This window comes from Cupressus sempervirens, chromosome 7 (genome assembly GCF_028749045.1).
Source record: "Cupressus sempervirens isolate cs-2001-9-10 chromosome 7, ASM2874904v1, whole genome shotgun sequence".
Classification (NCBI taxonomy): domain Eukaryota; kingdom Viridiplantae; phylum Streptophyta; class Pinopsida; order Cupressales; family Cupressaceae; genus Cupressus; species Cupressus sempervirens.
Window position 1 is genome coordinate 403,918,491 of NC_143124.1, and position 72,089 is coordinate 403,990,579.

General features: G+C 32.8%; 1 pseudogene; it reads right to left on the reverse strand.

The window, feature by feature from the left end:
• Positions 1–45,497: 45,497 nt before the first annotated feature.
• On the reverse strand, positions 45,498–47,928 carry LOC149547236 (G-type lectin S-receptor-like serine/threonine-protein kinase SD2-5; annotated as a pseudogene).
• Positions 47,929–72,089: the final 24,161 nt, after the last annotated feature.

Consider the following 72,089-nt stretch of genomic DNA (forward strand, 5'->3'; position numbering starts at 1 on the left):
GTCTAAGGAAATTAGAGTTGGAACAACACTGCATTTAGTAGAATATAGTTGTTCACAATCAACCAAAATATGGTGAGTTCATAATTGTACCTTACTTTTAATAAAATTTATTTTATTGTGTTTACAAATATCTGACTTACAAAATCTTACATCTAAATATGTAGGTGGATCATAATAGTGGATCTAGAGATTGTTCACATAGAACATGTGACTATTGGGAGTCTAATTGCTTTAGATGCAAACTATGATGATAAGAAAGTGATACACATGGGAGTCACTACATCATCAAAATAAAAAATAGGAGTCCCTCTTGCAACAACAACCATACGAAAGCCAACTAGACTCTTAGGTATAGCGAGCCCTAAAGTAAAGAATGAAATGCACACCATATTGATGCCTATTAAAAATTTAAATCCATATCAACCAAGGTGGCATATAAAGGCATGTGTAACTACAAAGAAAGATATGCACCATTATGTCAAGGATAATAAACCTAGCCAAGTGTTTAGTTTGGATGTAGTTGGTAATGAAGGCACCAAAAAATGAATCACCTACTTCAATGACATAGAAAGCATCCATTATGATAATCTCCAAGTTGGAGCTATTGACACAATAGCTTATGGTACCATGAAAAATGCTAGTAGGTTTTATAACAAGCTCAATGGGTAAAAGCACAAACCTATGTCACCTTTTACAAAGGAAAAGTGATATCAGAATTTAAACTCTTCAACTTTAATGACATAAAAGTGGCATTTGTGTTTAGAATTTGAAGATCATGTAAACTAATGAAATGTGTAAAATTCGATGAAGTTTATGTTTGTAATTTTTAAAAAAAAAATTGATGAAATTTTATTTATTTTTTTAATTTTTAAAGTCTATTTTTAAATTTTTTTTAAATGCTGAAAATATAGAGATTTTTTACCGTCAAACAAATATATGCAAATGTTCATGTTTTGCTCTGATTTTGGAATATGTTCAAATTGACATGTATACCTAGTGCACCTAAAAAGAAAAATTGAAATTCAGCTAATATTTTTCAAGTTATAACTGGTGAAAACCAAAGTTATCAGAAGTTGATTAATTTTTTCTCCCGTAAAACATTTTCCATCAAATCTACATATTTTTTAAAACAAATTACATATTCTTGAAGAAGACTCTCTTCTAGTGCAGCATTACAAAATAATAATTTTTGAACATGATTTACTATTTTTTTCCTATTTTTGAATATACATCTTCCTGAATCTTAAAATACCTACTTGTAATATTTTTAAATTATAACATATCATGCATAATCAAAATAATAAAAAATTTATATGATCATAATCGTGACTATGAGACCTCCAAAAGTACATTTCTAGTTTTTAAAAAAACGTCAATTTAGTAGGTGAAATTTTCCTTGAAAGTGAGATGTTTACAGAAGTTCTTATTTTTTCTTATGTGGCTGCCACCTATGATGCCACATAAGGAATTACGACCAAAATGGTTTCAGCCATAACGCTTTCAATTGAGCGACCTATTTGGCCGAACCGGTTTCGGCCAAAACCCTTGTCAGCTGATTAAATCGCATGTGGTTAATGTGGCTATTTCATATAAAAGAAAGCTTATTTTTTATTTTTTTAAAAATAAATATGAAAAATAGGAAAAATTAGAAGAGCATTTTCGGAAGACAACTAATTTTGAAGCCATTTTCAACAACTATTTCATAGATTTAATCAAAATTGCAAAGGATAGAATATTTTGAAGGTGTTTTTTCCTGTCTACTTATTTTTATTTTTATGTATTCCATATTGAAGCTTTAGTTGGTATTTAGTGATATCTAAATTATTATTTTTGTTTCTATAGATTAAAGTATTCAATGGGCAGTAAAAGGAAAAGATCAAGGAAATATGATAGAATAACAGATGAAAAAATGAAGGATCATACAAAACTTAACCAAAACCAACCTACTAAAATTCCTAAAGAGGATGAGATTCATGAAGAAAACGAAAGTAATAAAGAGGAAGAAATTGGCAGATCTATTGGTAGAGACAAATTAGAAGGCATAACAAATTTGATGGATTTGGATGAGGAACTACTTTTTAACAAAATTCTATCTAAAGATATGATAAATAATAACACTATTAGAAAGCATTGTCAGAACATGTGGGATGAATATTGTAAGGATAAAAGTACATTTGGACAGGCACAATTATTTGTCAAGTTATTTAAGAGAAAAGATATGAGACCTATTTTGGAGTTGTTGGGTGTTGATAACAAGAAAAGCCATGCATGTAATATTAATAAAACAATAGTTGAAAACTTGCAAAATGCTTATAACAAAATTGACAACACAACCTGAGGAGGTGATTTGAGTACTGCACATAGAGCATTGATGACTACTATATCTAGTAGATAATTGAAGCATAGAAAATAGGTATGTGCACTTTATGATGTACTACATATATCTAGAAGAACTATCCAGAGATACATCAATAGGAGAAATATGCTAGATGATAACATAAAAAATAATTGGGTGAATATTTGTAGAGTTCCTTGAAAAGACAAAATTTCTAAAGATGTAGAAAGAAAAGTTGTTGAATTTTGGACCACACATTCTCATATTTCTTCCAATAGATGTGATACTATACAAATTAAAGATCAAGAGACAGGGGCCAAAATTGAACATCCAAAACATTTCATAGATATAACTCAAAGTGAATTATTTCAAACATTCAAACAAGAATTTTCAAATGTCAAAATATGTCAGAGAATATTTGAGAGTTTGTGTCCTTCCTTTGTACACATAAATAAGATGCATGAAACTTTTTGTTGTTGAAACCATGTTGAATTCGGTCTACACTTCCAATCATATAAAAAAGTTATGGTAGCACTTGATCCTAATTTGATCATCCCTAGTAGTAAAACACAATTTTTGAAGTCCATATTATGTGATAAATTAGAAGATTCAAATGAATTCAAAGTGCAATGCACCAAAAATCAGTGTGAAGATTGTGGAGATTTACACAAATTTTATGAAATGCAAATTGATAATATTAATGAATCCCCACTAGTTTCATGGATGAGATATGAATATGAGACATACCAAAATAAGATAGAAGATGAATCTAGAAAAAATGTATTGAAGGAGAGTGAATTGCATTATGATGAGTTTATCGCCAAGTTCCATCCATTGATATATCCACATATCCAACATTGTCATGGTACATGATGTCAAGCTAAAGAGTTTTATGATTCCAAAAATTGTTTTCCACCTAGTTGTATACTTTTAGTTGTAGATTTTTTTTTAGAATTATACACTTGCTCCTCAAATAGAGCTTCGAGGGCAATATTATCATTTTGAACAAGTTGCAATATTTGTATAAGTGACCTATAGACATACACAATTTGAGGTGGATCAGATAGAAAGGTTGGATAAAAATAAACACATCATCATAAAAGAGGTTCATTTCTATATTAGTGATGATAGAGTTCATGATAGGAGTTATGTGGCTCATTATTTTGCAATGTTCTCTGAAGATCTAAAAAATCATGGAATAAATGTTTCAAAGCACTAGATTTGGTTTGATGGATGTGAAGGTTGGTATACATGAACTTACACATTTATTTAACTTTATTTTAACTTATATTTATTTGGAGATGTCTATTTTGATTTGATACATGTACATAGATAATAGTAGATACTTATCATGTCTCATGTTCACATGACAATTCAAATTTGTATAAACATTTAATTGGTTAGCAATGTAACATGCTAGAACCAAGGTTAGGTTTTTATGGAATTTCTTTGAAAGTGGAGATGGAAAAGGGGAGCATGATGGAGCAGGAACATGTATAAAATGTGCACTTTGACAACATGAACTTGCAAGTAAATATATGCATTTTTAATATGCATGTTTAATACTAGAGTAGCATGTATTTGAAATTTTATATATATACATATTGTACGTACATACAGGGAATAGGATAGAGAGCGCAAATCAAATTGTTGAATGGTGCAAAGTTCATTTTGCTACTTGAGATACTGAATACAATAAGCATTACTTTTGGGAAGTGAAAGGTGAACTAAGTTATATTTGTTTTTAATTTATTTTTCAAATCAAGTTGAGTTTATTATTAAATATTTATTTTGAAATATGACAATTATTTTTTGTATTTGTAACATATATAGATTGATCTAATCCTTACAATTGTCAAACAATTCTTGGTATTAGATGTTTACATAAAGTGATGACTACAGGAAACCATAAACCTCTAGTAATTAAAGTAAGAGAGAAAACATGTATTTGTGATGACTACATTAAGGACAATCTAGTGAGTGCATGTGAAAATATTATGAATGGATATGTTTCACATTGGGATTTGAAGGAGATAGTTAGAAGGCCTCCTTTTGAAGATGTTGACATTGACATTGACATTCATGATCCTACATATTTAGCTAATTACGAGCACATTTCTGATTTAGTTATGGCAAGATTTTGTGCATATATACATGTATATTCATTTTAAAATTAATTTATGTTTATAAATATTTTTATATACATGTAGGAGATGTTTTTTTAGATCAAGCCTTACTAGATAATGTGTAAAATGTGGTCTATTATCTTTTAACATGCACAAAACAAAAACACAAGTTGCTAGAAGGAACTATAGATGTTGATCAACAGTCATATCCAATTGGATCAGTTGTTATTGAAGGAACATATTATCAACAAACAAGGGTAACTGATAGTGGTATTCAATTTATTGAATACAAGCCTAGAGGAAAGGTTTTACATTACAGTGACCATGTTATAGCAACCAAATTATAATTTGAAGAAATACAAAGAAGAGGACATCCTGGAAATCAAAAGTGGAAACTGTCTATTAAAGAACATGAAAAACTTCTAGAGATAATAAAAAGTAGAGATGATCCTAACAATACATTGTTTGTGGAGCTCTAGTTTACCTATGTACTTATTGTGGAGCTCTAGTTCAGCTATGTCTATATGGCTCTTACACTTTCATATTTAATGTTGACAAGATATTTGTTTTATTAATATGTATGTATTGGATCATTTATCTTGGATATGAGAAATTAGACATGTTTTGTTATTTTTATTTAAATTTGACATGGATATCTTATTTAAGACCACCTCTCAGGACCTCCCCTAAAGAAAACCTCTTAGAACCTCCCCTTAAGACCACCTATTAGGACATCCCCTTAGTACCACCTTTTACCTAACCTCTCCTTAAGACAACCCCTTTAGTATTTGTATGTATTTATGTACATATAATCTTTATATGTTCTTATATGATACATTCTTTATGTAACTTGTATATAATCTTTATGTTCTTATATGTATTAGCTTTTATTAATTAAATTTTCTAACATGCATTCTTTAGGTCATACTCTTTATTTTAGGTAATACTCTTTATATGTTCTTACATGTATATGTTATATTCTTTGTTAGATTAAATATAGTTAATTATAGTTAATTTTAAGGCATCTCATTAAATATAATTAATTATACTCAGATTAAATATAGTTAATTATACTTAGATAAAGGCATTAAAAATAGTAACATATACATAAACATAAATATTGAAAACATATACATGTCTACATTTAACATGAACTTATTTACATACATCTATGAAATAAAATATACATTAATCTACATTTTTATGTATAATTTAGGATCTCCCCTTAAAACATGTCATTAAATATAGTTAATTACACTTAGATTAAGACATTAAGATGAATAACATATATAGAAACATGAATAACACATAATAAACATAAAAGATTAAGACATTAAAAGATCAATAACATACATGTGTACATTAAAAGATCGATAACGTACATGTACATATATCTGGAGAATAATGTATCCATATCAAATGTATAAAAATATCATGTATCAAATGTCTGGAAATAACATATATAAAACATCAAAGTATCCATATAAACATGTATCTAGAAATAACACATAAAACATCAAATTGTCCATACAAACATATATCTATAAATAACATATAAAACATTGAAGTGTCCATATAAACATCTATCTGGAAATAATATATAAAATATCAAAGTGTCCATATAAAGATGTATCTCGAAATAACATATAAAAAATCAATGTGTCCATATAAAATGTAAATCTAAAATACTATATCAAATGTCTCCAAAATAACATGTGTACATAAAATAAAAGGCCATGATCTAATCAACTACATCCCCCTCTTGATCTTGGATGTCCCCATAAGGGTCTATCAGTTGCATTTGAAACCTGTATCAAATGATAGTAGACCAAATTATGTATAGACAAATTATATCAAGATACATGTATATAAATCAAATATATATTTAAATTGTAATATACCTGAGACTTAGGACATGTAGGATCTGTCGATGTTTGCTAATCAGCAAAACATAACATACTATCACTTAGACCCTATAACACATACAAAAACACACACATATATGTAAAAATTTAAACTAAAAGACATATTATTTACCATAATTAAAATAAATTTAAACATATAGAGATATTTACCATAGCATCATGTAATGCTCTGTCGATCTGACTGATATCTGAATCATGCAATGAAAAAATAGTATTAGTTTCCAAGACGATAGTATGGCCCTAATATGAAAGCATGGAGGTAAATAGACCTGGCTATCTAGCCATGAAATCTTGAGTAGGGGGGGTGCTCTAGGGTCCTAAGTAGCTAGGACTATTGTTGTAGCCTGGGCTTGTGTAGTAGCAAGAGCAGTAGAAGGTGCAGGAGTCTCCTCCTAGCTCTGTGAACCCTTTGATCCTGCTATACATGAAAAAAATGACTAATTTGAGAGGGGATGTCATGAAGTGGAATCCCTATGACTGTAGATAATGCTCGATATGAATCCAAAAGATCAGATGCTAAACATGATCCCAAATGCCACAATGCATCCACCTCTAAGATTGTAGAAATCTCTAGTGGAGAAGGTATGTCTACTACTCCATATGCATCATCAATAGGTGCACTAGATGATGCATCTATGGGAATGATACCTCAAGACTATAACATATATGTACCACATTGATTAGAAGAAGTCTTGTGCAACTATGTGGTGACGATGGTGGTGCTTGAATAAATCTATGTCTTGATTGTGTCATCAGGAACACTCTAGCCTGTAGCAACCATCTATGGACCTCTTGGCATAACCAAAAGGTTTGGACCCACCATTGCCCATTTGTTAATGTGTGTAGGAGTGTCTGTGGGTCTAAATCTATCTAAATGTCTCCCCAGACCCTTGCCCAACATGGCCTAGATAATCTATGTAGTCAACATTGTAGTGTAAATGAAATTCTAAAAATAATTATTTGTAGAAATATAGAGGGAACTCATCCTTCTATGGACATCTATGATAAGTGACCAACCAACAAGGATACGTGAATAGTTCAACGAGCTCATCAGTACACTTCATCGCAAAGTAGCCTCCAACTCTAGCTCAATCTCTATAAGATGGAAACATGGTCTTCATCATGGTAGTGGAAACCTTAGTGTCAACCTGTCTATACTTCACAATGGTAGTGACACTGTGAGATAGAGAAGAATAAAATGTCTCAACACTAATATCATCAAAAGGGTTGTATGATTGAATGGTCTAATGTATTTTAATGTGCTCATGTGCAAATGTGAAAAATAAATATTCACATACATGTACATGTATATATGATTAAAAAAGTAAAATTTCTTGATTAAATTATAACTAAATGTACACATGTATATGCAATAACAAAATAAAATTCTTGACTAAATTAGATTTTGATTTAACTGCAGGGTTAAACAATTTTTCTAAATCTAATATAAATGTAAAAGTGTTTCTAAGTTTCATATAAATGTACATTTTACCTAATATTTTTCTACATTTTTACCTAATGTTTTTCTACATTTTTTTCACTAATATTGTATACATTTTTACCTAATGTTTTTCTACATTATTTTACTAATTTTTTTCTACATTTTAAACTAATGTTTTTCTACATTTTTAACTAATTTTTTTCTACATTTTTACCTAATGTTTTTCTACATTTTTAAACTAATTTTTTTACATTTTTATCTAATGTAATTCTACATTTTAAACTAATTTTTTCTATATTTTTTCCTAATGTTTGATTACATTCTTGCTTATGTTTTAAATAATTTACTAACAAATCTAAAAAATAATTTAAATATATTAAAAAATTAACAAATCTAAATATTTCACTCATGAAATACTTGAAAATTAATTAATTTAAGTACCATTAACATTTACTAATCAAAAAACACATTCAAAAATTTAAAAAAAGGAAAAAACCCACTAACCTATTACGACCGTAACACCTAGATCACTCTTCGAGAAGTTGGGAACTCTGACAGTCAAAATGATAGACGCAAAGGGTTTTTTGACACTTTTATAAAACTTAGTGTTTCAGCCGAAACCCTTTTGGCTGGAACTCTTTCGGCTGAAATTGTACATGCCATGTAGGCATGGGAAAATGCTACGTATGTAGGACCAAAAATGTTATGGCCAAAACTGTTCCAACCAAAACCTATGTTGATATCACCAAATGTTACATAGGTTTGTCCTTCTACCCCAATAGTGAAATAGATATAACCTTAATATCATATTCAAAGGTTTCCTCCTATGAAGAGGATTCATCTATCCCTATGCACTAAATCACTTTTACACCAATTGATGAAATTATCTAAATGCCAACGAATATGGACGTTGATATTCTTGGAATTCTTTTCCATGTACAAGAAACCTCAACAATTAAAAGAAAAGATGGAAAAGAGGTCCCTAGACTTATCATCACTAGATTGGACATGTCTCGTATTACACTAAATGTCACATTGTTGAGTACAACTACTAAAGAGAAGGTGCAGAACTTCAACAAAAATATTACCTCCAAGAAACTATAGTTCTTGCTATAAAAATGGATGTACATCTAAATTTAATGGAATCATTATAACTACCTTAAGTAACACATCTTTGTTGATAAACCCTGCAATACCATAAACTAAATAGTTGAAGCACTAATATGAGGAAAATGTCACCACCCTCTACACAATCTTAGGACAACCCAATCCTACATTATTACCAATTGCACAAATGAAAATTAGTGATATTAAACAAAATGGAGTGACAACATCTCAACAATTCCAGTCTATTTTGAAGGCAACACTAATATTCCTCAACAAAGACAAATTTCGTTACTAAACTTGTCCTAGAATAGTTAACAGTAACCAGTGCAAGAAGGGAAGAAAATGTTATTGGGTGGTATTACCCAAAATGTGAACAATTTTTCACTCAATGCAATTATAGGTACATAACTCAACTAAATTATAGGATCATATAGGTAAAATATGGGCTTTTGCATTTGATGAGGCTGGGATATAGTTGATGGGCATGTCAACAGAAGTATTATACAACCTTCAATTTGATGACACTACTGATAAGAGTACAAAACAATGTATAAGAGAGTTCAACATAAAAAATATATATATATTCACAATCATGTGTGCACCTGAGATGTATAATGATGAAGAATGAATAAAGGCAACTATTACAAAGGTATCTCCAATAGATTTCACATTAGAGACCAATACATTGATCGAAAGGATTACAAATATGTGTAATACTCGACCACTCAACCAAGAAGCCCTATAGATCACACCATCCAAAGACACAAGGACAAAATAGAAAATTCAAAGGTGTACTCCAATGTTGTCATATATATATATATATATATATAAAGCATATGTGTACAAAAATTGGATTAGAAATGTACATCGTACAAATGTTTAAAGGTGACATCGACATAATGTTTAGTAAAGAAAAATATCATGTATTCTTTACACTAAAAGGAACTCTACATGATGTTGTGCCGAAGTCAATATGAACATAATGTTCTTGTATATGCATATAATACACAATGTATTCTACAAAAAATTAATTTTTTTATTATTTCAGTTAACTTAGGTTGTAAATTTTTAAAGAATTTTGTATATTTTATTATTAAATATGTTCTTTCTTATTTGTTAAATTTTGAATCTAAAAAATATATAATATAATAGATGTAGTTTTAGCACTCTTAACAAGAATTACACTCTTTTTATTTGAACTATATGCTAAAATTTAATAATAATATTTTAAAAAAAATTAGTAATCAAATATGATTGTGAATTAATTTTATGAAAACGTATAATCCTATCCTTTATTAAGGTTCCTTCATCCACTCATTTTTGGACTATAAGATTGAACTATTTTTGAAAAAAATATTTGGAGTTCGTATAAGATAAATAAAGATAGATACACAAATAGATATGCACTTATAGATCTTGGAAGTCAATATGAGAAAGCAATGGCCAAACAAACATATAGTTGAAATTTGTGAAAAACTAGGGAACGAGCCTAAAATTTGAAAAAGAAATTTGTGTACAAGATAAAAAATTAACCACAAGATCCATTTATTATATCATTTATTTATGTAATGCAAATATTGAACAATAAATAAAAGGATTTTTAAAATTTAGATTAAATAAATACAAACACAATTTAACATTTAACATACAAATAAATATATTAATTTAATCAAAGTGTTATCTTTCCTCACTATCATTTAATTTATTTTTTCAAAGAAACTTGAAGTAATTCATAAAATGTTTATTTTTTAAATTTCACCTATGTAATTAACATTACTAATATCACTTCTACATGCTAATATCATTTCTAACTACATATTTCCATCACTATCTAATTAGTCCAACTCTTTCAAAATGAATTTAAAGCCCAATCAAAGAGTAAAAATAATAGGTGGTCTCCATATCCAACCCACTTTCACTTTTGAAAGATACTAAAAAATAAAAAGCAATAAATATACAATTATACGCAAAAAGGAGGAGGAGCACCTATATTAGATTGCTCTTCAAAAAAAGCATTTGTATTTTGAGTGTGAGAAGAAATCAAAATGACACCATCGAATCAAAAATGTTAGATAAAATACATACTCAAGAAAATACTTAAAAGTACATAAGTCTATCAGCATAATCCCTTTCACCATCAAAGGTGCAAGTGCTAGTAATATATACAGTGCAATTGTAAAACTCCTCCCCTAGACGTATAGTTTTCATAGAATAAATATTGGGCTTTAGATAGAAATAATCATTAAAAAAATTGGTTACATACCTGAAAAAAAGATCTTTTCAAGTGTAGTTTTTGAGGCATAGTGTTTTACATTCTTCCCTTCACACCAAACCTAACATTGAAGACTTTTCATCTGGATAAGTAAAATAGAAAATGTGCTCAAGTTCCAAAAAGTGATGACCCCAGAGACTACTAGTCTATGAGCATGGTAGAGGAACAAGAAAAGAACATCCATAATTAAGTTTTTTAACATCAATTAGTTTGAAAGCATTGCCATCTCCTGGATAACTGCACTGGTTGTTTGTGCACACACCATAGTATCCGGGCAATGGCTACCCAAGGAGTTATTTTGACTCCCTACATGCCTCCATGCCATACCTACTCATACCATTCCCATACATGCTTGCATGCATGAAGCCAACTGTGGTACCCACTATGTTAGAATTGAAAATTGTGCCCAGTTTATATGAAAGGCTCAAGCCCCATTTTAATGATAGTGAGAAGTGGAGTTATTCATTTTTCATTTGTAAATTTTCTTAGAGGATATAAAAAGTTAAGAATTTTAAAAAGATTAATAGTCATTTTTTTTTATCTAATCATTTTTTAAATTAATTTATTATCTTTTATGTTTATATATTTAAAATTAATTATATATTATATATATAATTAATAATTAATTTTAACATGAGTTTATAGTTTGTATGATGTAATAAATAATATATAAATATTATTATTTATATTTTTCATAATTTTATTAATATATATGTTACAATGGATTTTTACATCTTTATATAGATTTCAATAATTTAATAATTTTATAGATAATACAAATCCACAAAAGTTTAATAATTACACTAAATTGTTATAATTTAATTGTGATAATTTCTATAGTTTTCTATAGTTTAATGATTGTATAAAATTATTAGAATTATAATTTCAAAATAATATAATTTCTTTTAATATTAGTATAAATTAGCAGTAACAATGTTCATCTAGAGGTTTAATCATGTGTATGTTCTCAAATTATTTAATTCATTTTAATATTTTTTTTTTTTAATAAATGATATTGTGTTAGATTTTTTTTCTTTTTGAGATTTTCTATTATGTAAAGTATAGTAAGCAAAAAAATATTTAAATAAATTTACTTACAAAATTTTTAAATAATATTTTTTACATATTACCTTTTTTGTTTTTATTTATGTTATATAAATGTTAAACTTACATTATATTAATCCCTAACATAAAATATCACTCACACAAGAATGAAGTTGAAAAATAATGACCAAAAACACTAATAGAGAATTTTTGTTTCCATTGAACAATGCAAATTTTGAACTTAAGACCTTCAAGAAGGAGTCTTCCCTAGTCCCTTAGGCTACAGGTGGGACTCAATAAAGAAAGTTACACAATTAGATTCTTAGTAGGCTTGGGATAGAACATGTCTTTTTGTAGAAATAATTTTTAGAACTTATTATCTACTAAATAAGTCTTGTTAGTTAAAGTGTATTGACAAAATCTAAAATCTAATTTTAAAAATAGAGTTCTAAAAATTATAAGAATATTAAGTACTTATTAATCTCATTAATTATTTGAACTTAATTATTTGCATATTAATTTAATTTAAGTTTTTATTATTATAAAATAAAACTAAAAAAATACCAAATACAAAAATTCGAATGCATAAAATATTCAAATGTCATTAAAAAAAATCAATTATTAAAATGATTGAAGTTACTCATAATAATAATAAAAATATTTTTTAGTTCAACACTTAATAATAATAATTCTTTTTGGTTCAACACTAACAAATTTTTCTTTTATCCTTTTCATTCTACCTACCTAACACTCTCTTTATATAAATTCATTACTTTCATTCTAATTTCAATTAAGCAGTTCAATATACTTTCATGAATAATATATTCTTTTAAATTACTTTTTAAGAATGTTATATATTTATATTTTTTCAATCTATATGTTACATTCATAAACAAATAGAATTATATAAGTAATTTATTAATCTATTTGAAATTATCATTTAAATACTAAAATATCTATTTTAAAATCACTATAATAAGAATAATTTTTTAATTTAGTAAAAGTATTTTTTCACATTCATTAAATAAAATAATAATATTTATATTCTTAAAATTATATATATATATATATATATATATATATATATATATATGAATACTTGTATATTTATGGATTGTATATACTTATATTGATCTTTATTCATTTGTAAAATATAAATATTCATTAATATTTAAAATACAATGTAACATTTAAACTTTATATTGTTATATTCATTTTAATAAGCACAAATTTGACATTCTTTTCTAAATAGAAGAATTGAAAAAAAAAAAATTTATGTGATAAAATACTTCATTTATTTCCCACAATAAACTTTATAGCTAAAATATTTGTAATGTGATATAAAATAAAATGGAGTAATATAATGACATCCATTGGGAGTAGATATGAAATTAAATATTAACTTGGCATTGAAAGCCACACCAAAACTGTCGGATCATGCATCCATGTCCGACAGATTTCTAAAAAAAGAAATGTTCTATCCCAAGCCCACTAAGGATCTAACTTTGTAACTTTCTCTATTTAGTCCCACCCATAGTTTAGCAATGAATTGGGGAAGCCTCCTTCTTCAAGGTCTTAAGTACAAAACATGCATTATTCTATAGAAATAAAAAAATCTCTATTAGTTTTGGTCGTTGTTTTACAACTCCATTCTTGTGTGAGAGATATGTTATGTTAGGGATTAATATAATTTAAGTTTAACATTTTTATTTTTGTAAACCAATAAAAACAAAATTGGTTGTATGTAAAAAATATTATATTAAAATTTTGTAAGTAAATTTATTTTATTTTTTTTTCTTTTACTATATTTTACATAATAGAAAATCTTTTATAAAAAATTCAAACACAATATCATTAGTTTTTTTCAAAAGAAAAAAAATTAACTAAATAATTTGAGAACATACGCATGATTAAACCTTTGGATGAACACGTTACTAATCATTTATGCTAATATTAAAAGAAATTATATTATCCTAAAATTATAATTATAATAATTTAATACAATTATTAAACTATAGAAATTATAATAATTTAATATATTAAACTTTGGTGGATTTGTATTATCTATATAATTCTTAAACTATAGAAATCTATATAGAGATGAAAAAATCCATTGTAACATATGTATTATTAAAATTATGAAAAATATAAATAATAATATTTATATATAATATATCATATTATAAAAACTATAAACTCATATTAAATTTAATTATTAATTATATATAATATATAATTAATTTTAAATATATAAACTTAAAAGATGATAAAATAATAATGAAATAAATTAAGTCAAAAATTGATTAGAAATGAAAAAATAAATACATGACTATGAATCTTTTTAAAATTCTTAACTTTTACATTCTCTCAAAAAAATTTACAAATGAAAAATGAATAACTTCACTTTTCACTGTCATTAAAAAGTGGCTTGAGCCTTCATATAAATTGGGTGCAACTTTCAATTCTGATATGGTGGGTACCACAGTTGGCCACATGCATGCAAGCATGTATGGGGATGGTATGAGCAAGCATGGCATGGAGGCATTCAAGGAGTCAAAATAACTCCTTGGGTTGTTGTTGCCTACTTTTCACATCTTATTTTGTTTATTAGTACATATTAATGAAACATGCATTGACTTCAATATCATTTGGTGTCTTGAACTTGGCATAATGATTTAACCTAAATACTGCATTCCCTATACATTTCTATTAAAGCTCTCTAAATTCAAAACATCTATTGTTTACACATTTTATTTTTCTACACTCTCACAATTTTAGGCATTGCTGCTATATAGAAAAATGATAAGAGCAAACATTTTTCTATCTTCTCCTCTTTTAAATTTTCTCCTTCTGCCATTCTTCCTTATTTCCTGCTTGCTATTTGTAGAGAGCATCGTGCTTTCTTCAACAACTGCCTATGAAGGCAGAACTTGAAAGAACAATATCCAGTCACTAGATTTCTTAACACCTTCAGATTATGAAGATGTACTCATCCAATTGATCCTTCTTAGCACCAATGTTTCATACAATGATATGAATTTGTAGTTTGGTATGGATTCTTTTGTTATGGTAGTCCTTCTGGCATGGGCTATCTTTTTGAAAGGTTCTTAGTTGTCCAAGACACTTATTGTAGGGTGTCTTATATGAAAATGGTGTGGAGTTCAAATAGATACCATGTGGTGCAAGAAAATGCAACCCTAATACTCACTTCCAAATGGGAACTTGTCTTAAGGACCTTAGATGGCATGCTTCTATGCTTTACAAACACATCCACCCAAGATTTTCAAAGAATGGAGATGCAACAAACTAGGAACCTTGTTCTATATAATAACTTTGGTGGGATCATCTGGTAGTCCTTTGATTATCACATTGATACAATGTTGTGAGGTTAGAAGTTTAAGGTGGGACATAAGCTAATTGCAAACATTTCTATAAAGAACACAAGTCAGGGTCTTTTCTATTGTGTATTTCTTCACTACAGGGCCTTTTATTTTTATTTTATTTATTTTGTTTACTCATCACCACTTTTACCATCAAGAGATATTTAGATAATACACTTTATAGATGAAAAAGAACAAAATCATTCTCTAAAATTGCAATGGTCAAATGCATCATGTTGTGGCTGATAAGAGAGCATACAAAAAAATATGTAGCTCCTAAATTGTAAAGCATTAAATTGAAATGGCTACATTTTCAATGCACAAGTCATATTAATTAACTTATCAATCATCACACTTATAATGAGCCACATTTCCGCTATTAAAGGTTAGCCTATAAATTATTTCCTTGAGAAATGTTTAATAATCTAAACAAATCGATTTATCATGGATAGGTTCTATTTTTTTAATTATATAACTATTATTTAAATTTATATATAAGGTATATTCTTATTATATATTAATAATACATAATATTGATATTAATATTTTACAAAATATAAATTATTATAACTATTTTTTAAAAATCTTTCTATATTATCTATGATTTTTTTTCTAACTCAACATTCGGATTCCTATTTCTACACAAAATTTGTAGAGTTTCATTGGTGCTAGCAGAATGTAGCCCATATGTGTAATTCAAATGGTATAATTACACCCTTTTCAAAATAGAGGCAGAATATGTGGCAACAACAATTCATTGTTCAAATGTTGTTTGGTTCAAGTAATTGTTAGTAGGTATGAAGATAGAAATCAAGGATCCAATGGTTATCTTCTGTGATAACACCAGTGCAATTAATATATCAAAGAATCTTGTGATGCATACTAAAACAAAACACATTGCTATAAAATATCATTTTTTGAGAGAATTGGTACAAGATAAAGAGGTAAGATTGGAATATGTGAATACTAAATAACAAATTACAAATTTATTTACTAAGCCATTATCTAACGCTCACTAAATGAAGTTTATTGATGGATCAACCAAAGCATGTTGAAGATCAATTAGTTGATGCAGTATTGACAAGGGAACATTGTGAATGAATCAGTACATGAGGCACATTGATATTCATTGGATATTATCATTGGCATGTGACGTCAAAGAGGGAGCGTTTTATTGTCATATCTCATAGAAATTTTATAAAGAGAAAGAGAAAGAGATGTCAAAGATGGAGAACGAACTTGGTTTGATATCAAATGCATAGTTTTGTATCAGAAGAAGATGTTGAAGATAGAGTTTTGCTAATAGGGGGAGAAATTGAAGCTATAAGGAGTTCACACTAATAGAGGGAGTTCTCATGGATGAGAATCAAAATGAAACTAAGGATATGTTCCTTATTTTATTCTTTCTCTAAAATTTCATTGCATTATGACATGTTGTGTTGCCATTGATGCCAAAGAGGGAGATTGTTAGAAACAATTGATTAATTGTGTATTGTCTTTAATGATACACAAAATTTCATATCATTGCCAATTAGTATATTTCGAGCTCACTTGGGAATTGAATATGGTTTCCTATGTCTTCCAAGCATTCCAGAGTTTTCCTAGTTCAGAAAACAATGTCTACTGAGTTTGCTTGGGTGAAAAAGGAAAGTCTATTGAAGTTGAGTGTTAACCGAGCTCACTTAGCTAACTAAGAAAATGTTGGATAGAACCAGTGTTAACCAAGATCACTTGATTACCAAAGGAAATTTCTGAATATGCAGTGTTAACCAAGTTCACTTGGTTAACACAAGAAAATTACTTTGAGTTAGTGTCTATTGAGCAGGGTTGGCTAATGAAGGATTTTCTTGTTTTGACAAATTGAGTTCAATTAAATTGTTTGTTGCTTCTAGCCGACTGAGGAGATGAATATTAATTATTCTAAGTTATATTCAAGCCAACTTGATAATGTTTAAGATAGAAATACAAGGTCAAGTTGAGGATTGAATGTGTGGAACATAATTATGGATTTGAAGTACAATATCCTTGTTGAGATGCAAAGATACATTCGATCAGGATGGATCAAGTATACAAGCCAGAAATGAGATCTATAATCAGCAATTTAGTTGCATCAAAAATTAGGTCATCTCATTTTTACTCTCTAACCATTCTAGCAGTGATCTAAATCTCTTAAAAGTGTTGGCTTAATAACTATTTGTATATCCTCTAACAAGGTGGCATTTCTATTGAATTGTCTAAAGACCTCTAAGAATGCCACTCCTAATAGGGTCACACCTAACAGTGTGTTTTATAACCTTTAATAGGGTTGGCTCCTAATAGTGCTTACTTCAGACAACTGAAGATTAGTAACTAGTTGCAATTGGTGGTTTTTCCCAAATTGGGTTTCCATGTTAAATGTTGGTGTCAATTATGTTCATGCTATTTCTTTTATGTGTATGCAACTAACTTAAAGTAAGATCAATCAAAAATAATATCTTAAGATTTTCATGATAAGAGTTTGTCAAATTATTTAAATGTATAATGAGTTACATCATTTGTTAGTGTAAATTGAGTGTTTGTGTATTTACTGAGTTACAACAAAGTTGAGTTTACACCATGTTTTGGTTTGTATTGACATCTAAGGGATCTAGATTTTATTTTTGTGGTAACTGATTCACCCCTACCTCTTATTTTCTCCTCTTATATTTCCAATAAACCCCTCGTAGGGTAGATTACTAGAAGTGATCAAATATTGTAGCCTTAATAGACACACTTTATTTTTGTAGTAGTCAAGATTTATGGGTGTCATCCCCATCCTAGTTTTACCTTTACCTTGTAGGGTTTTTGGGTAACCAAATCTTGTGTTTGATGTGTTCAAATTTACTTTATGTTCTTAGATGTGATGAATAGTTAGATCTATTTTAGCATGACAGTTTATGGTTATATTTTTCATGATCTAGATATGATATGGGTTAGAAGTCAATGCATTTGATTTGATTATTTGTTTGAAGAATTCAAAAGGTTTTGTAGATCTCGATTTAACCCCCTCCAGTATCTTACATTCCCAATAGACTTTCAAAAATGAATTCATCTAAAAGGTTAACAAAAATATAGAGTAACCTAGGGAGGAAAGGGCTTGCCCCTAAGAATGCACTTATTTATCTCCTTACATAGCTTAGATAACACATTTGGGGGTAATAGCTTCCATAACATTCTAATGAGGAAGTGGATAGAACGAGCTAGCTAGACTAGAATGGGGTAAAAGCACAAACCTGTGTCACCTTTTATAAAGGAGAAGTGATATCAGAATTTAAAGTCTTCAGCTTTAACGAAATAAAAGTGGCATTTGTGCTTAGAATTTGAAGATGTAAAATAATGAAATGTGTAAAATTTGATGAAGTTTATTTCTATAATTTTTTTTAAAAAAATTGAGTGAAAATTTTATTTATTTTTGAATTTTTAAAGTGTATTTTTAATTTTCTAAAAGTACTAAAAATATAGAGTTTTTTTCCCGTCAAACAAATATATGCAAATATTCATATTTTGGTTTGATTTTGGAATATGTTAGAGTTAACATGTATACCTGGTGCACTGAAAAAGAAAAATTGAAATTTAGCTAATATTTTTGAAGTTATAACTGGTCAAAGTCAAAGTTATCAGAATTAGATAGTTTTTTTTTCTCGTCAAACTTTTTCCATCAAATCTACATTTTTTTTTTTTTTAAATTACATATTCTTGAAGAAGACTCTCTCCTCTAGTGCACCATAAAAAAAAAAATTAATTTTTTAACATGATTTACTATTTTTTTTCTTATTTTTGAATAGACATCTTCCTGAATCTTAAGATACCTACTTGTAATATTTTCAAATTATAACATATTATTTATAATCAAAACTTTAAAAAAATTATACAATCATAATCGTGACTCTGAGGACTACAAAAGTATATTTTTAGTTTTAAAAAATACTCAATTTAGTAGGTCAAATTGGCCTTCAAAGTGAGATGTTTACAGAAGTTCTAATTTTTGCTTGTTTGGCTACCACATAGGCTGCCACATAGACTGTTTCGGCCGAAACTGTTTTGGCCGTAACCATTTCAGCCAAAACTATTTCAGCTGAAACTCCTTTCGGCATGAGAAATCGCTAGCGGTTAATGTGACTTTTTGATATGAAAATTTTTTTTTTCCCCTTTTTAAAAAAATTAAATATACAGGGACAGCGAAAATTGGAAGAAGATTTGCAAAAAGCAATTCAATTTTGAAGCAATTTTCAACAACTGTTTTGCGGATTTAATCAATATTGCAAAGGATCGAATATTTTGAAGGTTCTTTTTTTCTCTTCTAATTATTTTTATTTTTATGTATTATATATTGAACCATTAGCTGATATTTAGTGAAATCTAAATTTTTTTATTTTTTATTTTCTATAGATTGAAATATTCAATGGGTAGTAAAAGGAAAAGATTAAGAAAATATGATAGAAAAAGAGATGACAAAATGAAAGGTCATACAAAAAATGCTCATAACCAACCTACTAAAATTCCTAAACATGATGAGATTCATGAAGAAACTTAAAGTAACGAAGAGGAAGAAATTGGCAGTTCTATTGATAGAGACAAATTAGAAAGCATAAAAAATTTAATGGATTTGGATGAAGAACTACTTTTTAACCAAATTCTATCTAAAGATATGATAAATGATAACACTATCAAAAACCATTGTCAGAACATGTGGGATGAATATTTCAAGGATAAAAGTATATTTGGACATGCACAATTATTTGTCAAGTTATTTAGGAGAAGAGATATGAGACCTGTTTTAGAGTTGTTGGGTGTTGATAACAGGAAAAGCCATGCTCATAATATTAATAAAACAATAGTTAAAATTTTGCAAAATGCTTATAACAAAATTGACAACACAACTTGAGGAGGTGATTTTAGTAATGCACGTAGAGCATTGATGACTACTATATCTAGTAAAAAATTGACACATAGAAAATAGGTACGTGCAATTTTTGATGTACTACATGTATCTAGAAGAATTGTCTAGAGATACATCAAGAGGAGAAATATGCTAGATGATAACATTGAGAATAACTGGGTGAGTATTTGTAGAATTCCTCAAAAAGACAGGATTTTTGAAGAAGTAAAAAGACAAGTTATTGAATTTTGGACCACACATTCTCATGTTTCTTCCAACAGGCGTGATACTATACAAATTAAAGATTAAAAAAAGGGGCCAAAATTGAACATCCAAAACATTTCATAGATATAACTCAAAGTGAACTTTTTGAAGCATTCAAACAAGAATTTTCAAATGTCAAAATATGTTAGAGAATGTTTGAGAGTTTATGTCCTTCCTTTGTATGCATAAATAAGATGCGAGAAACTTGTTGTTGCAGAAATCATGTTGAATTTGGTCTACACTTGCAATCATTTAAAAAAGTTATGGCAATACTTGATCCTAATTTGATCATCCCTAGCAGTACAACACAATTTGTGAGGTCCATATTATGTGATAAATTAGAAGATTCAGATGAATTCAAAGTGCAATGCATCAAAAATCAGTGTGAAGATTGTGTAGATTTACACAAATTTTCTGAAATTATGCAAGTTGAGAATATTAATGAATCCACACCAGTTTCATGGATGAGATATGAATATGAGACCTACCAAAATAATAGAGGGGATGAATCCAGAAAAATTGTATTGAAGGAGAGTGAATTTCATTATGATGAGTTCATGGCCAAGTTCCGTCCATTGATATATCCACAGATCCAACATTGTCATGGTGCACGATGGCAAGCTAAACAGTTTCGTGATTCCAAAAATTGTTTTCCACCTAGTTGTATACTTTCAACTGTAGATTTTTCTGACAATTATACATTTGCACCTCATACAGAGCTCCAAAGCCAATATTATCATTCTGAACAAGTTGCAATATTTGTGCAAGTGACCTATAGACATGAACAATTTGAGGTGGATCAAATAGAAAGATTGGACAAAAATGAATGCATCATCATCAAAGAGGTTCATTTCTATATTAATGATGATAAAGTTCATTACAGGAGTTATGTGGCTCATTGTTTTGCAATGTTCTCTAAAGATCTCAAAAATCGTGGAATAAATATTTCAGAGCACTAGGTTTGGTCTGATGGATGTGCAGGTTAGTATACACGAAATAGTTACACATTTATTTAACTTTATTTTAACTTGTATTTATTTGGACATGTCTATTTCTAGTTAATATATGTACTTGGATAATTGTAGATACTTATCATGTTTCACGTTCATGGGACAATTCAAATCTGCAAAAGCATTTAATTGGTTAGCAATGCAACATGCTAGAAACAATGTTAAGTTTTTATGGAATTTTTTTGAAAGTTGACATGGAAAAAGGGTAGCACAATGGAGCAGGAGGATGTATAAACTGTGCGCTTCGACAACATGAACTTGCAGGTAAATATATGCATTTTTTAAATGTACATGTTTAATACTCTAATAGCATATATTTTAAATTTTATATATACATGCATATTTTGTGTACATACAGGGAATAGGATAGAGAGTGCAAATCAAATTGTTGAATAGTGCAAAGTTCATTTTGCTAATCGAGATACTGAATACAATAAGCATTACTTTTGGGAGGTGAAAGATGAACTAAGTTATATTTATTTTTAATGTCTTTTTCAAATCAAGTTGGGTTTTTAATTAAATATTTATTTTGAAATATGACAATTAGTTTTTGTATTTGTAACAGATATAGATCGATCTAATTCTTACAATTGTCAAACGATTCCTGGAATTAGAAGTTTACATCAAGTGATGACTACAGGAAACCATAAACCTCCAGTACTTAAAGTAAGAGAGAAAACATGTTTTTGTGATGACTGCATTAAGGACAATTTAGTGAGTGCATGTGAAAATATTGAGAATGGATATGTTTCACATTGGGATTTGAAGGAGATAGTTAGAAAGCCTCCTTTTGAAGATGTTGACATTGACATTGACATTCATGATCTTGTATATTCAGCTGATTATGAGCGCATTTCTAATTTAGTTGTGGTAGATTTGTGTGCATATATACATATATATAAATTAATATACATGTATATTTGTTTTAAAATTAATTTATATTTATCTTTTTATATACATGCAGGAGATATTTTTGCAATTCAAGCCTTACCAGATAATGCAAAAAATGTGGACTATTGTCTTTTAAGATGCACAAAAGTGAAACACAAGTTGCTAGAAGGAACTATAGATGTTGATGAACAGTCATATCCAATTGGATCAATTGTTATTGAAGGAACATATTATCAAAAAATAGGGGTAATTGGTAGTGGTATTGAATTTATTGAATACAAGCCTGGAGAAAAGGTTTTACACTACAGTAACCATGTTATAGCAATCAAATTACAATTTGAAGCAGTACAAAGAAAAGGACGTCATGGAAATCAAAAGTGGAAATTGCCTATTGAAGAACATGAAAAACTTCTAGAGATAATAAAAAGTAGAGAGGATCCTAACAATACATTGTTTGTGGAGCTCTAGTTTACCTATGTACTTATTGTGGAGCTCTAGTTGAGTTATGCCTGTATAGCTATTATACTTTCATATTTAATATTGATAGGATATTTTTTTAATAAATTTTTGTACATTGGATCATTTATCTTACATATGCAAAATTAGACATGTATTGTTATTTTTATTTAAATTCAACATGGATATCTCATTTAAGACCAGGTCTCTTAGGACCTCCCCTTAAGACAACCTTTTTAGTATTTGTATGTATTTGTATGTACATATAATCTTTATATGTTCTTATATGATACATTCTTTATGTTTGTATATAATCATTATGTTATTAGATGTATATGTTATATGAACTATGTTACATATTACATGTACATTATACTTTATCAATTAAATGCTGTTAATTATAGTTAATTAAGAATGTATGTCATTAAATATAGTTAATTGAGTCATTAAATAGAGTTAATTATTAAGACATTAAATATAATTAGATTAAATATAGTTAATTTAAAGGTTAAATATAGTTAATTATAGTTAATTAAGGCATGTCATTAAATAGAGTTAATTAAGTCATTAAATATAGTTAATTAGATTAAATATAGTTAGTTATAGTTAATTAGGTTAAATATAGTTAATTATAGTTAATTAAGGCATGTCATTAAATATAGTTAATACATGATCTACATTAAATATAATTAGACTAAATATAGTTAATTATACAGTTAATTAAGATATGCCATTAAATATATGTTATATTGTTATGTACATCGACCATTAAAATTATATAGTTAATTACACTTAGATTAAGGCATTAAGATGATTAACTATACATATACATGTAAACTTGAATATTAATAATATGAATAACATATAGAAATATGTGCATAACACATACATAAGTCACATAAAAGATGAAGATATCAAAAGATCAATAAAATAGGCGTCTACATTAAAAGATCAATAACATACATGTGCATATATCTAGAGAATATAATGTACCCATATCAAATGTATAAAAATAGATCATGTAGATCAAATGTCTGGAAATAACATATATAAAACATCAAAATCTCCATATAAACATGTATCTGGAAATAACATATAAAACATCATGTAGTGTCCATGATATAAACACGTATCTAGAAATAACATATAAAACATCAAAGTGTCCATATAAACCATGTATCTGAAAATAACATATAAGACATCAAAGTGTCTAGATATAAAATGTATGCATATGGAAATAACATATAAAACATCAAACTGTCCATATAAATATGTATCTAGACATAACATGTGTGTAATAAAATAAAAGGCCACATATGATCTAATCAGCTACATCCCCCCTTCCTGATCCTGGGCCTTGTCCCCAAAAGGGTCTATCAGCTCCATCTAAACCCTGTGTCAAATGATAACAAGTGAACCATTTAATTATGTGTACAGAAAAATTATATCAATATCTACATGTACATAAATCATATATATATATATATATCTATATATATGTATGTATATATTGTAACATACCTGGGACTCACGACGTGTAGGATCTATCGGTGTCTGCAGATTAGCAAAATGTAACATACTATCACTCAAACCCTATAACACATACACAAACACACACATATACATTAATTTAAACATATAGACATATTATTTACTATAATAAAAATAAATCTAAACATATAGAGATATTTACCGTAGCATTATGTAATGCTCTGCCGATCTGACTGATATCTGAATCATGTAATGAAAAAATAGTATCAGGATGCAAGTCAATAGTGTAGGCCTGATCTGAAAGCATGGAAGTAAATAGACTAGGCTGTATGGTGCCACTGAGATCCTGAGTAGGGGGGGGGTATTGTAGGGTCCTGAGTAGCTGGGGTTGGTGCTGTAACTTGGGCCTGTGTAGCAGTAGGAGTAGTAGAAGGTGCAGGAATGTCCTCCTGCCTCTGTGAATCCTCTAGGGCTGTTGTACGTGACAAAATATGTCTAATCTGAGAGCTCATGCCATGAAGTGGAATCCTAGAGAGTGTAGATAATGCTCGATATGCATCTAAATGATCAGATGCTAAATATGATGCCAAACGATGCAATGCATCCACCTCTAAGACTGCAGAAATGTCTATAGGAGAAGGTATAACTGCAACTCCATAATCATCATCAACAGGTGTGCTAGATGATGCAGCTGTGGGAGCGATACCTCGAGACCGTAGCATATATCGACTACATCAATTAGAAGAAATCTCGTGCAACTGTGTGGCGACGGTGGTGATGCTCGAGAAAATCTGTGTCCTAATTGTGTCATCAGGAACACTCTCACCTGCAGTAGCCATTTGTGGACCTCTCGGCATAACCAAAAGGTTTGGACCCACCATTGCCCATTTTTTAATGGGCGCAGGATTGTCTGCGGGTCTAAATCTATCAGAAAGTCTCCCATGACCCTGCCCAACATGCCCTGGATAATCTGTATAGTCAACATCATAGTGTAAATGAAATTCTGCAAATAATTATTTGCAGAAATATAGAGGGAACTCATCCTTCTATGGCCATCTATGATGAGTAGCCAACCAACAAGGATACATCAATGGTGTGACGAGTGGATCAGTACACTTCGTCGCAGAGTAGCCTCTGACTCTGCGATGATCTGCATAAGATGGAAACATTGTTTTCACCATGCCAGTGGAAACCTCAGTGTCAATCTGTGTGATAAAGAAGAATAAAATGTCTCAATGCTCATATCATCAAAAGGGTTGTATGATTCAACTGTCTAAATCATATGAAATAACTCCTCTCGCATTGCTATGACCTTCTCCCTATTAGGGAGGGTGGTAGAAGAGGAAAGCGAGGTATCCAAAACTTGCATAGCACGAGATAATCTCGCCACTGTATCTCTAAATAATTGTTGTCTATCATGGGTGGAGGAGGTCGACCTACGTGTTGTACCAAACTCAGCATTCTGACCCCCACCACGAACACTAGTATCCCCTGAGGATGCAGGAGCACGATCCCTAGAACCGGATGCCATAATGTATATATGAAAATAAATTTGAGAATATGAATGTGAAGCTACAATCTAAGTGATAAATATCTAGAGATCTGCACATGCATATATATACAAATATAAACATACAAGTCTATTTAAATTAAAATAATTAAAAGTTAAATTTAATTTGAAACACATGTACATATAAATACACAACATTAAATATATGGTGCTAAATGAACAATCATGTAACATACATATGTATTTTAAAACAAATTATCTTAGAGACCATATCTAATGTACATTGTAACATGGTCATGCAAATGTGAAAAATAAATATTCGTACATGTACATGTATATGCAATAAAAATGAAATAAAATTTCTTGATTAAATGATAACTAAGTGTACACATGTACATACATGCAATAAAAAAATATAATTCTTGACTAAAATCTAAATTTTGATGTAAATGCTTTGAGGATTATGGGGAGTGTAGATGAGAGTTAGGACATAGGGATAGAAAAATTTGTTACTAGATAAGTAAATGATTTTAGTTAGCAAATGTTAGTTTACAATTTAGAACTCATGACTTAATTTAGTAGCTTGAATTAGAGTTAAGAATGTTAATAAAGTAAATGGGATATAGTTTTATTAAGGTTGATAGTAAGGTCAGTCTATTATGTGCTAGTAAACATATGAATACCTATTACAACCTATAATAGACGTAATGACCTAGTAGGAGTCCCTGGGTCCCCTTAACATATATATGGAGAAAAATACCTAGAAATGTATCATGAGGTCGTTATGTGTCATTTGATAATGTAAGAATCATCATTACCTAATAAGACCTATTATATCCTAATAATACATATTAAGACTTATTAGAACCTAAAAAAAATAGTATGACCTATTACGACTCCTATGTCCCCTTAAGACACACATGTATGGATAACGTATTGAAAAACACAGTTGACATAAGTGATCTTAATGTGTTGTTTGGTAATGTAAGACTCATTATTACCTGACAATACCTATTATGTACTAGTAAACATATGAATACCTATTACAACCTATAACAAATGTAATGACCTAGTAGGAGTCACTAGGTCCCCTTAACATATATATGGATAAAAATACCTAGAAATGTATCATGAGGTCGTTATGTGTCATTTGGTAATGTAAGAATCATCTTTACCTAATAAGACCTATTATATCCTAATAATACATATTAAAATTTATTAGAACCTATAAAAAATAGTATGACCTATTACGACTCCTATGTCCCCTTAAGACACACATGTATGGATAACGTATTAAAAAATGCAGTTGACATAAGTGATCAAGTAATGTGTTGTTTGGTAATGTAAGACTCATTATTACCTGACAATACCTATTATGTGCTAGTAAACATATGAATACCTATTACAACCTATAATAGACGTAATGACCTAGTAAGAATCCCTAGGTCCCCTTAACATATATATGGATAAAAATACCTAGAAATGTATCATGAGGTCGTTATGTTTCATTTGGTAATGTAAGAATCATTATTAACTAACAATAACTAGTTGTTAAAATGAACATCATCAATATCTAAGTGTGGTTCATTCGGTTAGTAGAGGGCCTATGTTATGGTTAGAATGTGGTATGGGTTATGATTGTAGTTAATATAAGGTTATGTTAGAAGGTGTATTTAATGTCAAAATTAATTTGACCATAAGATATTATTGTTTCACCTCTAGATCCATCAAGTTATGTTAGAAATTGAATAATGTCCCCTAAAGGTTTGCTACATTTTTTACTAATATTTTTCTACATGTTTACCTCATAACCTAATATTTTTCTATATTTTAACCTAATGTTTTTCCTAATGTTTTTCTAAATTTTAACCTAATGTTTTTCTATATTTTAACCTAATGTTTTTCTTAATTTTTTTCTATATTTTAACCTAATTTTTTTTTTCTACACTTTTAACTAATGTTTTTCTATATTTTAACCTAATGTTTTCACTAATATTTTTCTATATTTTAACTTAACATTTTTCTACACTTTTAATTAATGTTTTTCTACGTTTTTATCTCATGTTTAACTACATTTTTGCTAACAAATTAATTTAAATACCATTCTAAAATAATGTAAAATAATTAAAATAATTTAAACATATTAAAAAATAAACAATTTAAAGCATTTCACTCACAAAATATGTCAAAAACAACTATTTTAAGTATGATTAACATCTATTAATCAAAAAATACATTTAAAAACTATTAAAAAATGGGGAGGAAAAAACCACCAACTAGTTACGACCGAAACCCTTAACCCACTCTCCAAACATTCAGGAACCACAACAGTAACAATGATAGCCGCTAGAGGTTTGCACCGATTTTTATATTGGCTCAGGGTTTCGACCGAAACCCTTTGGGCCAAACGTGTTTCGGCCAAAATAGTACATGCCATGTAGGCACACGAAACTGCCACATGTGTACGGCCAGAGCTGTTATGGCCAAAAGTGTTTCAGCCAAAACAGTACAAGATATCACAAACGGTGATAGAGCTTTGTGCTTTTACCCAATAAATTGTTAAAGATCACGAGTAGAAAACCCACTAAATCCTGAATCTATGGAAAATACCCATCCACACCTCCCTAGCATAGGCATAATGGTCAAAAATTTGAGTAATATATTCTTCCTCCCTATGACACACCATACACTGATTGACCAATCAAAAACCTCTTCTCTTGAGGTTGTGAACTATGAGAATTCTCCAATAAAGTATTGTCCACTAGAAGAAGTTCACTTCCAAGATTATTCCTAGATTCCATACATATTTCCAGTCCATACCCTCCTCAACCCCTATAATAATATGGTAGGAAGATTTAAAATTTAATTCCCGAGAGGCATTTAGATGCCAAACAACCAAATCATCGTAAGGAATGTTGGGGTCCTGATTCTTTCCACCATGCTCTACAATTCTTGGGATATATTCTATTTTAGGATCATATGATCTAGATTTCTCTTTAATTCCCATTTATATCTATATAATTTCTCTACCATATACAAACTAGTTTATACAAGTATTCCTCAATAAGCCAAATTAACTTTGACACAAAGTGTTACCCATCTAATTATCATCCTGAAATCTAACCATGTTCCAATCCCCAATAATCCATCTAATACCCTTCCTTGGGATTTTATGACTACTAATAATATTAGCCCCATGCCCATATTCTAGATCCTAAGGAAGGTCATTATTTCGAAGGTGATATATGAAAGGATTCCCTCTCAAGTATTTAGTCTTTAGGATTCTACACCACCCTATCACATTCCGAGTCAACCTCCATCCAACCTTCACCATAAGTGACTAATTAAGATAAAAAAATATCATCAAGTATAATCCCTGCTATGATTTAGGTTTGAAAACCTTCTCTTAGGAAACAAGGCTCATCCTGGATTTCTCCTCTATTCATGACCATAGGAAATTATGTTAAATTTTATTTGAAGTGTCCCTAATTCTTCTATAGATTTTGAACATGGATAAGAAATAGGCAAGAATACCTTGCAAGGAAGTCAAGAGTAGTGATAACTTACCAACACTACTGAGAACCTTCACTTTCCAACCAATACACTTCCTTTGAATATGTTCCATAATTAAGTTCCAAAACTAGCGAGTGACATGCTTAATAGTGAGGGGTAGCCCAAGGTAAGTGTTAAGGAGGTTAGCCATTTGACATTGTAATTCTCTTGCAATCAAATCTTTTAGGTTTCTCTTAGTATTCAATAATTATATCTTTCACTTATGATACTTAATGTCTTGTTATGAAACTTTAGCATAATTTTCTAGAAGCTCTTTCTAGCACCTAGCATCTCTGACTAAAGAAATTCTATATAGAAAGGTATCCTCCATAAACTGTTGAAGAACCTTTGTGGAGAGTGAAGTGCTAGGTTTGATACCTTTTATTTTTCCTTTTTGCATCATGGCCATAAATTTTCTTCCAAGAACCTCATGTGTAGTGATGAACAAGTAGGGGGAAGGGACTCCCCTTTTCTTAACCCTTTGGTAGAATTTTAAAAAATTCTATAGAGCCCCATTAAGGAGAACAACAAATTTGATAGAATTGAAAACCTCCATAATTAGTAGGATAAATCTATCCCAAAAACCCAACAAGTTATCAAAATATAAGAAACAAAATAATGCCTTAATTTGTAACATGTCTTAGAGATGCCAAATTTCATTTTCATACTTGGGTTCTTACTCTTCTCCATAGAATGTAGGATTTAATGTGAGGATAACAAAGTCCAAAATCTATTGACCTAGAACAAAGCCATTTTGAGATGGTTTAATAAACTTATCCAAGAGGAGCCTAAACCAATTTACCAAAATATTACAATAGATTTTATACATGGTGTTGAAGATGTTGATGGGCTGATAATCCTCTATCCTAGTGGGCTCACTAATTTTTAGAACTAGGACAATGTGTGTCTAATTAAGCTCTTTCAAGAATCTTCCTTATTTATGAAATCTGTAAGCACATGGGTGAAGTCAAATTTTATGATTTCCAAGGGGTCCTAGAGGAAAGAAGGTGGAAAGCCATCAGGGCATTGGGCCTTATAGGCTCCCATGGTGAAAACAATTGCTTTCACTTCCTCAACTTCCACCCTTTTGATGAAATCATTATTCATTCCCACATCCACCACCGAGTTAATTATTCTCACCAATTCCTCTCTTTCTTTGATTATGAGGAAGCATATGATGATTGTAGTTTCCCAAATCTACTTACTCAATAAGTACCCTATTTTTATCATCCATCAATTTAGTTATAGTGTTCCTTTTCTTGTGCTTAGAGGTTGACCTATGAAATAAATTAGTGTCCCTATCCCCTTCTATGAGCCACTAAATTCATGATCTTTGTTTTCAAAAAATCTCCTCTCCTTAAAACTTCCTTTGCCTTACTTCTCAACTCTCTTTCTTCCTAGACAATTTCCTCAGGTATGTCCTCATTGGCCTCAGTAGTTTGAAAATCCTTGAGCCTCTTCTCAAATTCCTTTTTTTGTTTAAAAAATCCTCCAAAGGTTCATTTACTCCAACTACACACCTCTCTTTTAATGATTTCAACATTTATTGCAATATTATACATTGTCATCCCTTCCACCCTAGTATTCCACTACTATTTGATGCACTCCCCAAATTGAGGTTGTGAGTGCCACATAATCTCGTATCTCAAGGGTTTATGACCTAGAGAGTTGTGTTTGGGCTCGCTAAACAAGATAATGGAGTGATCAAATATTTTCCTAGGGAGGGCTTGTCATAAAGAGAAAGGGATAAGATCTTTGCCAATTCTATTAGTTGAACCAAGTGGAGGAAGACCATTGGAGGTCAATATCAAGGAGGCCATTGCTTGAGGATGTCACTGACATCATACATGCTCTTAGATTAATCCTCCGATCCTCCCAAATTTTAGAGGGGTAAAGTAACATGTTAAAGTCACTAGCACATATCACGTTAAAAATATAAGGACAATGTACAACCCTAGAGGATTCATTCCAAACTTGAAGCCTTGCAACCCTCGTGTTTAGTGCATAAAAATTATGTAAGGGCCACCTATCATGTTTTTCAATAAACTCCACCTCAAGGAAATGGGAATTTTAGAAAACCTCTCTATTTGAATCCTTATTGGAGTACCATATAGTAGAAATGCCCCAAGAAGCATGAGTCAACTTCCTATAAGAATAGTTAGCACTAAGCTAGATGTAAGCCACCTGACTTTTAGAATTCTTGACTATCATTTTAATTTCCTAAATTAGGATAATATCCAATTTATGCTCTATAATTTTTAGGTTAATAAGATACTACTTCCTAGGGCTACTAAGCCCACTAATATTCCAACAAATTATCTTCATTTCTTACATCCCTAGGTATCCTCAAAGGTAAGTTGAGTACCTAGAGCAATGTCCCTTGCAGTTGCTTTTATCCTGACAGTTTTCTTCAGAGGTCTCTTGACCTTAGAATTAATAGTTCCTTGTATCGTCCTTCTAAATATATTCCACCTTTCATAGGAGTCTCCCGTAAGTAGGGGGAATTGATAGGTAATCTAGTCATGATATAGACGAGAAAGCACTTTCTCACTGATTGTCCAAGGGATACTTCTAGGGAGCTTATAAGTGAAGCATACTCCCCCCACATCATCTCTCCAAACTCCCTCCCTTTCGACATACTCAACATGTTAGCATTTCCATCCTTAAGATCTCTGACTACCATCTTGGGGTCCATCCCCAGAAATCTCTTCTTTTCCTCTACCACTAGGAGGACCACTTCCCTCCCTTCTAGACTCATAGAGTGGTTAACTAAAGAATTTTGAGCCTCAATATTCATTAGGGGGTCATTTTCACACTCTAAATCCCTTCTATAGGATTTCTCCTTCTTCAAGATTCTTTTGAGGGTCCTCCCTACATTATTTTTCTAGATGGGCAACAAGCATAACTAAGCCATGAGAGAAAGGGTAGATCTCCATCATTATCTTCTACTCCCCAACAACATGAATCTTTGTCTCCTTATTCTCTCAAGACTCCCTCCCTCTATATCTGCTCAAAATGTTAGTATTTCCATCCTTAAGATTCCCCACTACCATCTTGGGGTCCATCCCCAGAAAGCCCTTCTTTATGTCCACCACTTGGAGGACCACTTCCTTCCCTTCCAAAATTTTGGAGTAGTCAACTAAAGGATTTTGAGCCCTAGTATTCATTAGGGGGGTCCTTTCCACACTTTGAATCACTTCTTTAAGGATTTCTCCTTCTTCAAGATTCTTCTAAGGATCTTCCCTGCATTATTTTTCTAGAGAGATGACAAGCTTAGCAAAAGCTTGAGAGAAATGTTAGTTCTCCATCATTGTCTTCTCCTCCCCAAAAAAATGAATCTCCCTCTCCTTATTCTCCTCTACTTCCCCATTGTTTAGGGGGAAAGTGTTGGAGCACTCTCTCAGATCAGTGGTATCTGTCACTATCACCTTCTCCTTGTCTTTCTTTCCTTTCCCCTTCTCTCAATTCAAATGATAATCAAAGATGAGATGATCATATGAGGAGAATTTCTAATAGAATATAGGAGAATTCTCATATGTGATGGGCTATGTCCACACTCTCCATTTTGATTTCAGGTCCACTAAACTAGGTAGGCTCTTGTTTATGGCTAGCTTCATGTAGAATCTTATAAACACCAATCTACATTTTCTTAAAAGTAACAATATATGTTCTAATAATTTTTCCAAAAGACTCCCCAATCCATCTAAATATCTTCTCATCCACAAACTCCACCGAGAGACCATGAAGTCTTATCCAGACTGACACCATACTGAGCGGGTTCATTGTTGGGTTAAACCTAGGTCTCCATTTGGCCAAATTCAATGCATGTTATCGTAATCTCAAAGACCCCACCAAGATGGTGCAGTTTTTTTCTTTAGATGTAAAAATAAATTAAAAATACCATCCGACAATGCAAAGACACTAACTAAGCCCTTGAACGTCCACTTCATAGAAACCCATTTTCTTAGTACCATCTTGATGGATGGTCGAAGAGAAGCAAAGTGGCCCATCGAAGCCTGAGAAAACCTGAGTGAGATATCGTTCACTAGATAGTCCAACAAGGTAATCTATAGCCCATCCTTTCCATGACCAATCCCGAATGCCCCTTTCAAAGACATGACAACCTTGTGACCAAGAATTTTATTTTTCCAACCTAGTTTAGGGACCTCCACCTTCCATAAGTTAACATTCTTTTCGGTTTCCTTGGATGTAGAAACACAAAGGAAAGCCAAATTATGTAGTAGGCAAGGGGTCCCAAACAAGGACACCTTTATCCCAAAACTTGGCAGGGTGTGGGGAAAGGGCGGGTGGGGGGTGGGGCTGTTCAACAAAATAAGTATTGCATAGAAATGACAAGACACAAAAGTAGACACACTTGTGTTTGGTTTGGTGGAGGAGGACAAGGAGGACCTTTGCCAAAAGCACACACCATGACAGGAGTTGTAGATCTCATTCAACAATTATTTATGTTGAACTTGGGTAGTTGTAACTGAAAGACTTAGATTTAAATAGATCATTGTTCTCAACAAAGATAAAATAATTATCTCTTAAATATTTAGCATTTCATCTTCATTTGATTTTGTCTCCTTTTATGAATTCATAAGAAATGATTTTATTTTATTGATATGAAACACTTTATTTAAACATCCCACTCTTCACTTGTCAAACGATCAATAAAAATATCATGGATGATTCTTGTAATGATGTAAATAATTGTCCTACTTTTATTGATTAAATTTTATTTTACAATTGAACTTAGTCATTTTATTTAAAAGATCACAAGACTCAATAATTAAATACCCAATAGTTATGTTAAAACTAATTTCTTATAAAAAGAATTGTATGACTTGTATTAGTCAAGTGTTATTTTTTGAGAATTGAATTTTATTAACAACACATTTAAACATTATTGCTAAATGTACCAATGTAGCATTAATTACAATAGAGATAGATTCGTGTCAACCACCAATGAAACATAAATTAATAAATTCTACCGAAATGGACATTGAGAAGAATATCATAACTTTTCATCCACCATGATAGATTCTTGTCAATCACTAATAAAACATAAATCAATAAATTTGACTAAAACCAATATTGAGATAAGATATCATAACTTTTCATCCACCATATGACTTATGTAACATTCACCATAGACCAACCTTAAATATCACACACTAAGAAAAATCTTTACCATAAGAATCTAGTAGTATGTAATGTTTAAACTGTATGTTCACCATGGCATCGGTTGGGCCCCGTGAACATCGGTTGGACCCGTGACAGTTAATTCTACCTAATATAGAAATAGAAAACGGATATGCACTTGTCTTTAGTTGAGTGAGATAAATGCTATTTTATTTGATTGGGGACGACTTTGTAGGGCCATACTTTCGACATCTTATTTTGTTTCTTAGTCAATATTAACCAAACACGCTCTGACTTCAATATCATTTGGTGTCTTGACCTTTGCAATATGATTTAACTTAACTCCTTCCTGTACATTGCCGTTAAAGCTCTTTAAATTCAAAACATCTATTGGTTGAGCATTTTATTTTTCTACGCTCTCACACTTTTGGGCATTTCTGCTGTATAGAAAAATGATAAGAATGGACAGTTTTCCGTCTTCTCCTCGTTTAAAATTTCTCCTTTTCCCACTCTTCCTTATATCCTGCTCGCTGGTTGCAGAGATACTTGCGCTTTCTTCAACAACTGCCTATGGAGGCAGAACTCAATATCCAGTCAATAGATTTCCTGACACCTTCAGTTTGCGAAAATGCACTCATCCGACCGATCCATCTTAGCAGCAATGTCTCATAGAATGATATGAATCTGCAGTTTGGTTGTGGATTCTTCTGCTATGGCTCCCCTTGTGACACGGGCTGTCTATTTGCCGATTTGTTTCTAGAGGATTTTCTAAGCGGAAATCCCCCGATGATCTCTGTTTTTGTTACAAACTGTTTGAATAGGTCTTTTTAGAATATATGTAATCCGCTAACTGCTATAAAAAGTGAAATAGGCCTACTTGAAAACGTTAACATGGCTAGAGGCTTCCTGTAAAAGGATAAATTGTTATGAGCCACACTAATAACAAGGTTCGCTCCTATTATCTTAGTTCTGACTTCGGACATTCTGACTTTATTTGCCCATCTATAGACGTGCAACTAATGTTTTCATGTAATCATTTTGGTAATATTTTGTGCTGAGAGTTGAGTCACTTAAAATAGATGGAGCATCTAATATATTTCTTCTGTTTTCCCACTTATAAATGTCGTGAACTACTGACTCTCCTTTTTAGGAGGTTGATATACCATGTACCGAGTCATTTCTTAAGAGCTATGGTATATTAAACGTTGGTTTAAGTCATATTTTAGGGTAGACTATCCGTTATGGTTTATATATTTGGAAAGAAAAAAATTATTAGAAAATTATGAGTAAGATAAATTGTGGAAGTTTATTAATATCAATATATTTGTTATTGTGAAACATCTGGAATCTAATTATGCCGTAGGTGTTTTCTTATTTGAATGTCCAAAAGTAAATTTCAAATCCGACGGTGGACAATTGTGAAGAGCGAGTGATTACGAATAAAACAATTTGGCCGAAACTTAGATCCTTTCACTGTTCAAGGAAATCCATCACCACTGATGTTTGGTTTAGGAAAGACATTGAAAACTCCTTTCATTGACCTGTCACCGTCACGGTCTTTGTCTTTTTCGTCGTCACCTCCTTCGTATGTAGAAAAATCCCATATCGAGAAGTTGATGGGAGTGATTCAAGAAAAGGTCATTAACACGGGGTGGCTGGTCATGGTCACAGAATCAAAAAATCCAATTATAAGTAGATGATATTAGCTTTGCAGTCAAATGGAAAAAGAATGTGTTCTTCGTGTCTGATTGTTTAGTCATTTAAGTTTATTTGATATGGAAGCACCAGATTTAATATGACGATGTCCCTATGTTCAACTCACACCAGTTGCTGATAAACACGTGTAAGAATTGCTTTTCACCTAGAAAATACATTGTTCAGAAATCTTACTCCTACAAGGCATGAAGAACGGTTGGTTGCACCCAACGAGTTGATGTAAGAATTGCATATGTATGTTAAATACAACGTAGAGACTACTGTATCTGGCAACAGAAGCCAAGTAAAGAATATATACTTAATGGATCTCCCTATGCATTAAACAATGTTTTTCACGCACAGTCTAGTCGTTGGAAAAGGTTATGGAGTCCATCATTACCACTGCAAAAGTAAAAAGTGGAAACATTGACAACGCACCTAAACTATTTGAAATCTAGTCTCCATAAATGCTACCCTTACCGGATATGCACAAAACAGTTTTAATGTAAAGACAAACCTAGCAATATTGATTTTTTCGATAGAACTGAGGAATTTTTCGTTCTACTAAGGCTTCTTGCTTCGTGCAAACTTTCAGTTTTCTTGTGTATAGCTCTTAGTCTGAGCTTCCTTTTTGTAGGCACCACTTGTCACACCGCATTTACTATAGGAGCTTTTAGGCTAGGATATAATGGCTCCAAACAATAGTGAACCAGTTGTTTCTAGTGTTCACGCTGTTGCTTCGGATTGCCATGGTGCCGCCATCGAACAAACGCCCACGCAAGTTTGTCTTGAAGGTTTTTTATGAGGTAATCCTAACATTATCCTTCCTTTGCAAGAATTTGATGCTGCATGTGACTAGTTAGAACAACACACCTTGATAGGTTATTTTGTGGGTAGGACTCCTTTTGAAGCTATGCTCCGAGAATGGGTTAACAAGAGATAGACTCCTCATGGAGTCTTCCTTGATGCTATGCAAAACCTTACCAAAGGTTTTTTTTTTAATTTCACTTTGTTAACCCATTGCAAGCAGACGCGGTCTTTAATAATGGACCTTGATCTGTGCATTCTTCTCTGCTTATTTTTCAAAAATGGTCATGAGACATCATAGTCTCAAATGATAAAAAGCTTAGGGTTTCTGTGTGGGTCAAGTTCTCAGCTCTACCCGTACCATGTTTGCCTTTCATTGAGTCAATTGCCAAAGCCCTTGGCAAAGTCGTCACCAAGGAGCTTGAGAAATTTTTGAATGCTCACCCACAACAACACATTTGTGTCGAGGTTGATCTTTCCAAGGACCTTAAGGTTTTTATGAAAATCCAAATTGGGGCTCAAACCTTCTCCCAAAAGGTGCTTTACTTGAACCTCCCCAACACCTATTATAGGTGCTAGTCCATGGAACACAAGATCAGGGACTGCCCTTTGGCTATGCCTAGGGTAAAGCCAGGCCTAAAGAAGTGCCTACCAAACAGGCCAAAGGGAAAAAATAAGAATGGGTTACTATTGGGTGCAAGGGTGAGGCTACCTTGAATCCCTTGCCTCCCAAGCAATCCTATGCATCAGTCACTATGGTTCCTCCTATCCCCATAGGAGCATCAATTCCAGCTAGCACAGGGATGCAAGCGGTAGAAAAAGGACCTACTCTAGAGGTTTTGCAGGTTTGAAACCCTATTGGTTTGCAGGGGATAAAGGCGGCCGCTAGGGCTTCTGCCTTTGTTGGGGTGCATACTCCTCTCACTGCTTCTTTCATAGCACCACCAACGACATGGTATTCTCGTAGTCCTCCTGGACATGTGGAGATACCAGAGGTGAAATGATAGGCTATAAGTTTAGAGGGCTTTGCATTTGATTTCAAACATGTTTCTACCTTCTTTTAGAATAGCTACTCCTCTCTATATGATGAGGATGATAGTTTTCATGAACTTCCTATCATGGAATGTTCAAGGTCTCATAGACTTGCCTAGAAAGTACTATGTCTGCGATGTCCATCATAGACTTGGTAATTTAGGTTTTTTCTCTCTACAAGTAGTTAAGATTTCTAGTTTCATGCTTTCTTTGGCGTGTCGCATCATTTGACATGATGGCATTATGTTTTTCCTTTCAACACAAAGCTAGCCAAGGTGGTGTAGTTACTCTCTTGTCACCTCGCCTTCATTCTGCTATTATTTCACATAGCTCTGACCCCTTGCATAGAATTATTTGCCTTTTTTTTTTCCATTAACAATCATTCTTTTGGAGTCATTAATGTTTATGCTTCCAATGATGCTGTGGAAAGATCCCAGATGTGGGCCTAGTTGGCTAACAATTTGCCTCTAGCTAGTTGGGTCATGTGTGGGGATTTCAATATGGTTGAAGTGGTCTCTAACAAAGATGGCATTCTTCCTTTTCACTGGACAGCTAGGGAAAGAGAAGCCTAGTACTACATGCATAATAAATTTGGCCTTTTTGATCCCAATACCAACTACCACCAGGATAGTGTGGTTTGGCACACTTGGTCCAACTTTCAAGTTGCCTTTGATCACATTTTAAAATGCCTCGATCGTGATATGATCACTGCACAATCCTTTTTCTCTTTTTCTGAGGATTGAGATCTACTTGTCATTCCCCTACCAAATGTGACATTATCTAACCACTATCCCATTTATTTTGTCATTTCTTAGCAAACAGCTATCCTAAAGGTGGCCAAGTCTCAGTTCTTCCTCAACACATCTGTGTTTATGCATGCTTCCACCATCTCACACATCCTATGTGTCTTGAATTTGGAGCTATGTTGGCATTCTCAAAGGGGATGGATTCAATGGTGGAATGATGACATTACTAGAACTGCGCAGTTCCTGCACATCTATGGTCATCAGTTGGCAATGCTTAGAAAATAGTTATATGAAGCCAACATGCTTGCCCTCAAAAAGCCTCTGAGGCTCTCACACTCAATCCCTTTGATGTGGATTTATAGATTCATCTTGCCAAGCTTCACCATGACAAAAAAATTGTTGATAATTATGCTACTCATGGAGTTCAAATCAAAGCCTGTCTCCACTGGTTGGAGGTTGGCAACAAAGCCTCGAAGGAGTTTTTTCAGTCTCTTCAAGCCTGTCATACCAATGTTGGGATTAAAAAGATCAAACAAGGAACTACTATTCTATCTAGTCTCCCTAACATCCTGCAAGCATTTCTTCATCACTATGAGAATGTGTTTGCTTCGTAGGGAAATTTGGTTGCTTAGGAGGAAGCTCTTAAAAAGTGTATTTCTGTTACTCCAAACTGCCTAGAAGTTGAGCAACATGCTTTTTATGAGCAACTTCTTTCCCTTTGAGACCTTAAAGAGGCAGTCTATTCCTTGGATGATGACAAGTCCCTTGGGTGTGATGGGTTTCCCTGTGAATTCTACAAACACCTCTGGGAGCATATAGGTCCTGATATACACAAAGTTTATCTTGAAGCCTATCATTCTAAAAGCTTTGGAGCCTTTATAAATAAAGGAAATATCAAATTCATACTTAAAGTCAGTGATCCTGAGGACATATGCAATTAGAGACCTATTACCCTTCTGAATGTGTCTTATAAGATTATTGCCAAGACACTCTCTCTCAAATCAAGCACATGTTGCCTTTAATTGTGTGGTCTGAGTAAACTGGCTTCATCAAGTCTAGATAAATTCTTAATATTATTATTATTTTCGGGGAAGGCATGGAAAGGGCTCAAAAGTCCAATAAGAAGGCTATCTTTTTAAAAATAGATTTTGCTAAAGCCTATGATCGCATTGAATGGCCCTTCATCTTGGCTATTCTCCAGGCTCTAGATTTTGGTCCCAATTTCCTTTAGTCTATGGAGATGCTCTTTAAGGATGCTAATGCTTGCATTACAATCAATAATTTGCAATCTAAGAATTTTGGACTTTTTCGTTCAATCAAGAAAGGTTGCCCATTAGCTCTAGTGCTTTGTGTCCTTGCTGTTGAAGGTTTTGGCTATTTGCTAGCTCATTTTGTGTCCTCAGGACTGGTTCATGGATTTTCCTTACCTGAATCATCCTCCCATTTAGTTAGTGGACACTTTGCTGATGATTCCTTTCTTACTCTTTTAGAGGACAAAGAAAACATCAATAATGCTTTAAATTTCCTAGACACCTTTTGTCAAGCCTCTGGTTCTACCATTCAATGGCATAAAACACTTTTCTTCCGTCAATCATTTTTGCTAGCTCCACCTTGGCTCAGCCAGTTTGAGTGAAAATGGGTGATGTACAGGGAAATCTTCCACTTTCTTGGCATTCCTTTTGCATTCCAGGCTTTTCCTATGGAACTTTGGAATGTTGTGCTAGCCAAGATTAGCAAGAAGCTTTAATACTGGCTCACAAAATCGCTTTCCCTTGCTAAGAAATTCTAGATTTTCTCAAAGATTTTGGCAGCCACTCGTGTGTATTACTCCTCCTATTGGGCTCCCTCCAAAGCTTATTATCTAAAGCTAGAAAGATTGATCATGAATTTTCTCTAGGCCTCTGGTTCTGATCATCATGGCTTTCATAGAGTTGCCTAGGATTTTTGTTGTCTCCCAAAAGAATCTGGTGGTCTTGGCCTGCTTTCCACCCAGAAACAATCCCTTGCTCTCTGTGCAAAATGGATTATTCAAGCTATTTCTAAAGATGAAGCCTGAAAGATTCTAGTTCAACACTACATTTCTTCCAGCTTTTCTGTTAACAGGCCAATGTGGAAGGGGATTGGTTTCCAAACCCTTCTCATCGTGTGTGAGCCAGTGGCCATATAAGGCTCATTTTTCATCAAGAGCATATGGAAAGCCTAGGAAGCTATTAAGCCCTAGCTTCAATGGGTTGGAGATGAATTCCATAATGGCCTCTCCTTGAATCAATAGAGCATTTGGTGGTCTCCCATATTTGCCATTCAAGGTACTCCCCTTGCCAAGACTCAAGGTACCAATGCTCTGCATTTTTCCAAACATGGAAAAACTCCTAAGGACCTCTTCTCAAGGGTCACCATGAGTTTTAGGACCTGGGAAGATATGCAAGTTTAGTACCTCCTTATTTGTTTAGATTGACAAACTTTTGACCTTCTACTCTCTTACATCCCTGTTCACTAAGTTCATAAAATGGAGATTCAGTCTGTTTGACCTTAGTGGCTTGACTGGAAATGGTATCCTACCACTCCATTTTCCAATTACAAGCCAAATTTGGGATACATATGTCTTTCACCCTATCTTCTGATGGTGGACATGCTCAACCAGAGATGGCATTTGCAATCTTATCTTTCTCAATGGAGAAAATGCTTTGATACCATTTGGAATGCTATAACTGAATCCAAGATTGCACATTTTGCTTGGTGCCTATCCTTTAAAGGTCTTCCCCTAGGGCCTCAGCTCAAACACATTAGGGTTCCTGATGCCAAGTGCCCCTTTTGTGGACAACCAGAGTCTTTCTTGCATATTTTCTAGTCTTTTAAGCGTGATAAGAATTATTGGCACTAGATTCATGACTTTCTCAAGCCATTCAAGCCTGAACTTTTTTCTTGGCACATGATCTTGTTGGGTGACTCCCCTAGAATTCCTCAGAAGTACACCTAGATTTGGCATACCTTCAGGATGGAAATTTTGTTTTCTCTGTGGAAAGATTGGAATGCTATTCTTTTCACATGCATATTTTTAGATACTAACATTGCTATATACACTAAGGCATGCATTTTTAATAATGTAATTATGCAGATTCAGGTGCAAGCTAACAAAGTTACCCCTGAGGTAGCTCACCTGGAGAAGTTTTTGAATCACTAGGGAAATGATCCCTGCATTATTACTAGAGTTCCTCCTAATGCCTTGGAAGATACCTTGGTGCCTCATGGCCACTGTCCTCGGTGCCATTTCTTAGGCCACCACTCGCACACCCTACACTCCTAGGCTTCCCGCCACCACTCTCCCAGTTAGGGTGATTACAGATGGAGGCACTGCTTAGCTTCACCACCCCATGGTGGTTCTAGTTGGTCCTTGACTCCTCCTCTTGGTATTTATCGAGCACATTCTGGGAAGTGGCCTCACCTAGACTTGGTAATCTCTCCTCCATGGCCAAAGGTTAAAGATGTCGAGGCTACAACTAATCCTCTAGTTATTGTTGCTACTGATGATGGCTATAATTTTCCAAGCCGACCCCTCAATCCCAAAGATGATTGGGTTTTCATGATAAAGATGATCCACCACCCTTGGTTGGCACTGCTTTGGCAACCTAAGGTTGCTTTATATGTTTTCTCTTGATGAATAGTTTCTATTTCGAGCTATGGTCATGTTTTTAGTATAGCTTTGGCCATGTGAACTCAATCATGGGGTGATCTTGCATCCTCGACCCCTTTTTGTGAATTGTAATCTTAGTATATTTTTTAATAGAAAAGGACTATTCATCAGAAAAAAAAAAATAGCAATATTTTCCAACATCCTCTTTAGCTCTTTGGAAATGGAGTTTTGGAATAGTGCAAGTTGTATAGGATGCTTAGCTCGCACCTCCTATTGATGTGTCAATATATTTGGAGTGAGATATGATACTGTACTAATACATCTAATTAAAAAGTGGTCTTATGTCTTTAACCACCTTATCAAATTATCCAATTTAGTATTTTGTGTTTTTTTTTTTTGTTTATGCATTTGAGCGAAGTCCTTACAATCCTTTCCCCTTCATTTATTCCTTCGTTGTAAGGATTACTATTGTACCATTTCCCAAATTGCATGATTTATAAATATAAAATTGTTTTAGACAATTAGGATAAATTATAAATGTATTAAAAAAAAACTTTAAAAATTAGTTAATGTTAATTTTATTTGAAAATAAATTTATATTAAAAATAATTTAATATTACATGTATTAAATGAAAATATCATATAAATGATACTCATAAGTTTTTTGATAAATTATTATCTTAAGTTCAAGTAAACCCAAATAAGTCATTTCATACTTGTTTCATTTTATACCTTGTTAACATGTTTGATGTTTTTTGATTCTCTAAACATAGACTAGTCACATGGATATAACCTCTCCATTAATTTTGAATGTGATGCCCATAATAGTAACTTTATGATCCTTCTAGGTATTCACTAGGTGCATCAAAATGATCTCCTCAAAACCTTCCATGGAGTCTACTAAAGGAAAGAGCCCACCCTTGGTAATAGATGTCTAAGTGTAGGGATTTCGGTGTCATTCATATTCAATCTACCATGGCTCAATTCTATCCCTATCATCACCCATGTCAACCAACAAACAAGGCTTCTTGGTTTCTTCCAACATGAAGAACTTAGGATAATCATGGTAAAGGAGAAATTCTATCTCATAGAGATGTTGTCTATTAAAAGGATATTTGGTAGTGGAAAGAAAAAGGAGAATACCTTTCTAGAGAGTTCTTTTTCCAAATTAATTATTTTGACTTGAGTGATCAAAGCTCACATAATAACTACACAAGAGAATCTCTTAGGGGATTATGAATCCTACTATTATTTTGATTCAATTCAAGGTAAAATTGTGAAAATAGAAAATCCATAGTCAATTCTACTTGACTTGTTATTTCATCTATAAATTGTTCAACAACTTATGTGTTTTATTAGGTAGAAAGATAAATAATATTTATTATAGCATAGAAAATGATCAATCAATTAATTTACTACTCATATTTAGGTATTAGAATTAAGATTTTAAAATCCTTTTAACAATTATAGTTTTAATACTAGGAAAAATTTGAATTGTAAATCATTTTGATATTTTCATCTTTATTATATTTTCTCCTTGAAAAGACTTAGTATATATACAATATATTATACCTGATATTAGAATTTTTAATTAATATAAATTGACTTCTCTACATATATTTTTACTTGGAATTGACTTGGATATTTTTTATTATTTAAAATTGACCCATATCCCTCACAATTATAGCAATAATATTTGTATTTAAAAGGATTAAATAGATTAACATATTTTTAAGATTTAAACTACATAGGTGTTAGTCATTTCCAAGTGATCTAATAGGCTGTTGAATTATACAACAAATTCTCCACTTTTATAATCTAATGTTCATAGCATTTATAAATTAGATTTACATGATATAATTAATTTGTAAATTTATTCTAATATTTTTAGTACTTTCTATTCTAGTCATTATACCTTGAAAGCACAACTACCTTGAAATGACCAACCAACGTACTTTATTCATTTAAAAATAAGCTCAAGTAACCCATATCATTTTTATTTATTGTACAATGTTATTTTTAATATGAAAATTTGTAGAAGGCTTTCTTTGTTCCATGATTTGGATTAGGATAAGGTTATAAAATCGAAGCCCATAAACTAATTTCTTTTTACATTGGTCTATAACATGGCAGAAGTGAGTTATGATTATGCTCCTTGTAACCCTTATATGGTATAAAACACAATCAATAGTTGATCTCTTAAGATGTGAGACACATCCCATTATTTGTCATCACACTAGAGTGATTGAAAATATTTTATGAAATAAGTAAATAAATAAAAACCTATTTACAAAACTTTTTATTATCCCTATCTAATTAAACAATGAAGCATTATGTTTTGTAATCAAGATGGCCAGTGAGACAAATAAGGTTTTTCTTACTATGCTACTGTCGATATAAGAAATAGAGTAGTGATCATCATAAATGTATAACACTAAAGAAAATTAGTCTCACCATTATAGATTCAACTTTATTTTTCTAAGTAGAAGACCTAGGTTATTCTTGAGATAAGAATAAAGCTAGAGCTTTAATAGTAGAGTTGTTTGTCCACTGGAGAAATACATTTTTAATTTGACTTCAAATAGTCTCATTTTGGATGACCTTTAAATCATTCTTCGTTTCTAATTTATAGTCTTATGAATGACTTCAAGATATATATATATATATATATATATATATAATGATTTTTTTAAATAATGTTTTTTTTTGTATAAGATAAAATATAATTGAAATTAAGAGTCTATCCTATTAACTCATCGACTTGCACTCCTCCTTCACTTATCTTTAGCCCCTCATTAAACGTGTCTATTAATCCCTCCAACGCCTTCACCACAATGGACATCGCTGGTCTTCTCATAAAATTGCCCTGGACACACCACATCCCCTCTTTTAACAAATTTACCGCCTCTTCCATTCCCATTTCCTCATCTTCAAGTCCTGGAGACACCAGATCTATTAACCTCCCTTCCTCCGCCTTAACTTTTAATAGTGAAAATAAGTCGTCTGAAAGCTCTCTGCTTCGTTTTCCACTGACAATTTCTATCACCATAACTCCAAAGCGATATACATCTGCCTTCTCTGTGAAATGCATGTTCAACAACTCTGGTGCCGTATACCCTGGTGTCCCTCTCATCATGGTTATCACTTCACTTTGGTCTCTGTTAACCAGATTTGCCATGTCAAAATCTGACACTTCGGCATTGAAATTTTGATCCACGAGAATATTCTGAGGCTTGACATCAAAATGAATTGTCTTCTCTAAATATGTCAATCCTCTTGCAATATTCACAACTATTTTGTTTCTAGTCCTCCAGTCTAGGAAATGTTGATGCATATTGTTTAAAAATATCCATTTATCGAGAGACCCATTTGGGAGATGCTCGTATACAACCACTCGATGGGACTTTTCGGCACAGAATCCCTTCAGACCTACTAAATTAAGATGAACAGCTTTTCCTAGGGTTTCGATTTCTGCCCTGAATTGCCTTTTCCCTCGACCCGCTCCATCAAGGTGCTTCACTGCTATCTTTGAGCCGTCAGCCAAAACACCTTCGTAGACTGAAACCGAATCCCCCGCTTCCCAGCTTTGTACTAAAGCTATTTGTAGCATCCTTCAATTCCTGAAATGTGTAACGTAGAGGTAAGCCTTCTGGCCAAGCTACCTCATCTTCCTCCTCGTCACCTACATCCTTTTCTTTCTGCTGTCTTCTCTTTCGAGACTTTATTATAAATGGCCACAATAAGATTGACAGAAGCGCAACTGATAAGAACCACTGAGGAATCAAAGCCCTTGGACCTAGACTGGATTTTAATGCATGCAGTGGAATTGTAAAACTTCTCCCCTGGAGTCATTGTTATTATAGAATAGATATTGGACTCTAGATAACAATAATCAATAGAAGAATTGTTTCCGTACCTGAAAAAAGCAGCTTTGCAAGAGCAGTTTTGTAGGCAACGTGTTTTACATTCTACCCTTGACACCAACCCTGGCGTTGAAGAATTTTCATATAGATAAGTAAAACAGGCAACGTGTTCAAGTTCCAAAAATTGATGACCTTGGAGCCTACTCCTCTGTGATCAAACCAGAGGAACGCGTGGAGCACATCCAGAAGTGGGTTTTGTGGCATCAATCAGTTGAAAAGCATTGCCATCTCCTGGACAGCTGCACTGAGCGTTTCCGCAGACGCCATAGTCTCCGCATGATCCTGGAGAAACACACTCAGGCAATGATGTCCGGAAAAATGGTGCAAAGTCAATAAAAGATCTTCCTTCTGTTTCTTTTACCAAGCACGCTCTCAAAATCCCATCTGAATCCATTTTATTGTAAAGGGTGCCGCCGGGTGTTGCTACTTTATATACAGGCGATGGTTGTCCTTGAGAATAATAATTGAGGAACTGATCGTCAAACTGGGCATAAGATAACTCCACAGCTAGAGGTTCCTCAGGATATCTGTAATACATTTGAACCGGTACGGAGTTTGTAAACATAGCGAAGTTATCGTGAAGCATGGTATAATAGAAACGACCTGGGGTTCTATTCTTTGGAGAGATGTTTGAAATAAATTTCTGTCCTACCATATGTTTCATCCCTCGCAGCCCGTATCAGTTGGATAATCAAAAGGCTGCCAGATGATCCAACCAGAGGTGTTAAATAGAACAAGGTTCCCAGATTCTTGTATCTCCATCCTTTGAAAAGCTTGGGTAGATGTATTTGTGGACCAGACAAGAGTGCCATCTGAGTTCCTTAATACAAGCTCTCACAAGGAGGTAAGTGTTACAGCTGCGTTTTCATGCAACATCTGGTCTCTGCTTGAACTCCACACCATATCCATATCAAACAGCCTACCATCACTAGCGTAGACAAGAAAGAAAGTTGCAAATAGGCAGCCTGTTTCACAAGAGCTGTCATAGCAGAAGAATCCACATCTATACTGCAGAGTCATATTATTGTATGAGGTATTGCTGCTACGAAGGATCGGTCGGACAAGTGCATCGTTGGAAACAGAGTGTGTCAGGATATCTAGAGAGTGGAAATTGTTTCTCTAAGTTCTGCCTCCATAAGCAGCTGTGGGAGTGATAGCAAGATTCTCTAGAAACAGTGAGCAGGATATAAGAAAGAGTGGCAGCATTAGAGAAAATAGAGAAGAGGGCAAAGAACAATCCCTTGCCATCATTTTTTGAAGCAGCTATTATGTCTAAGAGAGATACCGCTGAAAGATAACATGCTCGGATGAGAAACAATTGCAAAAAACAATCCCTTGCCATCATTTTTTGAGGCAGCTATTAGACATAAGAGAGATACCGCTGAAAGATAACATGCTCGGATGAGAAACAATTGCAAAAAACAATCCCTTGCCATCATTTTTTGAGGCAGCTATTAGACATAAGAGAGATACCGCTGAAAGATAACATGCTCGGATGAAAGACGATTTGAATATTATAAGAGAAGAGTTAGGTTAAACTATAACGTCAAGTTCAAAAAAATTAATGATATTAGGGCTCATTTGGCAATGGGAATACAAGTGGAATAGGCATATGTAAATTCCAAAAAATTTGAATTCTTTGTTTGGATACACTAAAATGGAATTGGAATACAAAGTAAAATAGGAATACGTATTCCAATTTTGGCCCAAAAATGGGGTTTTGCAGTTCCACCAAAATAGGTGTTATTGGAATACGTATTCCTATTCCACTTTTATTTATTTTAGAAAACATAAATGAGACTATATATTCCTGTTCTCTGTTTAGTTCAGCCAATATTTGATGTGGAATTTGCGTACCCCAAAATTTATGTTTTCTAAAATAAATAAAACTAGAATAGGAATACGTATTCCAATAATACCTATTTGGTGGAATTGCAAAATCCCATTTTTGGGCCAAAATTGGAATACGTATTCCTATTTTACTTCTTATTCCAATTTCGGTTTGGTGCATCGAAACAAAGAATTCAAAATTTTAAGAATTTACATATGCCTATTCCGCTTATATTCCCATTACGAAATGAGCCCTTAAAATTTGAGTCTATTGGGTTAATAGAGACTAGGGAGCCTAAATAGGACCGAGAAAGTATGGCTTGCAAAGTCTTCGTCGACAACTGTAAGAAAAGTACGTACTGCCAAATTAATTAGAATTGCGATTATTTCATTGCAAGTCAAGTGAGGTGGATATTAGATTTTCATATTTATTTCACGGAGAATAAATAGTTGTTAACTTGTTACTATTTGTTAACTTGTTACTATTCCAACCCGTTTCTATGGTCTACATAGAGCAAGTGATGGTAGACATTCATAAAACACCCTGTTCAGCGGTGTTATTGTCTAAGATTTAAACTAAAAGGTAAATCTTATCAAGGGAACATTTCAAGTTTGAAAACAATAAAAGTGTCCCCTTAGGTAAGATTTATGTTAGTCAATGTTTCTTACCATTGATCATTAATGGACTATTAGACTTTTCACTTTTATAATAGTCAACTTGACTGCTCATCATTAATGGGCCTTCTATCTTTCATTATAGTCAATATATTGACTAGCAATAGGAGCTATAGAAGCTCAATTAGAAATAAAAGTATAGCTTAGTTTTATACATTGTGTACTAAATAGACCGACTCTTACAACAATATGCCAACTCATTCTTAAAACAAGAAATGCAAAAAAAAAAAGATCCACATCAGCAAAAGAGTTGAAAAGTCAAACATTTCATATAGTCAACTGAAATTGATTACATAGATCATTTCAATTTATTGGATAACAATGTTGTACAGAAGTATAATGCACCAAAAATAATTCTTCATTACATCCATTCAATGAAATGTCAACATAAATGCTTATGGTACATAGGTACATTCTGAAAGATGTATATACATCATAAAGAAAGAAAATTGATTGGCCAATAGGTGTTTATAGCTTCCAAGTGTTCATTGTCCTACTTCTGAGTGTTCCATTTCTTAGCTAACGAACAATGTCCATCTACTATGTGAAAATAGAGGTGTGGCATAGGCGCTTTTACCACATCAAGCAAAAAGTAATACTCCCCCAAGGTTCTTCCTGACAATGAAGAACTTCCCAACCCTAGCACAAGAAGGTTAGATTCTTAGAACAAGATGGATCAGATGGATCTAGTACAGCTATGAAACTTACTACAAACATCCATGTGCTAAGTAGCCTAATCACACACACATGTACACACACACACACAGATATATATATATATATGGCAGGGAAATAAAATAGCATTCTACACATGAACACAGATGTAGAAAATAAAGAGAACATATTTACCCATATGTACAAATCAACATATCTACCCATGTGCAATGTCAAAAATAACAATATTTTAACTAAGATAATAAAATATGGCTTGGCCAAGCACAAAATTTGTCAACATGATGCATGGAGAGTCATACTATAATGAATCCTAACACACAACACTCAACAAGTTGAGAGAAGCAAGACAAAGTGCATCCATCCCCACCCTCCCATTGCCAAATTGCACCCGACCATAAAGGACTAAAATGTCAACTCTCGAGTTCTCTAAAGACCATGTCAATTATCTCAAAAGTCACTTGTTCATATACAACAATAGGTAAAAAGGCTATCTTTGAACTCATATATACCAATGAAAACAATCTTTCTAAAAATTTCTAACCAGCAAGTTAATAAAATATCTTATCTAGGAATTCATGTTCAATAGTAAAATAGCATTTTATTTCTAAGTTATAATTAGCACAATGAACTATTACTAAATGATGGAAAAATTCCAGTTGTGCACACCCATCTACTTGGATGTTTTTCTAATAAATGTTTAACTTGACCCTAGAAGATGATGAAAATCACACAACAACATATACAGCTTCAAATTTATGATTCCAATAGATGGTTAAAATCTAAATAATGAATCTTAACATTTTGAGGCAAAACCAAAATAAAAGAATAGAGAGAAAATATATAGCAAGGCTAGCTCACATACCATTCAATTAAGGTGTTTTATTAGAGATTCCCTTGTGGATAAATATTCATAGAATATTTGTGTTCAAGCATATGCTAGTTGACTCAAAAGCATATAGATAAATTTGTGAAATCAAATAACAATACTTTCTCACGTTCATATACCAAGAAAAATTTCTAAGAATTAAAAATTTTGTGTACACGAAGAAATTTGGATGTTTCATAGCAATCTACTAGTGAAATTTTGATCTCCCATTCCAAATTTAGTTGCCAAAATATACAAAAAAATTTCTCGCAAGTCTATTCTCAAATATGGTTTCAAATCAAGAAAAGAACATGAATCAGTAGTCTAGGTTAACCTCAGCAACAAATGTGTTTGAAGAATAGGTACAATATATGTTCTAAGTATTCTGAATTGGTCATTGTCAAAAGCCCCTTTTTACTAATTTTGGGTACTTAGGGTTTTATTTTTTAAAACTTTATCAAGGTCATTGTGTGGTTTTTCTAACATCAAAAGGTCATTCAAAACCTAAACTAATCATAAAAATAACAACACATTTCAAAAATCAAAACAAAACCATTCAAATCTATAGAAAGAACTAGGAAATAAGATCCTTACAGATCTTAGGAGATTTTCCTGACTTCACACTAAGGTTAATACAAGGGAGTAATGTGATAATAGAAATTTTTTTGCCCAAATAACCCTACATAGCATGGAAGCTATAAAACCTCAAACACCACATGCATCACACCTTCTTCCTAGCAATGTCCACATGGTTTTGGGCAAGAGTTTTACCTCAGTGCTAAATTTTCCCAAGAGTTTGGCAAACTGCAAGAGCATGAATTGAAGATAGAAAAAAATAAACTACATAAACCTTATTACATGCTCAACCAAGTTCACATACACCCATAGAGTAGTAAAAATAAATGTATACACTTCCTAATAAGGTAACACAAAACACATTAAAGAATTCACTAATGGAGAAACAAGGAAGAACTTGTTAACCATTGGTCTCTCCAATCTATCTTCCAAACCCATGCACCTCTAGAGCCATCTTCACTATTGATTGTAGGTCTCTCTCCCTATCTGTGGTATCCCCAAAAACCATCTTGTTTAAGAAAACCCCCAACTACTTCTGTTGTCCCTATTTTCTAGCCTTGATGGTTACTCCCATTATTTACCATCAATTTTTCTTTGAATGCCCTCCATCATGGTTATAACTATTCCCCCCCTAGAATGGTTAATAAAAATACTCTTGCTCTTTTCTTTTCTTTTCGTAGGTCTCACCCTTTTTCTCATAATTTCTAGCAATAGAATAGTTTAAATTATTTGCACAAGTGTATATATATATATATATATATGAAATTGATCTTACACATGTCATATTCATTCTTTCCCAAATAGAATAAGATGAAAGTATTATCTTTTCACATATACACTCATCACGTTTAGACAGATCAAGTATCATTATTAAAAAAAAAAATTAAGTACAAGATTAATCATAACATGATGTAAAATAGGAATACACTCTAAGTGGTGTGTGTGTGTGTGTGTGTGTGTGTGTGTGTGTGTGTGTGTGTGTGTAAGCTACAAGTATTATCCATTTGTGCACTTCCGAAAAGCTAACTTTTCTCTACCTCAACCACACCCTCATCTTTAACATCCCGCGATCACTCAAACACTCAAAACCAAAAACAAGTCAGTAACCATCAGAATAATAACAAGATTCATCATCATGACATCATCATCTACATAACATAAATCATGCATCATCATCTAAATGAGATCTACATATTAAATTAAAAAATGTAACCAAAACTTCTGATGCATTATTAAACCAATTAACCATGCAAAATAATCACATCATTAAGTAATAATCAACATAATACTATTTAATCCTACTTAAATCAAATTTTGACAAATTCAAAATCAACAAGGTTGCCACATAATTACCATGTAGGTGCAAACAAAGAAGTCATATGATGAGTTGTGACATCCCTCCCCTCTAGGGAAAGACATTGTCCTGATGTTAATCAAAATAACAACATAACAATGTTCAAACTAAAGTCTATATAAATAGTAAACATTCTACTCAAAATAGATGAGGGAAAAATTGCTATAAGTCATCTGTGTCCTCCAAGGGGCACTATCTATGCCAAATTTATCCCACTGGACCTTGTACTAGAGAACACCTCAATCTTATACCCAGATGATATGTTGCTCAATGAGTCTAGTGGGTTGAACTGCCACCACTCCCAGATCCTGAACTTGCAATGCATGCTAGTCAAGTACACGAGACATGTCAGGGTGATACACCTTAAGAAGAGATACATGGAAAATATTATGAACACAGGCAACTACGAGTGGCAGAGCAAGTTTATAAGCAACTAGGTTGATAACCTCCAACACCTCAAAAGAACTAACAAATCTTAGTGCAAGCTTTGAACTCTTGCCGAATGAGATGGAACTATTCTATAGTCTAACTCTCGAAAACACTTTATCCCCAATTTTAAACTACCTAAAAGTGCATTTCTTATTAGCATAACTCATCTGTCGATTAGCTGCTTCCTTCAACAGACTATGGATCAAGAACATCTGATCCTCCATTTCCTTTAGCATTTCCAAGCATACTAGGATTCGATCTTCCACCTTATCTAAGCTAATAGGGATATGACACTTATGTCCATAAAGGGCTTCAAAAGGTGACATGCCTAAAGATGAATTGTAGGAGTTGTTATAAGAAAACTCCAGTAATGGAAGATACTCCTCCCATTTGTATTGTTGATCCATGTAGTACTTCTGCTATAAATCCTTTAACACCTGGTTAACTCATTTAGTTTGACCATCTATGTTTAGGTGATAGGCAGTGCTAAAGTTCAACTATGTACCCAAAGAAAAGTTCAAAGTAGTCGAAAACTAAGAAGTCATATGGGTGTCCCTGTTTGAGATAATGGTTTCTAGAGTACCATGCAGTCAAAATATCTCCTACACAAATTTCCTTGCTAATACCAGAGAACCCTCTTTCAAACTACCATGAATAAAGAGGGAAACTTTAGTTAATTTATCAACTATGACAAAGAGAACATCATGCTTATGTCATGTCATGGGTAAACCTTGCACAAATTCCATACTAATAACCTACCATTTATACTACAAAATCTCATGTGGGTACAGAAGTCCTGCTAGATCGACATGTTTAGCCTTGACATACTGAGATTCCAAACACTGGGCCACATACTATGTTACATCCTTCTTGAGTCATGACCAAAAATATAGTGGTCTTGAATCAGTCATCATCTTGTTTACCCCAGGGTGCCCTAAAAATTGAGTGCAATGTATCTCCTCAAGAACCACCTTTTGTAATCCTTCATGATAGAGAATATATATCCTATTCTGGTATCTAAGTAAACCATCATCATCAAAAGAATATTCCTCAAACCAAGAATCCAAAAAACCCACATCCAAAACTGATTTCACCCAATCATAATGAGTATCTCTAGGAATATTCTGAAGAATGTACTCCCTCATGAAAGTTCTAGAAGTAGTAATAGAGGTGATATGTCATTTGTGACTCAATGCATCTATCACTCTATTCCCCTTCCCTTTAATGTACTCAATTCCAAAATCATACTCACTAAGAAACTTAAGCCATTGCCTCTATCTGGCATTAAGATTTGGTTCAGTAAAAATGTACCTCAAACCCATGTGATTGGTTTTCAACTCAAAGGGTTTCCCTAATAAGTAATGCCACCATAGTTGCAAGGCATGTACTATTGTAGCCAATTCAAGATCATGTGGTGCATAGTTTACCTCATACTGTTTAAGCTTCCTAGACTCATAGACGACTACTTAACCATCTTGCATGTCCATCCCCTGAAGCATCTATCATAATAAAAAAATGTCCATTTGGATTGGGAATCACTAAAATAGAAGTGGATGTAAGCTTATGCTTTAGCAACTGAAATGCTCTCTCACATGCTTCAATCCACTCATACCATTTTCCCTTTCACTACAAGGAAGTGATAGGTGCTACAATTTTAGAGAATCCTTCCACAAACTTCCTATAATAACCTACCAACCCCATAAAACTTCATACCTCGCTAATGTTCTATTGAACTGGCCACTCAAGAATGGCTTTAATCTTCGTTGAATCCACTGCAATACCATCTGCTAATAAGATGTGTCCCAAATAATGGGTCTGCTTTCAATAAAATGAACATTTTGAGAGTTTTCTAAAAAAATTCTTCTCTCTAAGGCATCAGAAAACTATAAAAAAATTCTCTTCATGTTCCTCCATAGTCTTAGAATATATCAAAATGTCATCAATGAAAATTTACACAAACTTATCAATACAATCCTAGAATAAACTGTTCATCAAGTTCATGAAAGCTATAGGAGCATTCATTAGTCCAAAAGGTAAGACTACAAATTCATAATGCCCATACCTTGTTTTAAATGCTCTTTTGGATATGTCTTCATCCTTGATCCGAAGTTGGTGATATTTAGGTCTTAGATATATCTTAGAGAAGAAGGTAGTCCATTTCATTTGATCAAACAATTCATCAATATGTGGTAAAGGATACCTATTTTTAATGGTAACTTTATTCAGCATACAGTAATCAATGCATAGCCTTAAGGTACCATCCTTGTCTAAAATTTCCTATAATTAAGTGTTTAACTCATACATCTTAGTGGAGGTCATGCATTAAGGAACCTTTGATTGTGGTTCAGCCCCTAGTACCAAATCAATAGAAAAGTCAAACTCCCTTTTGGAGGTAGTTCTAGAAAATCATCTGGAAACAGATTGCTAAATTCCTTTAAGATTGCATAATCCTCTAAACGAGGTGAGGTTTCTTCTTCCAAGTCCTTAACAAGTGCCACATACAACTGACACCCCTTTCTCCTTGCTTTCTTCAATTGCATAGCAGAGATGTGTCTTAGCTCAAGTGGTGTTTTGACACCATTTAGTGTCAATAAGTGCTTTGTGTCATCACGGCCTTCAATTATGTTATCCTTACAATTAACTAAGGCCTTATGTTCAATTAATGAGTTAATTCCTGAGATGACATTGTAAGAACCTAAAGGAGCTACAAAAAGATTGACCTCTATTTGAAAGTTGGAAAGTTTCAACTCATTGTAGAAAAGACATTGCTATACTCACTGCTCAACCCTATTAGCCTACTCTACAATCCATGGTTCAGCCATAAAAAAAGCTCTAAAGGTAATCTTGCTACTACTTTAGGATCTATAGAGCATTCAGTACTACTAGTATCTATTACAATAGAAACAGAAATAATAAAAAGTGTACCAGTCAGCTGAATAAGTGTAGCTTGAAAGTTTGCATGCCGATGATCAACTGTAGCATGAATGTGATGTTGTGATGGAATTTCCTTCCTATAAGACTACCAAGGGCATTTAGTAGCAAAGTTATTACCACCATAGATAAAGCATCTAGTTCTAGGAACCTTCCTATCATCATTTCTATTCTAATCATTCCTGTTATTCTAGTTCCTTCTACTTTTCTCATTTCCATTCCTATTGTTTTTGTTATTCTATTTCCTGTTACCATTCTAGTTCCCTTTTTTCTTGTTCCTATCAAAACCTTATTGTCCTTTTTTTTCATATTTCTTATCTATTGTTTCTTCACATTTCCTTTATACCTATCATCCTGGTACCCTTGTTATCTTGATTTCCTTTGTTATCCTAGAACTTCCTCCTACAATTCTGGTTGATGGATTTAGATGAGGTCACATCCTTCAATCTTTGCTACTGCTTAAGAGCCTTACATCATGCAAAGTCCATCATTTCAGGTTCTTACATGTCGACCTCACTTTAAATCTCAGTTTCCAAACCCATCACAAATTTTTAGGTTCTGAATAATTCATCATGCTGATACTATAGAACATACTTCACCAAATGAAAAAAGTGCTCATGATACTATGTAACATTCATGTTCCCTTGAACTAGTTTATAAAATTCTACTGATTTCTTAACATAGTAGAGTTTTGGTAACCATCTCTTGTGGAAATGTTGAAGAAATTCTTCCCAAGTTACCTCTCCATGCTAAAATTTCTTCTTAGTCATGACATTCTCCTACCAAGTACCCACCTCACCCATGAGCTGAAAATCAGCCCAAAATTCTCAAGACTTCCTTGTATAGTTCCTCTCAAGAAAATAATTTTCCATGCTTGTAATCCATGCCTTAGCATCCTCCCTAGAAGCTCTTCCATACAAAGTGGGTGGTGTGACCTTCTTGATGTCCTTGCTCAAATTAGGCACAATCTACTCCCTATCTATGTTATTCATAGCCATTCGGTAGTCATCTTCCACCTGCCACTCTTTCTTTGACCTCTTGAGTGCCTCAACCAACTGGTTGTCCTCAAGTTGCTTCCTATGTTCCTCTTCCTTTTGGAATAGGGCTTCTAGGCACTAATCCTCTTTGCGCTTCCTTGCTTCCTGATCAATAGGTCTACCTTAAACATTTTATTCTAGGGTACCCATCCTTTTTCCTTGCTATTGCAATAGAGCCCCTTGATGAGTTAGGAGTGCCACAATATGATCCAATCTCTAATTGGGTTCATCACCTTGTGAACCATTATTGGATTCACATCTATGGTTAGCTCTTTGGCCATGGTGATAATTCAAACACCTGCACACATTTTTGCTAATTAGCAAAGTAGCCCTAAGGCCTATGTTTAAAACCTTATACTCTGATATCAAATAAATTAAGACAGACTCCCAAAAAAATATGCCAACTCATTCTTAAAATGATAAATATAGAAGAAAGAAGATACAGATCAGCAAAAGTGTTGAAAAGTCAAACATTTCATATAGTCAACTGAAATTGATGACATAGATCATTTCAATTTATCAGATAACAATGTTGTACAAAAGTATAATGGACTAGAAATAATTCTTCCTTACATCCATTAAATGAAATGTCAACATAAATGCTTATGGTACATAGGTACATTCCAAAAGATGCATATACATCATAAAGAAAGAAAACTGATCAGCTAATAGGTATTTACAGCTTCCAAGTGTTTGTTGTCCTACTTTTGAGTGTTCCGTTTCTTAGCCAATGAACAAAATCCATCTGCTATCTGAAAATGGGGGTGTGGCCTAGGTGCTTTTACCACACCAACCATAGAGTAATACTCCCCCAGGGTTCTTCGTGACAATGAAGAACTCCTCGACCTTAGCCCAAGGTATATATATAGGTATATATATATATACACACACATAGGTGTGTATATATATACATATATATATATGTATGTATATATATATATATATATGTATATATATATATATATATGTATATATATATATACATATACATATATATATATGTATATATATATATACATATACATATATATATATATATATATACATATACATATATATATATGTATATATATAATAATATACATATATATGTATATGTATATGTATATGTATACGTATATATATGGTAGGGAAATAAAATAACATTCTACACATCGACACATATGCAAAAAGTAAAGAAAATATATTTATCCATATGTAGAAATCAGCATATCTACCCATACACAATGTCAAAAATAATAATATTTCAACTGAAATAATAAAAGATTCATTGGCCAAGCACAAAATTCATCAACATGTTGCATGGAGAGTCAAACTGTAATGAATCCTACTATGCAACACTCGATAGGTTGAGAGAAACAAAACAAAGTGCATTAGTCCCCACCCTCCCATTGCCAAATTACACACAACCATAAAGTATTAAAATGTCAACTCTTAGGTTCTCTGAAGACCATGTCAACTATAACAAAAGTCACTTGTTCATATACAACAATAGGTAAAAATGTTAAAATTTCTTTATAATAACTAAGAAGTGGGGGAGGGGGGGGGGGGGGGGGGGAGGGGGATGAATCAAGTATTCAAGGTCCAAATGTCCTATTCCAACTTTTCACTTAGTATTGTGAACTCATTCAACAATTTATTCATCCAAGATTTAACTTATCTAATCAAAAAGTTATTGTAGATCAACATGCAAGTAAAACACATCAGAAATCAACACATGACATAGTGGTTTATGTGGAAACCCCATTTGGGATAAACCACTAGTAACATGCTACTCAATTTTCACCCTTCTGAAGTGATGTCCTATGAAAGGCCTGCCCTATTAAAGACTTACAACATACTATTAAATGTGACCTTGTTAGAGGATTTATCCACCCTATTAGAAGTGGGCCTAGTTAAAGGTCTTTAGAACATTCACTTAGAATGTCACCCTATTAAAGGAGTTACAAATGGCTGTTAGGCCAACCTAAGTCCATAGGATTTTCAGATCTAATACAATTGCTAGAGAGTATTAGAAAATCTTGACTTGACTACAACATACAACTTTTCTTCTAGATCTTAGATCACTTGTTAGCTTATACCCTTAACTAGCCTTCAATCTGTACAACTCGTAGTAGTTTACCCTTCTTTCAAGCTTTGTCACCTTGAGTCTCCATACTTAATGTACCAGTGCAATCATCTCTTCATCACAACTCATAGAAGCAAAGCCTCTGTGCTCTTGCTTCTCCTAGATGTCTCCTCCTTGACACCCTTCTCACTACTTCACATATTTTGGCACTTCAGTAGCTACAGTATCAGCAACTCTTTTCTTCTTGGTCTATGCTTTCTTAAATGGAAACCTTGAAGTACCTTTTCCTACTTGATTCTTCCATTTTTCAATTTCAATTTGCATGGATTATGTAGGATTCATTGCATCTAACCCATATTCTATTTCCTTTAGAAACTTCTTGAATAATCCTTTAGAATTTGCACAAAAATAATTTACATAGGATTCTATGCCAACAACTCATCATCCTTATCCTCCAACTTATTCAAAAAATTCAATGTAACCACCATATCGGCTTAGCTTTGAAAAATCTTCATCTTTTGAAATAATGTAGTAGCTTGGCACTATTGAAATATTGGTGCTCAACACATACTGTGTTACTTAGCATCAACTATGTTTTTGCTGATGCTTGACACCTGAAGATCACTTGGCACCAACTAATTTTTTTTTGATGCTCGGCAACTAAAGATCACTCAGCACATGAAGATCACTCGACACACACTAGAAATGTTTGTTACTTGACTTCTACTGAGAATTTTCTTGGCTTCAACTAACTTGCTCAACATCCACTAATAATCTTAGTTTAAGCTTTGTAGTCAACCTTGTTACAATTTCTTCCTCCAATAATTCCAAGTGTGACCAACCTTTGTATCTTTGAGTATATCATCAATACATTACTTAACCATTGTCTTAACTGATCCTTGTACTTCATTACAACATCATAACTCAACCTTTCCCTTAGGTGCTCTTGTTACATCTTGTTGATCAAATCCTCTTCATCAATCAACTAAGTGATAGTACTTGGATCTTATAAGCAAATATCATTCCTACAAATAGCAGGTTTAACATCAAAGACAAAAAAAGGATTGAAAAACATTCTTTTACAACAATCTCCTCTTTGATCTTTAACAACAATGAGCTTTTCAATCAGATTTCCAAGAATGTGCCTCTTTGGCATTGATGGCAAACCAAACTTATCAACCATCAGACTAAACTATTCAACCACAAGCTAGCTAGGTTAGAATAGTAAGTCAAATGCCAAAAAGTAAATTGTAACTTCAGATTTCCTTTTTATTTCATCTTCTCCCTCTTTGCTACTGTATCCTTGTTCTTTTTCTTTCTCCCTCTATATTACTCATCTTGTGCTATTCTAATCAACCTCTGAAATCTTACTCTATCTTTATTAAATCAATTTTTTGCTATCTTCAACAGTTGTTGATCAGTTGTCTACTTCTCTCTCTTTGACAACAATGCCAAAGACATATTCGCATCTTTAGATGCAAGATGTAGCTTTTACAAATTCGTTCAATTTCTCCCTTTGTCACCTTGCTTGTGACTGATTTGGAATTTCAACACTTCTACTACTTTAGGCATGGATCCCAAAGTAAAAATCCTCTGCATCAATGTATAAAATCTTCAACATGCTACTTATTTGATGCCGGGCATACTTTCTTTTTTCTTTAGATAGCCTTAGCTAGGGGTATCACACCTAACTTACCTCTAAGATACACAAAAGTATCTTTAGGTAGTGCTTTGGTGAAGATATCAGCAATCTGTTCCTTTGAGCTAACATATTCCATCTTCACTTGTTTTTCTTCCACAAACACTCTTACATAGTGATACTTGATTGCAATATGCTTAGTTTTAGCATGTATTACTAGGTTCTTTGATATATTGATGAAACTTGTATTATTACAATAAAGTGTCACGGGCTCAATTACCTCTTCCTTCATACCTTGTAGCAAGTGTTTGATCCATATAATATTGGTGTAGTTTATAGTGGCTACCACATGGAATTATATTGTATTTTTCATTAGTGACAACACTTATTCGATTCTAAATGATTACCGAGCTCATCACTTAGTCTACAGTGTATACCAAGCATTTAGTGGTTACCTTGTAGGTTCATCACTTAAGCAGTTCACATCAAGCATTTCTGAAGCTACCAGTGAGTGTGCAATCCAGTAGTGTCTACTAAGCCTACAATGTTCACCAAGCTTCATAGTGTCTATTGAGTCATCAGTTTGTGTGATGGAACCCAGTGTTTACCGAGTGATGGATGTGTAGTTTTTATCGAGTGAAAGCAAGGTAAATGAAGGATTTAGTTTTTAACGAGTAACACTATATCTACCAAGTCTCCAATGGTTACCAAGTTCCAATCTACATTGTGTGATTAGTATGGACCAAGCTTCTACTTCTACCATGTGCATGATGATGCCAAGTAATGTAGTGGATGCCGAGTATCAAAAGGTCACCAAGTCAACTTGAAGAACTCGAGTTTTCTACTGTTTGGCCGACTCAGTAATATTTTGTTTGCTTATGTTTTTGCCAACCTTGCAATTGTAATTATTGAAATGATATATATGTAATGTATTATATCATTTCAATGTGTGTGTTTTATCAAGGAATAGACATGTAATGCTTTGAAGAAGAGTAAATGTGAATCAGCAGTAGAGCAAAGTATTCAACAAGGTCTACAAGGAGCAGTAAAGATTCATCAGTCACAAGAGGTGATCTATACTTCAAGGATCAAATCAGCAATAAAGTTGTAATTAGATCCACTATTTCATCCTAATAGGTGAATCAATTTTATAAATCCTTTAATAGGGTAGACTTAACAGTCTCTGTATAAATCTCCTAATAGAGTGCTTACTTCATTGTATGTTTGTAAATCCTCTAACAACGTGGATCTAGCAGTCCAAATTTCTCTTAACAAGGAAGATCATAAGAAGTGATCAATGATATCCCTAATAAGCCAACTCTATACTGTATTAGTAAAGTTTTTCGGGTATCATCCCCACCCTAGTTTTACTTTCTATTTGGAAGGTTTCTGGGTCATCAAAATTTTGTGTTCATGTGTTATAAATGTTTATCTTTCTCATGGATACAATAGATTAGATGAATGAATGATGAATGGATTAAGTACTGAATTGATTTAAAAGTTTTTGAGGTTACTGATTGTCATGCCCAAAATCCGACAAGGCAACAAGTCAAGCACAATATTTTTTTTTTCTTTTAAATTTCTTTTCTATTAATATTATTATTAAGTTTAATCTTTGTTTAATCTTTACTTACTTAAATTTACAACTAATACATGACATCAATCCAACTGACCTATAACTCTCTTTGACATCAAGAACATCCTCAACTAAACAACACATCCTTGTACCTTAACTCACTATGTTGTTAACACAAAGTCCTCCTTTAGATAGACATGGAACTTTCACATTACTCACGCAATAGAGGTTCTTCCTCACACTACATTTTAGATATATAGATGTTATAATGTTTACCATTCTACTTTGTTCACTAACATTGGTTGACTTAATTGAAGACTGAATTTGATGGATGTCGTTCTTTAGTAAATTCACTATACTTATACTTTGATATTTTGCAAAATGATTTATAGCATTGACTGATATATCTATGTGGATATTAGTCGTAACCAAGCTTCATGAATATTGTTGACATGGACATTCTATGTAAATTTTATTTCAAACTTTTTTTAAAAAGTCAATTCCCACAAACAAAGGTAACATTCCTATTTCTTTTCTCTAATAAATTAAAATTCCAATTAATAACTCTACAATATTCCCATAAATCTTACATTATCTACTTATATTAATCTCTTTAAGATCTTTACTATACTAAAAACAATGACATTTTATCCATTAAACTATACCTCTAATTTTACCACTTCTTATTTCAAAAATTATTGACATATTAACACCCAAGTTTATTATTCCTTAATATGTATATATTGTTATTAATGCTTAAAATATAACAAACTAATCTATACATCTTTAGTTTCATTAGATTTTCCTACATCACATCCTATGACACACAACATAATATTGTAATTATTTCCACCTTAGGTTCCCTTATATCCTAATACTACATCCTCTAACACAATTATCATAACCTAAATGCCTTATACTAGCTTCTACACCAATCCTAGGTGTGAGTGGAAGGAATTTGAAAAATATGCCTCCATGTTGAGTGCCTAAGTTGCAAGTGGGTCTTATCAAGTCAAGGCTTAATTAAAGGTTTTTCTTACTTTCATGCACTCCTCTTAATTCAACAAAAGTTTCGCATCTTTTTTCTACCTAGGTGGTCATGTCAAGCCCATGTCTACTCCAAGTCTTTTCTCACAAGTTATAGGTGCCTAGACCAAATTATGAGCAGCATTTATGAGGATGTGGGTGCTTTGTTTTAAGCGGAGGCTGATTGGTAAGGAGGGCATGTTGCTCAAGTTTTAAATTAAAATTTTTCCTCTTTATTAGATAAAAGTGGTGCCCAAGGGACGTCTAAGTTTGACATAGGTCATAGCACACTTTTGAAGGCAAGGAAAGTTGGCGCCATGTGGGGCCATGTTCTTTTTTTTTTTATTGCTTTGCATTTATCATATTATTGACTTAGTTCCCTTTCTTCATGAGATGGCAATGTATATGATGTTCACTTTTTTTTTAGTATTTATTTATTTTTATTTTTTTTCTACATGCGTACTATACTCAGATTTTACTTGGATTATGTGTCTTTTCCCAAATTTTGCATAATGTGACTAGGGTAGTCTTAGAAAGTTTAAGGTTAACTCTTTTTTGAAAAAAACTCCTAAGTCCCCTAGGGTCCTCGATAAGATGCCAAGTATATTCTCCCATTAATATTTTATTGATCTGTAATCAAGAGAAAAAGGCTATTCTCTTTCCCATATATTTTCCAAAATGTTAGATGAGCTCCTACAACAAGGTTACTATTATGCACTAATGCATTTATCTCAACCTTTTCAATTTCTATCCTTAATTCCATGGTAGCTTTTATATATTCTTGATATGATCTTGTGAGTGGTGAAACATATTATATATGGTCTAAACGAATTCTTTTAACCTTTGCTCATTCACTCTTTACATTATGTATGCATTTTACAAAAGAACTTGCATATACAACTAATGTGCAGTAAGATTGAGATAATAATAACATTCCATAACTGAAATCTTTCAGTATAGTATTCTTCCATGATGTTAGAATCCATTCTTACTATCTACATAAAGAGGTAGAAGTACAATCACTGAAGGAACAAGATAGTTTATCCTCAAACACAAAATGGAAACTTTCTCCAATAATTTTTGAGATACACAAAAAGGTGGTGAAATCACTATAACATAATTACACAAATGGAAAGACCTTGCTACCATGCTTAGATGTTTTCTCAGTTTCTCTATTGCCAAATGGACATGAACAACACCATACTTTTTCATCACAAGAAGAAACATATATCAAGTTGGAGATTGCACCTCCATTATCAAAGCAATTACAATAGTATTCCCTCCTCTTATGCAATGAAATCCCCTTGACCTCCAAGCATCCAAGATATCAAGTAACTTGCAAATGCAAAGAGAATTATAAACCATGGAGGCTCACCTCCCAACCTAGGCCTCAAGGAGACCACCCCTGCACTAGGGGAAACAAGGCTCAACCAGGAAACACTCAAACATTATCACAATAACAAAAACCAACATGAATATCTTAGTTTAACATCACATTTACAATTCCCAACCAAGGCTTGCACAATGATTCACACATGGAATCATAAACATTGGGTGAAGGTGGGCTCTCAAATCAAAAATTTTCCATATCATATCAAATTTGTAATAAGAATTTCCATGCCCTTTTGAGGCTTTCTGAAATCAATAATTTCCATGGCTTTTGGGCTTTCACAAAACAATAATTTCATGCCCTTTCAGGGCTATTCACAAGAATTCTCCCGTCATACTACCATCAACTAAAGACACCTTGAATACCATACTTCATCAACCTTCTTACCACACCATCACTCTTCTTACTATCCATAACAAATTATGAAAGCATATGGCATACAATGGAGGCCATACTCCAAGTTTCTCAACTATATCTCAAGCCCAACTAACCCCTTCACCCAAGGCTTCCTCTTCCCTCCCAAGGGTGAGTGAAGCCTTCATACCCATGAACAAATTCCAACATCCAAACCAAACAAGAAAATCTTAAAGAAACTCCAAGAAATTTCATAACTAAACACACCCTCACAATTCAACACAACACAAGAATCCCAAGAACAATCCAACAAGAAGGCACTCTTACAATTTCCAATTTCAGCTATAAGATAGAAAGAAAGCATGGCATGAAGTACTAACCTGCTTACAAGCTATGGTAATGGAATAAGGACCTCTTCCTACTTGGTTCCCAAACTTTCCTCTCCAATCCCTATCTGTCTCTAAAATTAGAGCGTGGGTAAGCAAATACCAAGGTTAGCACAAGCTCCCTATAAAGACCTTCACCTTTCCTCCTCACCTACCCCTCTTACTTTCTTGTATCTTCTACCAATAAGAACTTATCCAAGTGGTGTAATGAGGTAATAAGTCATGTTACAATATGATTTTCGAATTGGCTTGGAAATGACTATTTTTGAGGCTCTTCTAGGTCCCCTACACCAACTTATGTGTATATTTAAACCCCCAACCCATACTATTACTATGTGAGTAACTTATTTTCACAAAATTAACACTTGGGAATCAGTTTAGGCTCTCTAAAGTTCCTATCAACTTGTAACTTGAATTTCCATCACGAAGGTGACTCTTCCTAACACTCTCCAAGGTGGGTTACCTGATTTCATAATGAGGAATAGGCTTAGGTGAAGTAATTTCATGCCAAAGAATCCTATTGGACATGTCATTTACACATAAATATTAACACACACACACACACACACATTAAAACACTTTACACATCATGATTACATGTCTTTAATTAGTCACACTTTCTAACTCTAACACCCATGCACAATCACATTACAAAATAAACACAATACAATGAGGTTTTGAATCTTCCAAAGATTCACCTTGACTTTATTGTGTTCACATGATATTGAACCTTGTTTCCCCTATTTATCTCCATGGTTCAACTTTCCTACACACTCAACTTAAACATTAGTAACCCGATAAAATGATATACAAGGACATATATATATAAATGTAGAATAAATCCAATGTCACATACTACACATTAACACATACATTTAACTTCATCTAATCATTTCCATTCTAACTACTATAAAAGAAGCATTGCATTGTCATACACATATATAATTAACTTTCATTTGATTCATATTCAAAACATTGCAATTTCATCATATGGGTATTAGCATAATGAATTACTATTCTAAGTACTATCACCATTCTTATAATCGTTAAACAATCAAAACATATGAAATGGATTGTAGTACAGATGTCTTAAGTGAAAATCACTAATATGCAAAATTATTAACTAGTATCTTTCAATCAAGTTAAACATACCAACATTCCTAGAAATATCCCTTCATCACATTGCAAGGGGTTTGTGAGTAAGTTTCTAGGGTTAATTCCTCAATCTATTAGCATGTTTTCAAAATTGTGTCATCATGCTTTAAACACAACTTTCACATGTAATAATATGTCTTATTGCCACTTTAACCTACATTCATTATTATCCCCTAGAAGAGAAAATGTTAATTCATCCTTCCTAATTTGGCTAGGGGGCTGTTTCATAAATCTTTGATCAATTCCTTAGATTGAACCTAGAGACTTTCACTTTTAGGTGATCTAGTTATTCCTTCTAAAGTTATTTAATGGTTACTTATCATTACTAGAGTCAACTTAGGCTCTAATAGGATCTCATAAAAACAAACATGTTTGTCATACTCTAATTAACTCCTATTCACATTCATTTTACGAAATCTAAGATAGGTACTTTTACGGGTCTTACACTGATTAACCCCTCCCCTCTTAGTAACCTAGCTAGTCTTGATTATTTCCAACAATTGGTATTAGAGCTTTGTGGTTCTCAGGATAAGGTTTGATAGCTTGAGTAAAGATCTAAAGGACAAATGGAGATATTCAGACTTGACAAAGAAATTGAAAATGAAAAGCTAGATCTAGAGATGGCCATAGTTCAACTCAAGGAAGAAAAGGAATACCTTATACAATCCCTAAAAAGAAGAAAGGAAATTGAAAATTAGATGAATGATCTCAAGTATGTTGAAGAAAAGATTGAAGACTTTTTCCCCTCAAGCAGCTCAGATGAAGCAAACAATGCAATCAAAGAACTCCTAGAAAAGAATGGATCTCTACAAAAAGAAGTAAAGATGCTAAGAAGAGAACAACAAATTCAGTCAGAAAGGTTATGTGAAATCTTGGAACAAAGAAAAAAATTGTAAAATGAAACAAATGAAAGGATCAATGCAAATCAAAGTCTTATCAATCAACTATCCAATGCAAATGAAGAAATCAGGAATCTGAGATCTAAAAATGAAAACCTAAGGATTGATTTAATCACTGAAAGAAAAATAAATGAAAGTTTGACAAATGAACTAAATGCTGAAAATAAAATCAATGAGAGAATGATGAAGCCTCAAGAAGATATGAATCAATTAAATTAACAAAATGAGCAAAATCTGCATAGACAAAAAGGTACAGCAGGACTTGGATATAATGAAGAAGGTGAATCTTCCAAAGGTGCCCAAAGGAATCAAAGACCTACTTGTAATCATTATGGTAAGTTAGGTCATACATAAAACAAATATTGGAGCAATGGAAAAGAAAAATTCAATGGAAAATGGTACAACTACAATCAGCATGGTCACAAAGCTAATGAATGCAGGGAAAAACAAAAATTTGAAGGTAAATATCACAAATGCAAGAAGCATGGTCATAAGGCATTCCAATGCAGATCAAAATCATTCAATCTAGCTGAACAACTTGTTAAAGAAATATTTGGATGGGATTACAATACATGGTGCAGATGTTTTTATTGTGGAGAATATGGACACATTGGCAAAGACTGCTCAGGGCATCACTTGAGAAAAAGAGATACAACAATAAGATGTTATACATGCATTGAACTCGGTCATATACCAAAGAATTGCATGAATATAGGAATAATTGAAGATGAAAAGAAAGCTAAAGCTGATAACATTTGGAAGCAGATGAGACAACAATGGATTCCTAAATCTACGGAGTAGAACAGTTGAAATGATGGCCACGTCACTCAAGAAGTGGGTGACTCCACCATTTCCAATTAGCTTCATGAAGGAGGATCTGGAATTGTATCATCAAGCTATATCTAGAGCAGTTCCAAATGAAAGAAAGAAAAATATCTAATCAGTATTTTTGAAACAAAGAGGTCACAAGAAATCAAGTCATATCGAGCAAGGTCAATCATAGACTCAACCGAGTTAGATCGGGAGTAACAAAAGTTTTGTTTGATCACTGAATCACAAGTTTCTACTGAGCAAGTGAGTGAATGATAGCCTGTTAAGCACTATGTCATCATAGCTACTTTCATATCGAGCATTAATGGCAAAATTTTCATCAAAAAGGCAGGATTTGATTTCATTTCTCATAGCATTTTCAAAATTATCAAAGCTAAGAAATTTCAGGTGCATCTGGGCTATTTCAAGCAATTTTAGAGTGAAGGATTTTTTTGAAAGATTTCTATCTTTTACTGAGCATCAATGGCATCCAAGAGGAGCAACAGTAACAAGGAAAAAAGAGTTTCAAAAATGCTAGTTAAGGATGTGGAGTGGAAAGCACAAAATTTCAAGCTAGTTCCAGCAATTGTAGAGTCACTTGACCCCAATGGAGCTCAATTGAAAATTCCACCAAAGGTACTCTTTATCAATGATATTCGCACACATTTCAAATGTTCTATTCAAGAGATTAGAACCCTAGAGATGGAAAATTCCTTAGGAGAAATGTGTGTTGATGGTTCCCTGAAACCCAAGCATAAGCATATAGAGACAAAAAGATTAACCCATATCTCGCATATGCCGAGGAATTTCCAGATTAAGTGGATTAGGTACATCCTCATTCATGTGCACAATGGTCAACTATGATTAGAATACCTACTATTAATCACCAAGAAGATGAGTCATAAGATTACAGGTCTCCCCATGCTAAGTAAAGCAAAAACTACCAAAACCCTAGGTTGGGATGAACTTTAGAAGAAAACCCTAGCCGAATGGGATGGTAAAGGTATGAAGGTTAGCATTTTTTTTGACATTGAATTAAGGTTTGGCATTCACATCATTGCTCACAAGATTTATAGCTCTAGTCATTTGAACAGTGTGCCTTGTGAGGTTGTGGATTTGGCATTCAAAGTTGTGAAGAAAAATTTGGAATTTGACCTGTCAGAACTACTACTAAGCCAACTAAAAAAAAATATGGATAGCATTAGGTCATAAAAGAACAATCCCTAAAAACTTGGTTCTTTGTTGACATGTCTTTTCTTCTATGTACAAAAATTCTTTCCCTCCAATGGATCTGTTCTATGGAGAAAAGATATTCCTATTCTATATTATATAAATGAGTTTGTAGAAAAAATGGGTGTAAACTTTGATAGCATTATGAATAATTATTTTGAATATTTCAAGGAAAGGATGAATAATAGGTTTTGAATTCCACCTAAATTGGTTGAAGATTACAAAGATGATGTATGCTTTATGGTTGACTGTGATAGAGTATACATTCAAGTAGTCAAGCCCCGAGTTGCATGGGCGAAACCTCTTCCTTATGAGGTCAATATTGATGAAACTAGTGATATTATTGAAGCACTGGTTAATGAGGCAGTAGATCCAAAGAAATCCACTTTTGGAACTTATGATGAGGCAAAGGCTAGAATTGAGCTTGAAATCAAGCTACCCCAGGCTATCAGTAGAGGAAAGAGGAAGATAGCCAAATTGAAAATTGCAACTAGCCCTCTCATTCTTACCCAAGGAAAAGGAGAAGATGAAGAAGAAGTAGAAGTTAAAGATGAATTTTAGAAAAAGGCAGAGCTAGTCAAGAAGAAGGGCAAGGTAATAATTACCAAGACACCCAAAGCCTCCATAACTATGTTTACCAGAAGATCAAAGAAGAAAGGAGGCAGTGAAGTTATATTCAGTAAGCCCCCTCTCACCTTCCAAGAAAGATTGAAATAAATGGAAGAAGGTGCATGCATCTCAAACTTCAAGGCTTTAAAGTATGAAACTAGAATAGATGCTGAGAAAATGCAAATTGAGGAGCTAGTACTCTCCAACACGGGAAAATGGAAATATTCTCCAAATCAAATTGCCTCTCAAATTGGTAATGAGTTACTAGCAAGATTACAGCCTAGATGGGAATCAACTATGCAAACTACAAAGGATATATATGAACAATCTTTGAGATAGTTGCTACCAAGCCTTACCAATGTGGAGGTAAAGGAAGTAATGAAGAAGAATGAAGACAAGATGAAAATTAGGTTTCATACTTCTTTAATTTTGATAAAAGATATTGAGCATATAGTTAAGGCTGCTACAGAAATGTGGAAGAACATTTATCATCTGCATAAGCCTAGTAATAATCCTGTAGAAATCAAAGATGATGATGATGATAGTGACAATGATGAAGAAGATAATGCTGCATGTGTCACTTTTGATGTTGAGGACTATCAAGCACTAAAGGATGATGATGAAGCTGAAGAGGAAGACAAGGATGAAGAAGATCTAGTAAAAATTGCAACAGAAGTTATTGCATCCCTTCCTCACTCTCCATGAAAGACTATTACATCTACTATGGAGATAGCTTCTGCAAGTGAGACTGTGAGCACAACTGCCACATAGATAGCTCAATCATCACCTATCATGTCCTAGCTACAAGTATCTTCAATGGAAGCGTCAAACACTTCATCTACTAAGCTGCAACCCTCTTCGTCAGCTCCCAAGTCATCTACTTCAGTAGTATATATAGCTTCTAGTTCTTCAATGGTGATAACTTCTATTTCAACATGTATAGTAAGTTTGCTAGTTCTCTCTACAGTTTTGTCATCCATAGCTTCAACTACACCAATTTTTGTTCTAGTTAGTTCTTCAGTTGTAAGTATTCTAGTTGGTACATTACCTATTGATACTTCATTTTTGGGAAGTAGATAAATTTTGGATATAGTTAGTGCCTCTCTCAATTGTCCTCTAGTTGGACCAATTGAAGGCTTTTCTACTAGTCCAACTTCATCAACCATTGTTTCTATTTCTAAATCCAAGGAAGTAAGCATTGAAGTAAAAAAAAAGACTCCACTAAAACATCTACTTACTGGCAAGGCAATTGATGAGGACATGGACTTGGACAAGGAAATTGTTATACCTAAGATAGATCTAGATACTGCCACAGTTGATGAAATTAGATTGGCCAATCAGCTTTTAGAGCAAAGAGCAAGGTAGAAACAACTTAGAGATGAGAGAGATAGAGAATTCACTATAATTGAAAGTGCTTAAACTATAATTTTTGAGGCAATAGGTGTTGATGTGGATTCATCTCAACACATTTTGTTACAATTAGAAGAGGCCATACATAAGTTCAATGAGGACACTTTTGGCCAAGAGAAGCTTATAGAAAAGGCAGAGAAAAAGTTTGATAATAATTTGCTTGAGTATATTGCTTAGCAAATAGCCATTAAGTAGATAGAACTTTCTACAATTTTGGGTAATCTTGAGAATTATTTTACAAATGTAACATCCCTTTTTTCCAAGCCATGTGATGTTACCAAATACAAAAAAGAAATAAAGGTAAAATTGAATAAAATTGATGAGGATCTGAAGGCCGGTGCTCAAAGGTTGTGGCTTGATCCCAATTCAAGCTTCGCACATCACATAAAGATCAAATTCCTATTAGACATGCAGGTAGAACTATTGAGAGAGGAAGCAAGGATTTGGTCTACAATAATAGGCATCCAGAACATGATCCTTCCTAT